Consider the following 61,755-nt stretch of genomic DNA (forward strand, 5'->3'; position numbering starts at 1 on the left):
AAAGAATGCTTTGTAACTGCACATACATACATACATACATACATACATACATACATACATACATACATACATACATACATACATACATACATACATACATACATACATACATACATACATACATACATACATACATACATACATACATACATACATACATACATACATACATACATACATACATACATACATACATACATACATACATACATACATACATACATACATACATACATACATACATACATACATACATACATACATACATACATACATACATACATACATACATACATACATACATACATACATACATACATACATACATACATACATACATACATACATACATACATACATACATACATACATACATACATACATACATACATACATACATACATACATACATACATACATACATACATACATACATACATACATACATACATACATACATACATACATACATACATACATACATACATACATACATACATACATACATAAAGAACCCCAGGTGGTCGAAATTTCCAGTCCTCCACTACGGCGTCTCTTATAGCCTGAGTCGCTTTGGGACGTTAAACCCCACAAACCAAACCAAACCAAACATCTCTCAAATTCTTGCCACAAAATATCGCAAAAAAGATTGAATGCGCTCAAATTTCGAATAAGGGAGTATCGTAATCTTCCATACAAATTTTTCTCTCAGTGGATACTTTCACAAGCATGTAGGAGCCTTTCTGGGTAATTTTTTAAGGAAACTTTTCTTTAATGACCCACCTCTGCAATGCGGAATGAAACCTCGCCCAACTCGTTCTACTGTGTTGCAGCTTACACAAACACGCGCTTCAGCGTCATGGAAACAACCGCTCACATGGATGGGCACACGACGCCGTCCGCAAACCAGCTGTGATGACATCGACCTCGACGCCGCCTGGGGACTCGACAGCAAGATGGCGGTGAGATATGCGGCCGCATGGAATCCGGAGTCCGCTGACCAGACGATCGAGAGATAGCGTCCGAGAGGAAAGTTCAAGGTAGCAAGACAGGTGGTTCCTGTCCTGTCTCCGAAAAAAAGTCAGCAATCTCTCTCCTGGACAGGCCTGGCTGTCTTTAGCACGTATCTGCCTTTTGATACTACTAAAAGACCTGCGTAGTCCATTCGCCCCTTTCTCAACGATGTTTCTCAAGATGCAAATCAGTCGCTCCTCTGATACTACGTTTGGGCTATGCTCTTAACAAACACACGCACGCAAATGTAGAAATGACAAACATAGCTGCGCCATAAGCGCCATCTGTCAGTGACATTGCGACAGTAGCGACCTCAGTGTGAGAAAAGCAAATGATGTATGCAAAACGTGACGGTCGACAGAAATGTACCTTTTTATTTTCTTGCGTCGAGACCGCTAACAAGCGACACCATGAACTAAAAAGAAAACTAGTGATTAAAGCGCGCAGGAAGTCCTGGAGTCGCTCACGGTTCGTGTATAAAAGGGTTGCGAGCCACACTGTTCAGACATCTTCGAGTTATTTCCAGCTAGAAGCACAGCAGCCATGATCGCCGTAAGTAGAAGCGTCTTGTTTCTAGCTATTACATTTCAATTATTCTTTACTTTGGGGTCAATCTCGGAGCTCAATATCATAAAGGTGCATTAATTGTCAGTCACTTTTGCCCTATCCTCAGATGCATTAAAGAGAAATTTTCATTTGAGCCGAAGCCGACAAGTACTCTCAAGTAATTAAAAACATTCAGTCATTGTAAAAAGATACTTGTTATCTGAGCTTACGTCTTCCTTGTTGCTATTCTGTCGAAGAGTCGGACACGATTGAACGACTGAACTGACTAACTGAACTGAAGCCTGCAAGCCTTCTCACATGCATTATTAAAGCATAAATAACTGTCAATTTGCAATCTTTAAAAAAGTGTCGAAGTGTGTTATCTGGATTGCTCAGCAATAACAAAATTCTACATGGTAGCTCACTTGCGTACCGTAACCTTAAAGCATGATGTGACCTTCATTCAGGTTGGATTCCTCTTCGCCACTCTGCTGGGCAACGCCCTCGCCACATACATCCCCACATACGGTGTTCCTGTGGCCGGCTACCCGACCGTGCCCGCTGTCGCGACTGTGCACACCGCCCCTGTCGCTGCTGCCGCGGTCACCGCAGTCCACCGCGTGGTGCCTGTGAACCCCACGGTGCACAACGTGGCTACCCCGTACGGCTACCGCACCACGGGCGTCAGCTACAGCCACAGGGTCGATGCCCATCCGGTGCGCGTCCCCTACGTGTACGGCCTCAGCCCATATGGCCTCAGCTACGGCTACGGACTGGACGCTTACGGATACCCCATTCTGAAGAAGTGGTAAGAGGCAAAAAGAAGTATTATCATCTGGTTTTATCAAGCGCTCTTTTTACTATATTCTAGTTAAACACCCTTATTTATCTGAATACAACAGTATTCAGATAAATAAGAGTTGACCATATATATTTAGAATCTACAATGTACCCTGGCCAATCTCCCGCCGTAGGTATGTGCCATTTTGTCTGCGGTCATCATCATCATCATCACTTTTTGTCGTCATGTCTGCCTCCATCACGTTATCAGCAGTTCTTCCCGATATGAAACCCTTTTATTATTTATCAGTTTGACAAAGTCCCTGATATCAGGTGCTGTTGGCGGTGAATTACAACAGGCTGAAAATTTGAAGACAGTTTATTAGCGGAGAACTGTGGATCCGCAGCGTATTAGTGGTTATCTGGGTTAGAAAAAATTTCGCAAGAATATAAAGAAGTCACCTAACGGGCTGACTAGCCCGTGCAAGTAATAGCATCATATAGACGAGCTGCAGGTAGGACTCACTGACAGGCATCACGCCTGCAGTACTCCAGTGGCCATATGTTATTTTCTTGTTTCTCACGGATATTATATGTTATTTGTACTTGTGTTTTCTTTACAGAACCTACTGACCTAGTCAAACTAAAAGAACAATGGAGATCTAACAAAGTTTGCTACCAAGACGACTGGATCAAAACACGTATGCCTCAAAACATCTGCCCCTGGACTTCTTTTACTTCGTTGATGCCCTCAAATTTGAGAGACAAATAAAGAATAAGATGAACATTTCCAGAATGTAGTGCACTCTCAATTCCATTTTATCTGCTATGCAAAAACTACTTTGAGCTAGCATGGACACAAAGTTTTATTGCCTGACTTTTCAAACATGACATGGTTTATACGCGTCCGAATATACGAAAAAAAGCACATCTTGGCATGTCAACGCTATCGACCACATTCCACCAAAGCGCCGATTTCACAGCCTCCTCACGCTTAGTCTGCAAGAAGCTAGAAACAAGAACCATCAAGCCTCATTTGTTCCTAAATCCGCTTCCCTCGTCTATCGTTGACAAAAACAGTGCAAAAATTTCAAGCGCAACTCAAGCTTTGTGGGGTAAGAAAGCATGGTCGCAAAAACTTCCGCTGCCAATGCAGCAGTGCGATGGAGCTTCAATCCAGTTTTTTTTTTTTTTTTGTTATATATAGTATAGTATGACAGCGGTTTTCCGAGTGCCCGAGACTACACTCGCGTGCCCATTTTGCCTCTCCGAAGGGTCGCATGCAATCTGCATACGTATGGTGTTCGAGCATCCAGTTGGTTGCACGTAACTTCTACTTCAATATTACTTAATTCTCATTTTGGCATACCTTCGTTTGACGGAATTTTTTCGAAACTTGACTGCATTTGCTTTTATGCTAAACGCTCGTTCTTGCTACTTAGAAAGGTCAAACTCAAGGCACGGCAAAAACCCTAGCGTGGCTCATAAATGCATGCCAGCATACTGTCGGGCGCTGCATATAGTTCACGTTTTCTGCCTGCCACTTGCATCTCGACTCCTTGTACGATAATCTTGCCACAAAATGACCCCAAATCACGACGGTCGCCCTTCTACGGCGATCGTCACATTAAACTAGAAAAAAAAATAAAGTTAAATTTTCTACTCATTAGGTCAAAAACTAAATGATCTAAATGAATTTATTTATTTATTTATTTATTTATTTATTTATTTATTTATTTATTTATTTATTTATTTATTTATTTATTTATTTATTTATTTATTTATTTATTTATTTATTTATTTATTTATGCTCCTCACGATAGGGAAAATCACCGACATTGTGGAAGTATGCAGGCGGAAATAACTATTCTGTATCTGAATAATTAGGCATGCATGCTTCTTTGAAGGTAGATTTCAAGAACTGATTTCAGGAATTTTTGCTACGTAAATCCGAATGCTCCGACTTACTGGCAGTCGAGCCAGCTTGTAACGGCAGCAATCCCAACGAATGTTCGCCTATTTCGAAAGGGGCTCGTGATATGCATCACCCAGTTGAAGCGAACAGGAAAGGTCCGTAAACTTGACCCCGACATAGCAAGGCTCACCTTTCCAGCAAATGTGGAGAGAGAAAAGCATCTAACAGCCACGGTGACTACAACTAAACGGAACGTGCTATCCAAAAAGCGATCAAGGAGCTCCACTGAAAAAAAAAAAATTATAATAAACGGCCGAGCGCATCCGCATACCTTCCAACGTCAGTCAGTCCGTACGTGAGCGGCAACTGGGCAAAGCGTCTGAAAGCAAAAGAGAAATGCGCTCGATAGAAAAAAGCATCATTGAAAATGAAACTATAAGCATGGTCGCTAATAACCCAATGGCAGTGAAGTAACAATTTTGAATGTCTTATAACCCAATGGCTCGCTCCGGTCGGATACATGCTCCGGTCGGATACATGCTCCGGTCGGATACATGTCGTAGGCCGCCTATCCACCCGGCTCTCCACAATCTGCGATTCTGGCACGTGGACACAGTGAGGACTATGAAACTGATAGGAATGTCTTAGCATACTTCTGTATGCGTGTTCCCTGCGCTAGCTTTTCTGCTATGTGGGCCCAGAAACAAAAGAAAATGGCGTTGACATAAGCCCAAGCTATTAGATGCATGTAAGCTTGTTTGCGACAGAGAGTTGTTGATGCACAGGTGGCCGGAACTGACGTCACATGGGCCGACGTCATTGGCGCTCATAATGACGCCGTTATCACAGAGCCATTTTGAGACTAAGAAATACACTGTACGTACCACACGAACACGCCGCAGCTACTAGAAGTCTGATAAAGGCGATGACGAAGACGCCGTCCATACGACTATAGGTGCCGGAATGGTTTCCACCGTGATTGGTAATAATTCACTCCCAAACCAGTTCGTTCATAGTAATAATCTTGATGCGGAACACACGACTACCTGATCCGAAATACACAGACCTTCATGCTGTATTTATTTAAAGAAGTAATGTCGACTTTCGATACGTTGTTTTTAGCTGCAGTATGAAATGACCATTTACTACAACTTTCGGTTAAGAGTAACCACACGGCCGTCAGGTTCGTAATAAATAGGCTCAGGTATACAAAACATATTAACATACATAATCATCTGCATACGAAGAAGCATTTCGTTTTCCATCCGAGACCTGTCTGATCCCTGGAGATAGCTGAGAGAATGTTCGCTCAACGTCAACAACTGCCATTAGCTAGACACAACAATGTCAACGCTGCATTTGCTAGCCTAGGGTAGCGCGCAGTTGCTTCTTTCCAAGAGTCCATCACTTCAACACTTTCATTTGTGGGGATTGCTTTCAGCAAGTACTGGTTAAACCCCTCACGAAGAAAGCCTACATCGCCCGTCACGGAAATAAAAAGAGGTCGGTAGTCATTAAACGACCGACTCAGCAGCCGCTTCTGCAATGGATCGAGTAAGGCACAGTTTCCACATTCTCAACTGGTTTTCTTCTTTGTCTGAGACATTCGATTTCAGAGTGCAGCCCTATTTTATGAATATTTTCGACCAAAACTCTTCACAACAAGATTTTACTAATGTGTCACTGCTCTTACGTAACATAGGCAAAACATCTTTTGCTAGATCGCTTTTACTGATCATCGTGTAAAACTCGTTGACAGACTGCTGTAGATTGACGTTTACGAGGTGATCGAAGTTTGGCATCAGAAGTTTTCCGCTTTCAAGCGTTTTCTGGACATCTAAAAGAGCCTCAAGTGCATCTGTAATTTGTAATTTACGTTACGTTATTTCTTTTAGCCAATGAGCACCCGCTCTAAAAAGATAACTTCTGGCGTACTTAAATTGCAGTAGTAACATCGCGCTGCACACGGGCGCCTATCCCTTCGCCTCCGTAGAAGCAGCGCTTCCACGGCCGAAATCAAACTCGCATCCGCGAAACAGCAGTCGAGAGCCCTAACCACTGAGCCATCACGGAGAGTGGAAATCTAGGACGTGGGTCACTAGCATAAATGAACTGCGAGCAGGCTTGGCTTTGGACGTCCTTGACGTCCTTGTGACTTCTTTTATTAAACCTTTTAGAGCAGTTCAAGTGCATACAATAAATATCTGCGTGTTATACTACGTTTATCTCACCCCTGTCCACTCTATCATATGCTTGTTTTGATAGTATTGAATGGGATCATCTGCGTATGAGGAGAGGAACAGTAAAGGTACATCTTAATGTTCAGTGTTAACGTTTACGGCGCATTAGGCCCCAGTAGCTAAAGCAACAATTTTCTGCAACTATAACGTTCAACACCTTTGAAACGTGATTGTGCAGGAGCATAAAAAGTTGAATCTAGTCATATTTTCCAATCAGAGATTTGGAATACCAAAGCTGTCGTGCGAGAAAGAAACAAAAGCAGTCCTCAGTCTGCAAGTAGTTACCACAACACACTAACAAAGCGCAAAAAAAAAACGCACAAAACACGAGGTGAGGACGGGACAAGCGCTACTGTTAACCATCATTGGTTGATAGTAGCGCTTGTCCTGTCCTCACGTCGTCCATTGTGTGTGTGTGTGTGTGTGTGTGTGTGTGTGTGTGTGTGTGTGTGTGTGTGTGTGTGTGTGTGTGTGTGTGTGTGTGTGTGTGTGTGTGTGTGTGTGTGTGTGTGTGTGTGTGTGTGTGTGTGTGTGTGTGTGTGTGTGTGTGTGTGTGTGTGTGTGTGTGTGTGTGTGTGTGTGTGTGTGTGCGTGCGTGCGTGCGTGCGTGCGTGCGTGCGTGCGTGCGTGCGTGCGTGCGTGCGTGCGTGCGTGCGTGCGTGCGTGCGTGCGTGCGTGCGTGCGTGCGTGCGTGCGTGCGTGCGTGCGTGCGTGCGTGCGTGCGTGCGTGCGTGCGTGCGTGCGTGCGTGCGTGCGTGCGTGCGTGCGTGCGTGCGTGCGTGCGTGCGTGTGTGTGTGTGTGTGTGTGTGTGTGTGTGTGTGTGTGTGTGTGTGTGTGTGTGTGTGTGTGTGTGTGTGTGTGTGTGTGTGTGTGTGTGTGTGTGTGTGTGTGTGTGTGTGTGTGTGTGTGTGTGTGTGTGTGTGTGTGGTTGTGTGTGTGTGTGTGTGTGTGTGTGGTTGTGTGTGTGTGTGTGTGTGTGACGGTGAACCAACACGCCCAAACAATTTCCCTTCTGAAGTGAGCTATCACAGGCGTTATATTCGAAGCTTTACGAAATTGAAACCCGAATTATCTAATCCTTTTTATGGTGCAGAAAAGTTTTGTTCTGTTCATACTCTCTGTACCGGACTGCCAGAGTAATTGACATGAAAGGAAGAACAGAGACCTGAGATTCATGGCATCTCCCTGCAAACACACCCTTTATATCACTTGTGAATCCATATTCCCTACCATTACTTTTACACTTAACTCTGTTTCCCTGCTGCGTTCATCCCTCTATTAGATCACGCTGAAAAAAACAGTTAGACACCACTGTGCGAAATCTGTCATGTATTTTCTCTAACGTCATCAGACTGAGTTCCCATTCCAGTACAAATGGGTTTAGCAACAAAGAGAGCGACCACAAGAAGAGTGTTGGTCCGAGTGCAGAAAAATGGGGGGCAGTGCAGTACATTGGTGCAGCTCTGCGCATGCTGGCTACTATTTACAGACACATTAAACTAACCACTATACAACGTCATCCGGCGTTAAAAAGATATATAGAAACAAGCTGAGATTCATTGTTTTCGAAGCATTTGAGAGCATCTTTTCAAATGGGTTTTCGTTAGCATTAGATACATGCGGTACCCATTTTTCACAGGACACTGCTGCGATGCAGTGAAATTCCGCTGTCATCTAAGACAGCATTCCGGAAGTGCAAAATGTAAATTGGTTTACAGGAAACGAAGGCGCAGTGTCTGTCCCACTTCTCCATGGACACCTGAACCTGAACGAACTCATCAATCCAAATGTTCCCTCTGCGAGGCCCCGAGAGCTACACTCGAACGTATTATGTTCAGGTGAGCCGGCTTCATAAAGGAGACTGGTCGACTGGGCTGAAGCGGTCGCCGTCAGGCGCGGCCTGTGGCCACCACCTGTGATCAGGAGCCGGCCCAGCCCTAGTAACAAGTATTTCGCTACACCACCAGAAGGAAAGGTGGGAGTCAAAGAATAAAGAGAGAAAGAGGTGCCGTAGTGGAGGGCTGCGGAAAAGTTTCGACCGTTCACTTGCTCCCAATGCTTTTAATACCCTTGCATACTTCTTTTTTTTTTTTTGTAATTTATGGCTTCAATTCCATACTTTACCACTTGCTACCGACAGCGTGTTGCACAATAACATGCGCGCCTTAGATTGTTTCTCCCAGCTAAATCGCTGAATCCTTGAAGCTTAAATTGCGCAAAGAAACGGCATTTGGTAGGCAGTGTTTTTTTAGTACCAAATTTGTTTGGACTATTTGCCTGATTCGATCAGAAGTAGCGTGTTCCTATCCTATACAGCGGCGAAACAAGAAAGCCGCTGCCCCCGCAGTGGACCGGTGACGCCATCTTATACTGTTTGCAATACCCTTCCGGAAAACCAGGTTCACCTTCCTTTCCTGTGACACAGTTATTGCAAATATCACAAGATGGCGCCAACGGTGCCATTGTTGTGCAGCAGGTCGTCCTCCTTTGCCGCCTCCGCATGCGATAGAAACTTCCGACTTCTGATCGAATCAGGCAAGTACTCCAAACATATTTGGTATTAAAAATACCACCGACCAAATGCCATCTCTATGTGAAATTTTAGTTGCATTAATTCAGCGGTTTAGCTGGAATGCGCACCATAGAATGCGCAGGTAATTGTGCATAGCGCTGTACAGGGCGGCAACAGCCAATAGTGTCCCTGTCTAGGGAGTAGGGACTCCATCCAGTGTTTGTAAGGCCGGGGCATTTAAGGTTCCGTGCCAAGCATATCTCCCTGAATAAATGTTTTCAGAATTTAAAAAGAATTGTAGCGCTAAAGGGCGACACAGAGAAGGGAGAAGCAAAGGACAGAAGCGTTTTTCCACCACCTCAAGATCCGCTAGAGTACTGCTTCTGTTATTTCTTCTATCAATACTTCTTAGTTTCTCTTGTCTGCCGCGCTTTTTTATTGCGATAGCAATACTGCGCCAGGTTTCGAGCCATCTCGTGGTGCTGGCGGAGGCCACACTTGGCCTTGAACAGCCGAGGAGGAGGAGGAGGAGGAGGAGGAGAAGAAGACTGGTAACTTACGCCCTCGATAATGTAGCACCTTACACTGATAGGGCGCGATTGGAGAATAATGTAGCAGACAAAAGAAGCTTCCGCCGTTGCTATCGCAATTCAACTAGTGTTAACCAGAGTTCAACCACAACTACATTTTCTTCATTCCACCAGCAGGAAATTGTCGTCATCGCCCTCTGCAGTAAATATTCTGGGCGTCTTGACCATTGAGCCACTGCGGTGGGGTTGCGGCACCGTATAAGCAGGAGTGAGTGCGACCATCAGTAGATAGTTTTCAATAAGCAAACTCTCAATAATCGTCACCGCATCGGCGCTGTGTCATTTATTTTAAATACTCCCTGTACAGAGTTTAAGAACGAAGAAAAATGGCAGTGGCTTAGCTCGGCTATGCCATAATATACGTAGCCAAAGGTACGTTTCCCTGGCTGAGCTTGTTGTGGTCATGTATGTTTAGCAACGAAAGACATCGGGGTATACGCATCTTTTATTCATTTCGCTTGACAGAGACGAAGACTTGCCGATGATCTGTAAAGTAGCCTGCAGCGGTCTCAATTTTGTCTATGCAGTATTTCGATTTGGCACAGTCTCCAAACGCAGTCCCATACATTGGATTACTCACAGATATAAAGTCCATTTGGTGCCCCAGTCTGTGCACACACTACACATGTTTCCAAAAAGATTTTTCGCAAAGTCTGCTTCAAATGTTCGGGTAGCAGATGCACTTTCGGAAACTCGAATGGAGTGATCAGTCACATGACGTGCCTTCACATTCTCTTCTGTTGGTTCCTGTTGACTGGATTCTTCCACAGACCCCATCTCGGCGGTTATACGCAGTCTGGCATCATCCTTTGGCAAGCTGTTCCTCACTCTGCGCGAGCGTCTGCGCTGCTCTGTTCGCGTTCCTACGCTCATTTTCTCTTTGCTGCTCCTGCTGCTATGCGCCACTTTTACGCTCTGCATCTTGGCGTTTTCGCTTGGCAGGACGTTCTTTTCTTTGTTCGGCCATCTCTGCTGCTCTGCATCTTGACGTCTCTGCTTGGCAAGACCCTCTTGTCTTTGTTCTGGCGTCTCTACTGCGTCGGCAGTGGTGTGACATCCGAGCTCTGACGTCATACGCAGCGTACCTGTTCAGCGCCATCTAGAATTTTCAAGTTACTAGGTGACTTTGACCTGTTTCTCCTCTCCGGTTTTCACGCATGCGCACTAATGGCCTCTCCCAAACACAGCGAAATGCTCAACTGGGTGGCGTAGTGTAGCTCTCGCTACAAAATTATGAGGATTATTAAGCTTCGCATTCAGAGTATAGACGTGATAGCGCCTAGCTTTTACACGTCCTGTTCATTCCGCGGATTTTCGACGTTGAGAGACTGGCACAAAATTTGACACGTTAGACGCCTTTAATTGCTGTGGTTTGGGGGAAAAGACGCAGTATCTGCCTCACTTTTTAAACGACGGTTACTGGTTCGATTTGGTTTATGTGATTTAATGTTCCAAAGCGATTCAAGCTATGAAAGACACCGTAGTGGAGGGCTCCGTAAATTTCGACCACATGGGGTTCTTTAACGTGCGCTGACATCGCAAAACACACGGGCGCCTTGCTTTTCGCCTACATCAAAAAGCGGCCGCCGAGGCCGGGATTCGATCCCACATCCTTGGGCACAGTAGTCGAGCGTCCTAACTACTGCGCCACCGATATTTATTGCCTCAGTGCATCGGGGAATATGTCATGAAAGATGAAAAAACGATTAAATTAATGAAAAAACAGGTTGAGTGATTTTATGAAATCCAGTAGTGAACGACGATGCAGTTACCTTGAGAGCAGGCAATATATAAAGCAGGAATTCTAGGTGAAAGAACTGCTGCAGCCAGGTGTCGTGGGTTTCAGTCTCACTTCTCGATGGACACCTACACTTACAATTAACAGCATACAATTAGAGACACGTATTTCCTCGGTTCGACTCCATATAGCAAATTAGCGTCCAACTTTAGTAGCAGATGGGAGCTAAATAGGACGCGAATAGTATAACACCAACCTGAGCGCTGAACAAAGAGAGGCTGTGCCCCAGTTATGGCAAGAAATCACGTCCGTGACTTTTTCGGCATGTGTTTCTCAATTATGGCGTACGACCAATGGGACGGCGACGTGCTTTCGACTCAACAAGCACTATACGTATGTAACTGCGTAAAAGATTTTCTCTTTCGACCGAATTTCTGCAAGGAACGAAAAACGCGCCTCCGTGTACATTTTCAAAAAAAAAAAAACACTGCGGAAATCACCTTGAGAGATTAATAAATGCGTGAAAGGGATTCCACAGAGTACGCACTGATAAATGAGCAAAGCTTTTTTTCGAATCACTCTAAGTAACTTGTAACAAAGAAAACACACTGTATTGCATATGATACGCTATGCGATAAGGGATTAAACATTTGAGCCCTTGAAACTTTGCGAAATATTTAGGTTAACATTTTCCGAATAGGAATACTTTTTCGGAACTTCATTTACTGTAGATTTTTTTTTTTTACTTCGTGAACAGAGAGTGCCCAATAGAATATGTCTGCAGTAGTGGATAAAAGCTAGAATCAAATTAGAGGTCTATAGAGTTTTATGGCGCAAGGCATTGTTTAAGTGTTGGATTTGGCGCTAAGTGGCGAAAGGTAATGTACGCCAAGAACATAAAATGTGATTTGTGTTTGCACATGCGCATTACGACAAGGTTAATGCCATAAATTTTGAGCTGACACTATGTGCTGAATTGGTTTGATGTATTGCGTTTAATATCAGAAAGCGACTCAGCCTGTGAGGGACGTCTCAAAATAATTCTGACACCTGAAGCCTAATGTTTGCAGTGCACGGCCGCTTATCGTTCCGCCTCCATTGAAACTAGTCAAACCTCCTATTCGCAAGCTGTTACACTATGCTACAGCTGGGGCAGGCATAGAGTTGTTTTGCGCTCTTTCGTGACCGTTCAGGTCTGTAGGAGTTGTTTTCTGTTGTTTTCCGAGCTAACAGGGCTGGGTTTCTTTAGTGGTTTTCAATTTTCCAGATTTTTGTTCCATTTCCGATGATTTAATTCTAACTAATAACTTCGGTCATTGATGTTACAGAAACATCTTCTCGCAATGGACTACTGACAACAATACGCAGCTATTTCATTTTTTCTGATAACATACAGCAGTACAAGTTTTTCTTTCAACAATATGACTCCTACTGCTCCAGAATAGCCATGCCCCCCCTTGCAACAAAGGTTTTATGCATTTATTCTTTCTTGACTAATGCTTCATGTAGGCCGGTAAAGTTTCTTAGGCCGTTCGTGGAGAACTCCGTCTACGAGCATCCTACTGTGACGTATCAATGCTGTCCTGAATTACCACGAAGGTTCCTTGCAGGATCGCTTGTGTTCACCACCTAAGAATTTTATGAGCGCGGCATTAATGAACAAAAAAATCTATTGATTCTACACGTAGGCATATTTTTCAACCTCTTCGCGTTAATCTGCTCGCATAATGAAGTAAAGCTTCGGAAAATTTTGTACAAATTAATTCTCTCCCCTCGAACGATCAGATTCTGACCTGTGTCTTTGCGAAACGGGCAACAGTTAAAATCTTCACGTTTCTTGGCCACAAAACAAGGTCATAACAATTAAAAGTGGTTTACTAGCATCCAATTCGATCTTCACTGTAGTCAACGCGCACTCTTCAGTTATACTTTTCAGCAATCGAACCAAGGGCTAAAGGTGGACATCTTAGAAACTTATAAACGGCCAGAGTACTTCGACAGGAGAGTCTGGTCACACTTGACCCTGCAATCCCTTTCTCACGCTTGCCAGCACAGACGTCGTACATTAAAAGAAAGGTTAAAAATGCATGTACCCGCACAGGTTTCTTTCTGACTTCTCTCAACACACGCGGGCCATAACCATGGTGGCAAGGCCAATATAAACGGCTCTTCAGCGCAAGGCGTAGCCGACATCACGTCGTCCTTGACTTCCGCCGATGACCCCGGGCCAGCTGGTTCAACCGACACGTGGAGCAGAGGCAGCAAGCACCTCGGGTCAGATATAGCAACGAGGGCCGCGGGCCAGAGGGGCAGCTCACTCCCGTGGGACCCGACGCAGTGACAGCCTCCGCCACCAAAGCGGCGCGAAAAAGTAGAAACTCACAGGGCATGTAGACAACCACTCGAGGTTAGAAGCGCCTGTCTCACATGGTGCCTTTGTGGAGAAGGAAAAAAGTGACCACGCAGGGTCAACGTAGTAAAAAGTCAAAGTGCAAGTATCATGCGACGAAGGGGGAAGGGTTGAATACTAAAGCAGTTATCAGGAAGCCAAGCGACACGTGGAGGAGGGGCGATCATCGAAGAGGCAGAATTCGTTTTATTTATTTTTGTTTTTCCACTTTTTCATGCCCGATGTGCCGCCGCCTTTGCTTGTTCTGCTTAAAATCACGCACTTACAGAGAGATTAAAAACTGGGTTTATAAAATACAGACAGGCAGCACTGCCACCCGTCGACCGAGTGAAAAAAGTAAAAGCCGACGTGCGGCGGCGGCACGTAAAAAAGAGAAGTAGAGTGGAGCGGTTTCTAAAAATAGATGCCCCATTTATATCTTGCCCCTACCATCGTAACCCTTTCACTCGTTCCCCGTCGATGGCTATCGCGCTCCACTGCCCGCCTCTTGTTTACTAATTTATTTACCCGAAGTCAGACAAAACAGACCGCGCAGGGGATTCCGCAGGGTACGTGACCCTCACATTCCGGACGAAGTTTGTAACCCCGGCAATCTCCCCCCCCCCCCCCCCCCCCTCTCTGAATATCTCTGCTCGCATAGTAAACGCACAAGCTTTAATCGATACTATCATTCAAACACCTAAAAAAGGGGGTTAACTGCCGGTTGCCAATAGCGGACAGTGGAACGCGAAAGAAATAATGACATTGCACGAAGTGTCTATGCTGCTTTCATGGGAGCGCATAACCTGCGGAGGAAGGCCGGTCCTGATAGGAGGGCCTCGCGTACTGGAACCACGGCTGTGTAGATGCCCCGCCTTTTCTTCTGAGGGCCAGGACTGGTATATAAAGGGGACCCATCGGTCGGCACAGATCACCCACAGTTCCGATCCAAGATCAGCTGTACGACCATCCCATCATGTCTGGAGTAAGTATACCAGCTGAACTTTCGTTCATACTCGTGGCCCGGTTCGACTTTTGATGCCCACAAGTAGGAGAGCTGCTCCGTAAAGCTTTGTACTGAAGCCTTAACTTCCACTCGTTCGGAGTAGTGCTTGTCGCAGAGCGGCCAGGGAATTGCGTAGCTTATAACCTTGCCCCTCGCATGCAGAGTTGATCTGCGTTCGTCTTAACGTGAAAGTCGTACATTTAGAGAAGTCGAGTTTCCAGCTGTAATTTCAGCGGCTATGAACGTTATGCACACGGGGAGCCAAAATTTAACTCCGAGCACCCTCACTCGGATGTCGTTCAGATGTCTTTATGCGCCTTATACGTGTAAAAGAGAGCAAAATTATAAATATTTCAAATGCATACTCGAGAAGTGCTTCTGAGAAATGGTAGCAAGCAAAGCCCTAAACAGAATTATATCTACTTTCTATGCCACACCACGACACCTGGCAGCGTGATCGGGAGTGAGCCAAAAATCTGTTCAGTTAATAAGTGCTTCGCCCTTAACAACATATACGGCGTCATCAGCAGCATACGCTTTCATTTACGTTAGTATCCTCAATACATTCGCAGTATCATCGCCAAATTGAAGCCTTCCCACTCCACACATTGGCCGAAAGTCGAATACGCCAATATGAAATGGTCACAACTGCAGATCTCATTTGTGGCGTATAGATCGAAACTAATCGTCTATAGATTATACTAGACGATGCGCCTTCTTAAAAGCCCTCGACTAAATTACAGTTCTCTTCCCAGCTCCGTGCTTGCCTCCTCCTGGCTCTGGCCTGTGTCGCCTATGGCGGCTACGTGTCACCGTATGTCGGCCTCGGCTACGGATACGGCTATGGCTACTACCCGTATGCTCCATACACCGGCTACGGAGTGTACCGCGCTCCCGTGTACCACACCGTGCACACACCTAGCAAGTACGTGGTGCACACTCCGACCATTGAGGCCAAGGTGACCGACACGTACGAGACCCAGCCTGGCGTGCCTGTGAGCGTGTCCAAGGTGGCCGGAAGCTACGTCGCCCCGACGGTCGTCCACGCTGTCCCCACGGCAGCCAAGGTGGTGTCCACCGCCTACACCCCGACCGTGGCCCACGTGCCCACCTACTACGGCTACGGAGTGTCCCCGTATGGCCTGAGCTACGGCTACGGAGTCGGCGGCTACAACTACGTCCCAGTCCTCAAGAAGTGTGCGTATACTTTGTCGCGAGCATCGTTAATGCGCAGTTTTTGCATTGTTGATGCGTAGATACCACCACGTTGGCATCTAGCTCCGTCTGTCGCCCCTTCGCACTACGAAGTTAACATTTAGCAGTCTAATCTAATTCAACCTTCCACTGAAGTTAGCCATCACTGCTCCTTCTTAGCTATCTTCCAAAACATTGTAGCTTAAGAAACTCAATACAGGGACAAGAAGAAACCAGCAGACAACGCAGGTGCTGTGTTGTCTGCCCTTTCTGTTTTTTGGGTCTGGTCTTCAACCTGATTCACTGCAGTGTTTTGAAGAAATGCCATGGACAAACTAGTCCGAACTGCGATATTCCTTAAAGGCGTTCAATTGTCTACGCTGTGGTCCATCTCTGCTTTACAGCTGTAGAACGGGATTATTTAACTCTTTTTAATGAGATTAAATCGTACTCATTAACGAATGCCGCATCAGTAATCTTCCCAAGCATCACGCAGAAAAAAAGTACGGGTGCGATATTACTCCCTTCACAAGCTATACCTTCTGGCCCAATTATCAGAAAACAACCCGAAGACCTGTTAACATATGGCCCCATATTTAAATAACAGGTCGAACGGTTCCGCATCCGGCTGCAAATGCTGCGATATTAGGTTATCAAAAAAAATGTTTTTCTAAAGTTGTTTCATTGCTGAATGAATGAGAATTGCAAACGAACACATGGTCGATAACTTTCAGAAGATTAAGCTTATATAAACGGCGACTGCTTATCCTTGGAAACTAGGATTCGTTTCATTTGGTCATGTCTTTTTTTTTTTTCATTTACAGAAATGTTGAGACGAACCGAGGCCATCATGCATCCTGACCAAGCACCCCATGTCCACGACCAGCCATTCGAAAGAAGCATCTCTATGCGGCATTTCCACACCCCCTCGTTCATTCGCCTGTCAAGAGTCAACCCACCAGCCATCTAATCTTATTTTTTTTAATTGAGAAGTTTAAAGTCGAAGCAATAAAAACAACACGTCGTTCGCAAACACGCTTTTGTTTGTTGGAACTGTTCACCTTAGTGAAGCGGTGAATACACTGCGACAGTAGGTTTCACTAATTCCTTCTCGAAGTATGAACGCGCACAACTTGCGCCTCAAGATCTTGCGAGCAGTGCGTCACGTGACCTTCAAAATAGCGCAGGGTTGAAGTTATATAAAAAGTGACAAAGTTCCAAGGTTATTGGTTGTGAATTCCTGCGCACGAGACATATCAGCCACACAGGCACGAGTCTAGAACCGCCTCCGACTGAAGCGAACTTGCACATGAAACATGACAGTTTAAATTGTGGAAACATAAAAGCAAGGATCAAAATGTCGGCTCAGGGAGGACTTCTGTAGTTTTTTTTATATAACCTGCGCTTGGGGCTCGGGACAGAGCGTCCAGATGTCGTTTAATTCCTGTTCATTTCCTCTGCAATTCATTGCATGGAATATAGTAGAAAAGTAGGCTTATATTTCATTCCACATTTTCGTGGCGCACTTTGGTCATCAAACTGCTGTTTTCTACGAAGCTGCTTTAGAGTATAGGTAAACTTCGGCCATGTGTAATTGCACAACAACAATTAAAGCAGTACGACTACGAGAAACGGCGATACGTTTGCCGAAAAAAAAATGGTAAAGTCGAAGGAGAACGCATTTCCTGAATAAATTAAGGTCGAGTTTTCTGAACAGATTTTGTGTGTCATTTTCGTAATGCGAATGAGGTGATGTCATGGGAATTCATATCTACATGCAAATGGCATCGTATTAATAAACTGCAAGAAAAAATTTACAGGATCTCTTGCACGTCTCTTTTAAGAAGAGAACGACGAAAGCTATAATTTTGTAGTCATTATGAGTAATGCCTAATCAATGTGGTCATTACCACTCATAGCAATGCATTTTTACACATTTCCAATAATTTGCGGTTATAAAAGCCGTCGTTTGATATATTGGTTGTTTCTTAGTCATTAGCAGTCATGATGAGTCATGCCTAGGCAATTTACTCATTTCCAAACAATTACAGTAATTTCAAGTCGTTGCTTGACATATTGGTCGTTTTATAGTCATGATGAGCCATGCCTAGTCATTGCAGTCACTCCCATTCATAGCTAAGTATTTTGCGCATCTCCAATCAGTTGCGGTAATTACAAGTCGTTGTTTGACACTTTGGACATTATAATATGTAATGTTAGTCATTATTAGTCATTAGCGTTTATCATTAACTTTATCGAGCTATTTGCGAGTGACACGTCAGCGCACAGATAAGACGCGCAGATCAAGCGCACAGCTTCCGCGCTTGACTTGCATATCACTTGGCCTCAGGGACCACATCATCGCTCACTCCTGGGCTTCATAAAATTAGCCAACCTTTTTCCATTCATTTGATCCTTTATTCATTCTTCATCTCATACACTACTGATGCCTGAGGCAATAAATATCATTGCAAAAAATAACTTCTCTATGAGATATAAGAAGGGCAAATTTATGGCAACTCCGATGGGTTGACCACGCTATATTGAAGTGCTACAGCAAAGAAGAAACTTCAATCGTTGTGTGTCTGTTCAATCAATGGACATATCTGTGCAATAATTAATGTGTATGTTAGAAATTATGCTTTTCGCTCGGCTCTGCGACTTGAGTCTTGCAAAAAGGGTAATGATGTGCTGTGTTATTCGGCCGAACCACTCAGAATCTAAATTTAAGAATGGATATGGTGCCATGTTTGTTGTGAACAGCCTGGTGTGTCCCGGGGCAGAGTCGGGGTACTTGTGCGTCTTTCGGTTTGGTGTTACTTTGGCCGACCTGGTCGCTGATAACCATGTTGAGATGCCTGGGAGTTGTCTTGGTGGTCGTAGTGCTGTACAAGTCATCCCACGAGTGAAGCGCATCTCGCCGCGCCAAGGAACCCAGGTGAAAATCTTAACTGGTCTAAATGGTTTAAGGAACAAATTCCCAGTTGATCCCAATTCAATTCCAGTTGGGGATCCATTGTTATCTAACTGGGAACAAACTAGGATGAACTGGCGATTTGTTCCTTAAACCAATTAGACCAGCTAGGATTTTCACCTGGGAACCGGTACCATTAGCCGGTCGAGATTTTCTAGAATATCAAGAACACCTCCTGTCCTTCAAGCAAGATCTTGCCGGAGGCGTGTCAACAGGCACGCGTGTGTGTGAAAGAGCGCGAGAGTGATGTGTTCAAGTTACTCTCCCTCTCCGCTGGCCCACCTCCTTCTGGACAGAACCGGGGACCGGCGGCCAGCCCAGCTGATACGGCCTCTTCAGGAGAACCGAGGAGGTGTGACCCCTTTCGAGACCTCTTCGGGACGAGCTGTTAGGATCGGGCTTCTGCAGCTGCCGACGAGTGGAGTCAAGCGGGCACCGGCGAGCGCCTGACGCCCCTTTACAAACCCCGGTGCTGCTCCGCATGGCGCCGGCGCATTTAGAAGAAGCCTCGACGTCAAACATGTCTAGACACGTCAAGCCAGACACCATGGCGCCTCAATCTCCTCGCCGTCGACCTAAAGGCGCGCCCTCCTGCCCACCTCCATCCGCGATGGGATACCAGTGCGCTCTCTGTTGGGTCTCTTGGGCCGCCGTCAACTGCTGTATCCGGACTGGACAGTTCAAATGCCAACGGCTTCCTGGTCTATAAAAGAAAGCGCTCGGTAGGTTGTCGAGAGATACCATCGTGAACGACCATCGTGTGTTGTGCTCCTCAGCCGGAGGGAACGTGGCGGATTCTCCCTGGCCGGCGCTGTGCGGAGACAGTCGCAGGCATTAAGTAGCTTTCGGCCTCTGTGCCGATATTGTTCTATCCTCTACCATGCCTGTAAATTAATGCATAAAGTCACATTTTGTTCACCTCGTCTCGTGGACTCGGAGCCTTGGTACACGTATTAGAATCATGACTGCGGTGTTCTCGCTCCGATTAGGTCGGACGTTGCAGAAGATGGTCTATGAGGCACCGGCTCCTGATATCTAAAAACGCGAACTTATCTCATCTCCACTTTGCGTATTATCTCGCCGCGACCACTTGTACATTTTTTCCCAAGACGTCACGTGAATGGAACCATCTTCCTGTGTCGACAGCGGTTCAAAATTAGCATAATGCGCACCGTTCTCTTTATTTAACGCCTGATTTTTGTTATTCTTCCCAATATAATTTTTCCGATATAATTCTACGGTCCTGGGGATATATGTGAAAAATTAAAAAAAAAATAAAGAAGAATGCTTTTTGTTAGAGGCCCTACTGTTTTTGGGCCACGAACTACGTGTGGACTATACAGTGATGCAGTCGGCTCTGCTGGTGGCAAGTGTGACAGATGCTGCGCCTTTTCTTTCCTGTGAACCAATTATTATTATAATTCAGTTTTATTTTTGTTTGCTTTCGAAAGATAATGCAAGGCTGAGACTGTACGTCAAGAGGAGGAAAGAAGGTGGCTACGGCTAAAGGTACGTCGGACAGTGCCGGTACAGTTTTTATCACGCGTACCTCGCAGTTATCGAAGTCTGACGTATCAGAAGACTATCAGTTGTATGCCCGGTAACGCGGTTGCGATGGTGTCATTTGATACGGAGTTGATCATATAATACACGGCAAATTCAAGTCGAACAATTGCATGCATACGAGTCGCACGATTGCCAGCCCTGTTTACTGCTTTCTTAGTGTACCCACTGGAGCGCGATTGGCTTTCGGTGCGCGTACTGCAAGTGTGCAAGCAATAAAATGGAAATATATCGGGTGCTTCAGCGAACGCTTTCAAAAATCTGTAAAAAGAATCAGTTCTAATTACGAAAAAGTATCGGCATAAACAATCTGTCAGCCTCGTCGGTATAATTTACTGCAAAACTCTTCTAATTAACAACTAATTAACTGAAACTCTCTAGACAACTCTTTAATTAGCGCAGTCTGGTTTTTGTGCTAACCAGTGCTAGTGTACAATGTATAGTGTATACGCCCCGTGCAAAGCCATGGCCACGCCACTCGTGGCAGAGTTGAAAATAAATCCAGGATCGGAGCCGGCCACGTCGTCTGCTAGCAGTGTGTTTCTATGCAGTCCTCGCGTCGTAAATTGGTTTCCCTCGACGATTGCATCGTTGCATATACAACATCCGCTGCCAATACAATTTGGCGCAAACTACGGAGCATCTCCAGCGATAGGTATTCTTTTTGTTAATATTCAAAAGCTGTAACAAAATGAGTTGGATATTGTATTTACTCGTCCCAGCTCATCAAGCAATACGCCCTAGAGCGTACTGTTCGAGATAACTTCGCGTTAACAAATTGTTTGTCATTCGTGTCTGATATTTCGATATGAGAGCATTCCAAATAATGTCGGTGCATCATCGTGAATTTTCGAAGATCACTATTATTCGCGTTTAGGTACGGGAAAAAAATTACAAGGGTTCAACGCTGCTGAACCAAATATTGAGCGAAAGCATTAGGTGCGGGTGACCGAGCGTTCTTCTTCTCTTTTTCTTCTTCCTCAGCCCACATATAAAGCCCCGCTTTAACCAACCCCTATAAACGTGCCTTAGTGGTGGCCTATAGGGGTAACGTGAATGCCAGGGCCCTAGCAGACTGATTCTGACATAACCGTCCCATGTGAAACAAGACCCAAGTTGGTAGCTCCTGCCAGCTTGGGGTCGCCTACGGGGGTCGTCTAAAGGTCAAAGGTCAATGGTGGTCACCGCCGTTGCACGCTGAAGGCCTAAACTGCGAGCAGTATTGCTTTCGCAATAATAATTATGATGGTTACTGAGTAAACCTGAATATAATGCAGTGCTGTATATTTTGTGGCACTTAATTTCTGAAGCCATTAATAGGGCCTTAGTGCAAAGTAAAGATGGATATGATGAGCGTCAGGTACGAAATAATTAGACACAGAGCTCCAGGCGCACGGTAAATGGATTTAATGGCCTATATAAGCGGTGCTTGTTAAGAGCAGAATCTCTAAATATTTTGTCCTTTTACCTAAGTGCATAAGGTTTACGAAGCGGAGATTGTAAGCGCCCGCTTTGTCGCGTTTCACTATTTTCGTCTGTATACGCTTTAAAACGTGTCATCGCCGCGATCCAATCCATCGTTGCGCTAAGCCGATTTAACCCATTTTATTTGTCCTCTCGAGCAACTAAAAAAAATAATAATAGAGGGGGAGCCCGTACTAGCAAAAGCTTCACCTGGCTTGAAGACAAAAATAAATAAAAAGGAGCAAAAGCTGACGATTATAAAAAAAACTTTTGTTTAAACAGTGCAATAAAAACAATAATAATCACAAAAATAAAAGAGAATGAGGTCCGAGTTGCAAGACGGTCTACGCTGGCCTAAAAAAAAAAAAACACCTACAGACCTGCGAACAAGACAACAACAGGAAACAGAACCGAAAAAGCAAAGAACAGCAGTAAAACAACGGATATAAAAATTGTTTGCAGAACCCGTAAGGCTAATCGCACCTGTAGTCTGCCACAACCTCAACAGCTCCAACCTCAACGAATATACAAAAAATGACAAAGAACGTGTGGTGAGAGAGGCAGACGTACATAACACAAGAAGAGAAAACAGGAGAGACTGGAGTAAAATAATAAGCAGGATAGTCCACAACAAATAGAAATGAAATAGAAATAAAATGGAGCGGAAAATAGAGCTCTGCAGTCTCCAACGGCATTGTAATGGTAGGCTCACAAAAATTCACAAACAGAAAAAGAAAACTATAATAAGGAGCAAAAGAATGAAAAAGGAAAAAAAAAATGAGAGGACGAACTGATAAGCCAAATACAAGGGAGAGAGGAAGAGAAAGAAAGGTATAGCCTAGACAAAACAAAAGAAAAATGCTAGAGAACCTAGACTGATGCAAAAGACGTCCGTCACAACACCAGATTATACTATTCATACCCGAACAGGCTCGGTAAGAGAAATGCTATAAGAAGATGCCTAAAACAGAACTACTGCCCCACTCTACCGGACAGGCCTGACAACAGCAGTATAAGAGGCAAAAACATCACATCACAGAAGAGTAAAATGAAAAAAAAAAAAAAAACTATTCATTTCATAGAAATGTGCATGTTGCCTATGAGGACCTGGCTCCCGTGAGGGATGCTTTAAACATAGGGGCGCTTAATTAAACATCGCCTATTAACGTCAGAACGCGATTGCGTTGTCGGACGTCCCGTTCGCGTCGCGAATTCAGTAAGTATACCTTTATTCAGTTTGAACCAGCGAACCTTCGCGACAAATGAACGTGTGTCTGTTTCGCAACGAGTCATAAGTTCGTCTCCCCCCCCCCCCCCCCTTCCTAAAAGTCAACTCCGTTATCAATTCCGCTCAATAGTCTTCATTTAGTCTACGGAAATCCCTTGAGAAATTTAGCGCTAAGCTGAACATTTCAAACTCCTCCTGAATTTTCCATCGAGATGTTTCGTTCACGGCGGACGACGACGGAGGCGAATTTTCTGCGATACGGGACCGTTAGCGACCCTGCATTAAAATCTTGTGGATTCGACTGATGAAGCGATATGCCTATAACAGAGCGGTGGGGCTGGCATGGTGTAACGGCGGGTGGCGCAGAATGTCTGATATATTCGATCGAGGAGCGTCGCCGTGAGCACATATTTTCTACAAGAGCTTGCAAAGCAAATGAAGGGTAAATGGAAAAACAGCAATTATTCTGTTAAAGTAATTGATTACTCGATGCGGAATACCCACAGAAAAGCAGAGGTCGAAAATGCAGCTAGTTATTTACCGCTTATTTGTAGGAGGCACATGGCGCGTTTGTACTTTAGTTTCTCCCTGATGGCCGCAGCATCATCAATGTTTTCGCCTGTACACAAAGGCCAACCTTAACTTTACGCTTCGGGTAGCCATAGAAAAAATTGACGCGAGCTGAAAAAAAAAAATAATAAACCACCACTGCGAACAACGCCAATCCTCGCTGCGACGAGCGAGCAGGCGCAACTCGTGTCCCGGAAATACTTTCGAAAACAACCGCTAGGCGGCTTTGAAAAAATGAGCATGATAGCAACTGCTACCCCTGGTGGCTCGCGGCGACTTCTTCAGCGCGGTTTACAGCGCCCAATTGTATACCGGGGCTCGCGTTACGCAGCACTTTCTCCCAGGATTCAAGTGAGGGAGCTTCTGTGTGAGCCTTGGGAGGCGGGTCCTCTGAGCAATCCCACAGGATTGGTACCTAGTTGGTACCTAGTTTCCTGCTCGCTCAGTGCGCTCAGTTTCGGTTTCGTGCAGAAAAAGCGCCAAGCTCCTAGAGTTGCAGTGCTTTAGAAAATTAGTGTTTCATCGTTTCGAAAACTGATATGGCATGATTTTTTCCCCGCCTTCATACTTCCCCTCGGCATTAACAATTAGTTTTTTTTCTTTACTGCGTTAACCAATAGTTAATTAGGGAGTTTTCGTTGATTTGTTGTGTATTTAGAAGGGTTTTGTAGAAACTGTGTCCGCCGAGGCTGAAAGTTCGTACCTGCAAAAAAAAAAAAAAAAACACTTTCTTGGACTCCTTATGTTTAGGAACATTTTATTACTTTTCTGAAACACCCGGTATTCCTATATTGCTTGTGTTGCTGCGTGCATAATAAAAGACATGTCTTTAGGGTTTACCTTTTGGCACCAGTCGTTGAGTAGCAGCTATCGTTTAACTACAATATTATTCCTGGCTATTTATATTCAAACATCACGCACATGCCATTTTCTGCCGTATGTTGAAATACGAGGCGCCGCACTTCTGCTCGCAGAGGCAATTTCTATCTGCTCGCACTAACCTCGGATCCACGAGAATTTAAATTACAGGTACGTATGCGAATTTTCACGAGCAGACAAAGCGAGATGTCACTTGCCTAGTCTTCCACTAATTGCTAAAAAAAGCAAAAAAGGTTCACCCTTTATCCGGAAGCAGCTAGATCAATCCTGGCTTTTGAGCTGTTCACTTGTGTATTGAAGTGGAGCACTTCTTCGCCACGGCAGACTCGCGGGACGTGGTCATCACCTGTGGAGCAGCTTAGGACCTCAAGTAGAATGCAGCAGGATTTTTGCACGGCTGATAGGTAGAATTAAAAAAAAAAAAAGAATGGTTGTGCTAAGCTTTGCGGTTTGGCTCTTCAGTCAGCATGGGCTGACAGGCAGTTGCCGCCAGACACCCAGGCCATGATGACCTGGGTGTCTCTTCTCCCGTTGTGGCATGCTATTACTGCGATTCGGCTGTTCTTAGCGCATCACAAGGCGAACCTCCGACTTGCGGCATAAATTAGCAGTTGACATTGCTTCCACAATATACTGGCCTCGATGAGTCCACGCGTTTGTACCGCCGTTCATCCATCCCAACGCGAGCTCGGGAGAAGGACTAAGCACTCTCGCCGAGTGGGATAGAGCCTCGTGCTTTGCTCTGTCGTCTTTTGCGCGGCGTGGCAGATCACTGGCGGAGCGGAAGCAATAAACATGCCGCCCGCACTACTAATTCGGTCGGTGAGTGGTTTGCTCTTCCCCGCGCGACCGCGCCATAGTAGGCGTCGGAACGAGACGCATCTGCATGTGCCTTGCATGCTGGCGCGCTCCCATTATCCCGAGTGGCTTTAGAGCCCCCATGGGCTCGGTGGTACACCATTCCGTCATGTTCTCTTGCCACACCGGCTACCTCACCGCAGTTCGTGGTGCTAGCATTCTGAACCGAAACTGACCATAATAAATCGTTGTGCAATTAATCATTCGAGGTGCGCTGGAACTTTTTATGCCATATTCTATAATCACTGGGTGCCAAGGCTTAAAGACAAACCACAAAACCAGAACTCGAAATTTGCTGTCTGTACTCCCTTGAATGATATGCAGCTCGTGCTGCATATATATATATATATATATATATATATATATATATATATATATATATATATATATATTGCCGCATGCCATTCAAATCTTTATTTTTTCTTTTTTTTCGACAGCCGCCGGTATGGGGCCTTGTCACTGGCACGCGTATCATTTCTGTGTTCTTTGTTTGATCATGCTCGTTGTCGGAGAAGCAGCTTTATCAGTTTCTTTGTCGCGCAAGATGCACCGAGATGTGTCTCGAATATTCCGGGCGCTCGCATATGTTTCTGCAATGCTCTAGGTTGTGCTAGTCGCCGTGTGCGGCTTTATTTAGATGTTGTCTGGCCGCCTATATATATATGTGTGTGTGTGTGTGTGTGTGTGTGTGTGTGTGTGTGTGTGTGTGTGTGTGTGTGTGTGTGTGTGTGTGTGTGTGTGTGTGTGTGTGTGTGTGTGTGTGTGTGTGTGTGTGTGTGTGTGTGTGTGTGTGTGTGTGTGTGTGTGTGTGTGTGTGTGTGTGTGTGTGTGTGTGTGTGTGTGTGTGTGTGTGTGTGTGTGTGTGTGTGTGTGTGTGTGTGTGTGTGTGTGTGTGTGTGTGTGTGTGTGTGTGTGTGTGTGTGTGTGTGTGTGTGTGTGTGTGTGTGTGTGTGTGTGTGTGTGTGTGTGTGTGTGTGTGTGTGTGTGTGTGTGTGTGTGTGTGTGTGTGTGTGTGTGTGTGTGTGTGTGTGTGTGTGTGTGTGTGTGTGTGTGTGTGTGTGTGTGTGTGTGTGTGTGTGTGTGTGTGTGTGTGTGTGTGTGTGTGTGTGTGTGTGTGTGTGTGTGTGTGTGTGTGTGTGTGTGTGTGTGTGTGTGTGTGTGTGTGTGTGTGTGTGTGTGTGTGTGTGTGTGTGTGTGTGTGTGTGTGTGTGTGTGTGTGTGTGTGTGTGTGTGTGTGTGTGTGTGTGTGTGTGTGTGTGTGTGTGTGTGTGTGTGTGTGTGTGTGTGTGTGTGTGTGTGTGTGTGTGTGTGTGTGTGTGTGTGTGTGTGTGTGTGTGTGTGTGTGTGTGTGTGTGTGTGTGTGTGTGTGTGTGTGTGTGTGTGTGTGTGTGTGTGTGTGTGTGTGTGTGTGTGTGTGTGTGTGTGTGTGTGTGTGTGTGTGTGTGTGTGTGTGTGTGTGTGTGTGTGTGTGTGTGTGTGTGTGTGTGTGTGTGTGAGAGAGAGAGAGAGAGAGAGAGAGAGAGAGAGGATAATGGTATAATTATCACTACATTTCTTGTTGATTACCCCGTTCTGCATGCACCTGGATATGCGCGTGTCACGCGTGCTTAGCAAGCTCAATGTCCCCGTTTACCAGCGCTTCAGACGCCGATGCAGGATTGCAGACGACGCAAATACATCGTTTTGACAGATTATTAAGTGCGACAAAAAAACGAGCGAATGCGTATCTCTGATATGACCAGTGCTTAAAGTCTGGCTCCATCGGAGAGGGCCCGGTCTGTAGTGATTTGAACACTGGTGATGGGAAATAAACAGGGAAAGCGAGAAAGCGGCCTTCAGGGTGTCCTCAGGCTGTTTTGCAAATTGTTTTATATAAAGGGGAAAAATGAATATTTTTTTCAATCTCTGGTTTTAGAAAACGTGTTAGTGGTTTTAATTAATATTCACTGCGAAACTGTCTACACGATAGAGAAGAAATCTCCCGATTACACCATTGACAAGAATAAAAAATGGTCGCCTGCTTCGTATTCGCAGTCCTTACAGTTTCAAGCTCGAGAGGGGGGTCTCAGATCCCTCTAAAATATTGATGGGGGGCTCAGGCCCCCCGAGACCCCGTTGACTTTAAGCCCTGGATATGACGTGGGTAGCGTTTCTTGCTGTCATCGCTTTTGCTTTCAGCATGTACGAGTGACAGCGACGCTTGTTACGCCCAACCGAGAGGGAATAAAATGGCGACCTGCGTAATTGTGGGGCGCCGAAATGTTATATGGGCGAACCTATTTTGCATGTTCTCGAAAGCTGCGAGGGCTGAGCTGTACTTTATCTATGGACCTGTAGCGGCGTACTGTATTTTCGAAGAGAAACGACGTCTGGATGCATCGGACGTTCCTTTAGACGTACTTCAAGAGAATATGTTAGTAGTTCAGTTAACATGTGAGAAATGTTTACGAGAGGATGCACTACTCAATATTTCAGGACTCAAATGCAGTTTAATTGTGACCCGTAGTATTTTACGACTCCCCTGTGTGCATAGAGTTTATTACTATTACACTCTATGCCTGAATGTAATGGAGTTTTTCTCTTTATTCTTTTCCGATAAGCCAACTAAATGGAGAAATTTGAATTTCGCGCCATAGCGGTCACGAGAAGTGGGCTACATGACTTGAATGGCCGCTTGTGGCCACACCTCGAGGGTCTTTTCACCTCTATTGTTCAACATTTTTATTCTGCTTTGCATTCCTAAAACATCATGTAAAGACAAAAAATATCTGATGACCATACCAACCATGCCATGGCCATGCTGCGGATAACGCCTTACCTGCCTAATAAAGAAAGAAACATTTTGTGTTTATTCGACACTGGAAGACGCATTTTTAGCAGGCAAATTTAAAAACTTTACGGGCCCTCGTTACAATGTAAATGAATTTTTGGCATAGTAACATCGTCGCTGGTCGCTGCTACCAGGTAGTGACTCTGAAGGAGGATTGACTACATATGTCCACGCAGCAGTGCCTCTGGATAGTTTTGTTTTTGTCTCATATCTCTAGCGTGTATATCATTTCATGTTTCCAAACAGGTGCGCGCGATTTTATTGTTTTTATCCCTGTCGTCCCTCGCATTGAAAACGTTTTGTTTTCTCCTTTACAAAATAAATCGCAGCATGTAGGTCTCATCGCTGAACAGTGCTTTCACTGCTTCCGAGTCCCCGCCTGGTGACGGGGAAGGTCCTACGTGGAGCACGGGAAGAGCTGGCAAAAGATAACATTCGAAGTAGTATGGTCAAGTAGCAGCTATCTCGCTGATTCTTGAATTTTTGTACGAGGATCAGGGCAAGCGCGCCTCTTTCGCGCGTCGCTGACGAGACGGGTAACGGCTTTTATATATATAGAAAAAACCTACTTTTGGTCTCGCGGATCTAATGCACCTGCAACTGGCAGCGCTTCTTGTGTCGTTCAAGTGCGTCGTTCATTGCTTATTTAAATATCAATGGTAGTACTGTGTCCTCGTCTCTTTAAAGTGCTTTTTCATCCCTGCAGAATTATACTTATTGTACCTGCAATTTATTGTGGTGTAAAGCTCATTTTTAGATGTTTTCTCAATGTCAACTTTTGTTTCTTGAACTTGTTACTTTTGCCAGCCAGGAACTACAAATGCTACAAACACTACAAACCTTACTTTGCAGCTTCGATGCTCAGCGCACTCTGTACTAATACTTTCTCTATACTAATGAGCTGCTGTGGCGTTACTTGAAGTTGGTGTATTTCAGGCCGTCGGTGCCTGAAAGGACTTGGCAAGGATGGGAAGAGCACGTAAGGACTCCTTCAACAACCAGCCACCCGTTGAAGCGTACCGAAAAGTCATTGGCAAGTACAGTTAGTTGATGGACTAGTTAGTATTCTCGATTTAAGCTCATAGTTTTCAGCGCAACGGCTTATGGTCCTTCTTTCTCTGGCCGTGTGCCTTTGAGCTGAAAATTGAGCTTAGATAATTGACAAGTACATTCGGTGCTTCGCCGGCTAATTGACGGCATTTCCATTTTTCTCCATGTTGGCGCGTCTCTGTGAGTAATACATTACAGCCACTTGGTGGTTAGCGCCACGAAAAGAAATTCTATAAAGAGGCTACAGCTCTGCCAAAAATGCATATACAGCAAATACCTAGAAAGCGCACACTTTCAACATTCACTGTGGATTCTCTGCACCGTGCATTGAAAAATGCACCTCTGATTAATGTAGAACTGATTGCAATGCAGGCACTGCACATGAGCTTTCAGGATGCTTGCTGAAGCTAAGAAAAAGTTTTGTACTGCAGTGTTTGTTCGAGGAATGAGGGATGTTTGTTAAGAGAATGATGCAAATTAATTCTTAGCATCCGGTGCCTCAGCGCCAAACTAATCTACATGGACTAACTAGCAAAATGATTTGATGCAATAGTTCTCAGATTGCTATTTTGTACAAGTTCATTAACAAAACCTAATTAGTAGTGCCCACTATAGTGTCACCCCCCCACCACCCTTCCATCTTTTTCCCTCGGCCACAATGACCAATGCTCAGGCTAGATATCCATTACACGTTCGTGGCAGAGAAGCACTGCTCAATATCAGTGCAACACTTGAAAAGGTGGCTCTAGGGACAATGTGACTTGGAAATGCATTGCTACTGTTGGTCACATGTAAAGTCTTTCTCATAGGCCAGCTGTAGTGCTAACAGGACAGCAGTACTGCGTCACAAAATGTGTCCTGCCTCATTCATAGTGCAAAGTTTTAAATCATTCACTTATGACTTCTGTCTAATGAGCGTGAAAAAAAGCAGATGCTAAGGTTAGTTGGTAATTTAATGTGCAGTATGTAATCTGCATTCGAAGCTCAACTAGGGCATATGCTGCATCGCGGGCTCTTGAAGACTACGACCTTCATTTGTAGGTTCTTTCTAACACAGAGCTTTCTATATTGTTGCGTGAAAAGTGGGCTGTAGTAGCCCTCACAGCTTGCATTGTCTTCACTCAATATGCAAAGCAGTGAACAACCTCATTTCATTTCTACGAGCTGTATCTTCATTGACATGATTGCGCATTGCATTTCGCATCTTGACAATATGGCCAGCTCATATGTGGCATTCAGAATCTACAAATTTTCCAGGAGTTATGAGTAATTCCTTGTTTACTTTCTTCCTAAAGTCTATGCAGTACTTCGTGAAGATCTTTTCTTAGTGCAATCTTCCTGCTGTATGCTGTCTCTCAATCAAATTATAAAGTTCTGGAAGGCAAACGAGCAAAAGATTTAGCAATATGCCTATGTGAGCTTCCGTGGGAATGCTGCAGCATCTCATGAAGCTGATTTGAGATCTTGCCATGCTTCATTGCTGTTAACAGCTGCCCCACTTGAGCAGAGATGCGGAGCCCTTTGCTGCACACGGCACATGCATTCAGGCTGCTTGACTATCATCTGCAATATGTCGCTTGTGGATGTGGAAACCTAACTGCTCACAGTTATGCTTCTTGAGTGTCCTTCCTCCTCACTTTAATACCGTAGTTGAATGATGCCTTCACTACTGCCCTAGAAGCTCTCTCCTTGGCTAATTATTACAACAGCAGCTGAGAAAAGAAGTACAGTAAACTCTGTTAAATCAGCTTGACACATTTTGCCCTTTCACAAGTTTCCGGCTGCTGCTGCTCAACTGCTTTCACCTCTAGGCTTATGGTGGTGTGGGCTCCAAGACCATGCACCATTGCTTAGCATGCTATGTACAGTCTTGATTAAAAGTTGTAAAGCCAAAAGATTTTCGTCTGAGCCGTAAAATGGAGCCGTCACACCATTATTAAAAGCCAAAGGGCATTTGAAATGCTACGAAATGATATCTTAGCACAGCAAGAAATTGAGTGTTAGCATCTCACGACCCTTAAGTCTTTAATGGCGCCGTGACAGCTTCGTTTTGCGGCTGAGATGAAAATCGTTTGGCATCAATACTTCTGACCAGAACTGTATGTTTTATGTTTTGTGTCATTCTTTTCAATACCACAGTTGGACCCCAATTTTAAAATTGTACCTCTTGGTATCACAAAATAGATAATGCTAACGCTGAAAAATAGTTATATCATTGGTGCCCCGTCGCGGTGGTGCAGTGGTTAAGGCGCTCGATTGCTGTGCCCAAAGATGCGGAATCGAATCGCGGCCACTGTGGCCGCTTTTCAATGGGGGCAGCAAAACGAGGCGCCTGTACGCTTAGCAATGTCAGTGCACATTAAAGAACCTCGGGTGATCAAAATTCCCGGTGCCCTCCACTATGACGTCTTTCGTAGCCTGAGGAACTTTGGGACGTTAAACCTCGAGAACCAAATCAACCAGTTGTGCCATTGGTGTGATTACAATCATGCTGAAAAAAATTTATACCATATAGCAAAATCCTGACCGTACCAGCCTTGCTCTTTTGCTATTGTCAGGGAAGCAAGACTACAAGAAGTCGAAGTCTGAGCTGAAAGAATCCAAGAAGCGAGCACAAAGCAAGAAGACCCAGTCTAAAACATACAAGGTGAGATATATAGCCTTCTGCCAGAACTTACTAGTCATAGCAGCCTTTTTGCAATACTTCAATTTCTGAAGCAAGTCACTGAAAAAAACCCACGTTCTTTTTCTGCTGCTTAGTTAAAACATGCTTATTGCATTATCTTTGCTGCATGTTGACTGTGCTAACCCATCTGTCTTGAGTATATAAAGTATTATTATGGGAGGAAATCCATATGAATGAATGAAACAATATTTGAAGCATGCAGTCTTCAGTCTATTTTGCACACATGCTTTAGAAGGGAAAAAAAAAAAAAATATGCAATTAGATCAGGTATTCTGAAAGGTGCTACTATTTGGAAGAATTTTTTTGTTGAGGCTCACCTGGCAGCATGCGTAGCGAAGTCAGCCTGCCCACAATAACAAAGTGAATGCCCATGCTATCACCATTCATGCTTTGCTCTCAAACTCAAATGGCAGCCAGCCGTAGCCTTTGAATAGCTCCCTTGACTACTTCACCTAATCTCTCTAAATAGGTGCCAGCGCAACCCTTGTCATGCTACACCTTTCGGAGCAAATCGCTTGGCGCACAATGCGAAGTCCATCCAAGCCAAACATCTGAAATAATTGTTTCGGTCATAGACTAGCGTACTCTTGTGGACAGAAGTTGAGCAAAAGATGCTTTGGCGTTTCACCAGATTCACCACTTAGCAAAATGTGCAGCATTCTGTGTGCTTGTACATGAAGATTTGTTGATCAATTGTGCAAAAAAAGCATGGCATGCCAATTCATTTCTTCTTGGACAGGCGTGGGTGCAGGCAGTGCAGCCAGCTTGGTGTCGTTTGACCACTTTTGACTTTAGATCCATGGACATGCAGAGTTATAATGTGCAGTAGTGCTCGGATCTAGAGGAGCCACAATTGCTGAGCAGCTAAGGCAATTTTGAAGTCACTGTATTAGTGCCTTGCATGCATGCCGTATCTGCTATGCTAAAGGACGCAACAGTTTTTAATGTATTTTTGAGGTAAGTTATTCCTTGTGGGCAGCAGGCTCTTGTATCCTTGTATAAAGATTTCTTTAACTATTTCATCATTAAAGAAACGTTTGCAGCTGATTTAGCCAAGTTGGCCAAATGTGAAGTATATGTGAAAGTGTCACGTTTCATTTCATCTTCAGTTTAAGGCTAGAGCTTTGAGCTCAGGCAAAGGTTGGTGAAGAATCAGTGACTGGGGACCTTAAAAGTAGTTCACTATAAAACTTAACACACCTTAAGACGACACTGCGATGGCAGTATGTTTGGATCTATTTCGCATGGTTGGAAGTTGATGAGGACACCAACATGCAAGACACAGCATGAGAGAGTGGCATTAAAACACGTGGAGTGATCGGCTGCAGTGATAGCTACGGGGTTCCATGCTCACTTCCCATGAGAAATTTGTGGGGGGTTTTTTCTGTGAAAGTCAGCAGAGGTTTCACACAGACACGTGCCAAATCCATCCTGCTAGCCCAGTAGCACTTTCACACTAAAACAGCTATTAATCATATGACTGTATGACTGGATGCTTAGTAGCACTAACAAGTTATCTTCTCCAGCACACCACATAAAGAAAGGGACTCGGGAGACAAAGGCTACACGTTGTTGTCTTCATAGTCTCGCTGTCTCTCTTGATGCTCTTAGCATAGACAGTGTAGTCACCAAACTGTAACCAGCCTCTGCAGTGCAGGCTGAAGTAATATTTCTTAGGTGAGAAATGCATGGAGAGAATTTTTGAAGCTGGAAGTGTGCATCACCGTTTCAAGGGCACTATATCTACCACATAAGTTAGGTATAGTACGGTCCACTGTTAAAGGAAACATGAGGCCGCGTGGCTGTAGCGCTTTGCAAAGCTCTCCCATGAGAGCGGGTGACAAACAATGGCACAAGGTGCATGCGTAATAGCCACCTATGGCTGCTCTTCTCCAGCATGCACATGGTGCTGTCCATTCCCGCCAGTTTTTGGTGACAACGCTTTGCGAAGTGTGAAGTGTGTAGGCCATGCAATCGGACGTTCTCTTTAACAGTGGACCATACTGTACATGGCTTTTTTTTTTTTTTCCTGGTAGTTTACACTGGAACTGTAAACTATGCAGCTTTGAGTTATAGTGAGGCTTTTGCAATGAAATCTACAGGTACACATAGACAAAGTTATGGCTCAGAGTACCTCACTTTAGAATGCTCCATTTTACGCATAGTCGGCAAATTGTTTCTGGTGCCGGTTTCAGAATGCAATTTTCTTTTCTTTTTTTGGCACATATTATTTCCCGTAGAAAGATTTCTAGATTTTTTCAGTGATATTTGTGGCATTCCTGTGCAGTCAAAAGTCGGATGTAGATGTTAGCTGGGAGGACAAGTTGATTAGTCAGCAATTAATTCACAAGTGGTCTTGCTTAGAGGATTGGTTTTGATATGGAATGTTGTTGCCTTGCAGAGTAAAAGTTAAAGGGCAGGGCCATAAAACAAGAACATTAATAGAAATTGATTTCTAAAAAATAGGTATTTGTCCAGTGTTTAGGGGAATTCCCCAAGGTGAAGTAGATTTTTAATAAGAGAGTAATTACTCATCAGCATCCACCCAAGCACGGCTATACAAAGGATGATGGTGAAAGCTGTACAGCTTTCTCAGAAAATTTGTGGTTAAAAAAAATAGCATCCTGGTCTGAGGTTCAAACCCAGCGGCACCACCTTTTCTGGGGCATTCGCTCTACCAACCGAGCTAACCAAGATGGCCAGCAGATCAAATGGCAGGGCAGGAGACGGCAGGGGTTTGAACCCCGAACCAGGGCGAATTTTTTCTTTAACTAAGAAGTTTCCGATAAAGCCATACAATCGTTCATAGTCACGAGTAATTACTCCCTTATTAACAAACAATCACTGCAAAAATCACATGAAGCAGAAAAAGGCGATAGCTGCAAAAAAAGCAATGGACACACGCACTTATCTCACTTAGGCTAGTGGAAGGAGGCCTTCCCATCTATTTGCCTTCATTGCTGTGTTGTTCTGTCTTGAGATGCAGTTGAGCCCACTTATAGTGAAAGCATGCATTTCAATATAGCCTTGTTTTCATAAATGCAACTGTATTTCTTGCTTGCGACACACTGTTCGCTCTTTCACTAACCGAACTAACTGTACAACAGGCAAGAGGTTCACATGGAAAAGCTTCAAATAGGAAATAAATAAAAAGTGGCCGCAGCACAAATCCAAGATTCAATAAGACTCTGAGCACATAGTACGCACCATGATGGCAGCAGCGGAAGTCCCACTCATGAAATGGTCACAGAAGCTAGAATGGGGCACTTTTTTGGGAAGACTGCATTGCTTCAATTTGACGGTGACAGGTGATGGTTGAAAACATTTTCGATTTTCTTGGATACCATGGAAAAAAACCTCCTTAACCATGCTGTGAGTCATGGTCATGTGAGACTTCCGCACGTTTTTAGTTCTCTCTTTCATGTTAAAGAACCCCAGGTGATCGAAATTTCCAGAGCCCTCCACTACGGCGTCTCTCATAGCCTGAGTCGCTTGGGACGTAAACCGCATAAACCAAATCAAACCAAAACAGTTCTCTCTTGTGACCGTTCCTAACTCTTACTCAATAGCCAGTAAGCTGTGGCGTACATCTCCAGGGACTGACCTGTTTTGGTTAAAACCTAGCTTCAAGAAATTCAATTGGCATACCTTTTTTTTTTTTTCCAATCTTTCTTTGTTTTTTAGTTCAAATAAAAAAACCCAACTCTAGACGTGCAGTCTGCATTGTCCCTTCTCTTCTGTAAACATTCATTACCTGATCATGCCTAATGTAGGTACAGAAGAAGAGATCACTGTTGTCTACTTTGGCGTGTCAATTAATACTTGACTTGGGCATAAAATTGCTGATATGCCTGCAGTATTAGCTGCTATGGCCACCCCGATAGGTGCTCTACTAAGGGTCTCTTATGTTCTTGAAGTATACCTTGTCCTGTGCTACTTAACGGGGATTACCATCGCATCATGCCATTACGTTCTTGGTGTAGAGGTTCATTTGTTGCCAGGCTGAACACGCTTGGAAAAAGATTCCCAAGCCTTTTGTGATGCCGTATTGTGGGAAATCGGTAGTAACCAGTCAGTTTTGCCCGCAGGGATAATGCCTTTTTTGCATGTAGCTAAAAAATGCGAGAATCATCAGTATCAACAATCTGTGAAAGCAATGCTATGGAGAAAGCACTTCACAAAGCTTTGGCTTTTAATTCTAAAAACAGGGACAGATTTTGATAATGGCTCTGTGAAGAATGCAGCCAACTAATGTAGAAAAATGAGGGCTCTTTATGAGATGCATATGAAGGGAACCGACACTGACACCAAGAAAGCATAGGGGATGTGTTCTTTATTTTCTATCAGTGTGAAAAAATAATGTAAAGGTGGGGATAGTTTTTTAGAAAGTAGAAGAAAAAACAAGCACTTGCCGCTGGTGGAATACAAACCCAGGGCCTCTGAATTTCACATTCTGAGCTCTACCACAGAGCTGCAGCAGAAGCTCTTCAATCTTCTGCTTTCTTAGGTGTTTATGTTATGCATAACCTATCCTTGAGAGTGTTCACCAGTGAGCGTCACCCTCTCGTCCATAGTGGCAGATGTGGAATGTCCTGTGGTACCGAAAATGCCACGTGGAACATGATATAAATGGGAAATGGTAGAGGCTTGTTATGATATGCAAACAAAGGGAGCTAATAGCCACAATAGCCACTGACACTGTCAGGAATAGTATTTCAAGCACGCAGCCTGACGTGCTTTCCTGTCGAACGTTTATCAGGCCGTTCACTTTGCAAAAATAGGCTTCGTTTATACACTGGTCCTTGTTTACCTCCTGGTCTTCTCCCTGTTCTGTGTGGCAAGTAAAATTAAAGCTGCATCTTTAAGCAACACAGCTAACCTTTCTAAAGCATAATTTGTTTTTATATACTGGCAGTGTCTGCAAGCCATCACTGACGCTTGAGATGAAAATACCACTTTCCATAATCAAGCAAGTATGGCAGCTATAAGATACCCATCTAGTAATTAAGTGAGGACTAATTGTATTCAAGGACTATGCTACATAAAGCCAATACAGCAACCTTAGTAGCTAGCAGTGTACGCTGCTCCCATAGGCGGCATGCCACAGGTAGGATCAGTTTTGTGTTAGCTCCTTTGTTTCAGAGCTGATTGAAGGCTCAAAAAGCAGCATTAACCTGTGCAAGACTTCCTGACTCGATGCAGCAGCGGAGAGAAAGCTGCTCAGAGTTAATTTAAAAATGGTAAAGTTAGTTTCTAGGTCCTTTTTGGTAGCGAAAGACAACACCCTTAGAGCTCATTTTCATGCAGCACAAAGTTCTCTGCATTTTGCTCCATATTTTAATTATGTATATGAACAATCTTCTATACATCACTTCTGCATGCATGTAAAACCCACCTGTCTTGTGCACAATGAAAACGGTCATCCAACATCACAGTGGCAGTCACTTTAACTGCAGAAGAGATCTGGAGCAGGACGTCGTTAGACTACGTAGCCTTGATACAATAATGCCAAGCAAATCACTCTCGCAAAAAGTACTTTTCGAACCTACCCTCAAATTAAGCCACATCATGAATAACGAGCGTTAAAGGAGGTTTAAGAAGACATGCTCTTCAAAAACTCTATATGAATGTTAGGTGCAATTTTCCTCACTCATAGAACTTAATCTCTTCTTTCTAAATCAGTTTTTAGATTCAAGATAGCTGGGTGCTTTGCTGCTGTAAATGCGTGAAAGAGTGAAAAACAGTGCGTCCCATTGCAGCTGCTGGATCTGGCACAACGCATACAAAACAATAAAAATTCGCTCATCTCTGACACAGTACTGTGCATAACAATCCAGATTGATGCAGTTCCCTTGGCTCGCTATCTGGCGCACTGTTTTCAGTGGCTGAGGCCTGAATACTAGTATTTAAAATATTTTGTCTCAAATATTTTACTGATTCCACTGAAACCTACATAGTTGCATTCTGCACACACACGCACAGACATATCTTGTAGCCCGAGTCACTTCGGGACATTAAACCTCATAAACCAAACCGAATCGCACACTTTAAAAATTGTGCCAGATTTTATTATGATAAGTAGTGCGTGAAATGTATGCAAGAGCCACCCTTGGCTCAAAATAAGAAGTTGAGAAAAACGTGATTTAGATTTATAAGACGGTCCATTGAAAGAGCTCGGTTCGGGTGATGAAAATAATTTTGTTTTTTATTTTTACTCCCTGGAAGTGTGAAGCAGCGAAGCTTTTATTGCCCGTTCTCTAAAGCGAAGCTGGTCATTGGAAGGAAAAGCGTAGGCCTCTAACTTGATTGACGGCGACGCCATCACTTCACGCATGACACGCTTGAAAATGGGTCATACCCACACTTATCATAGCTTAGTAACCGAGTTTTTTTAACAATTTTCCTATGATTCCTGGCCCCAATTTTTTTATTTCTTTAATGTGTGAATTATGATTGACCAAATTTACTCAGTCAGAATAACAAAAGTGTTTTTTTCTAAGAAATTGCTATTTTTCAGTCCTCCCTTAGGTACTAGAGGAATGAACATGCTTGTCTAGCAGTGCAGCTTATCCAATAATTTTCTTGCAGTGTGCAGTTTTGTGCAAACAAAAACTTCTGTTCCATACATTCTTTCATGTATATGTCATAACAAGCTTCTCGTTCCCCAGCCTTTGCATGTTCTCTAAAAGAAGCATTTTCAGGTAGAAACCGGATTTTGCACGATTTTTAAGAAACGTGTTCAGTATGGAAGAATCCAGTGAGATCGTTTTACCTCAGAAAAGAGAGCCCCAAGTTTATCATATCCCCTTCGGGTGCAAGTTAAGAAATAAAGCAAAGAAAAATTTTAATTTAACAATTGTTTACCACAATGAAGTGTAATGATAAGAATAGATTTTATTGCCCGCTCGAAGCAATTGTGTCATGTGGACAACTGTGAACGCTGTGCCTCAGTAGCACATTTGCAGCATCGGCTTATAGTATATCAAGCATCACAGGAAAAAAGTCAATTCAATTAGGTCAGGGGTTCTCAAATTTTAACCTGAAGGAACTCCAACAGCCATCAGTATGGGCCAAGGTACATACCTGCCCCACCCCCCCTCACAGTCAGGTGATGTTGCTTATGCTTGACCCTGCTCTGTTTTTTTTTTATCCAGTTTAGTACTTTCGTAAACATTTATTTGCTGCGTTAACGGCGCGAAAAGGTGGAACGAGCTAGTATCCATTAATCCAACGCTCTAAATAGGTGTCAGTGAACCATGTACTACTGTGCCTCGTGTGCACGCTTAGCAGGTGTGGTGGGAGAAATGCAGCCCAGTGGGACCTCACGGAATCCAAGAGAACAGCCCGCAAAAACCCTGGGTTCTATGGAACCCGCTTTAAGAACCCTTGCCTTGGTAATCTGCTCTTACTACATCGTGGAACGCACACAGCCCAGAATCATATTTAACATGAAATTCTTGAAAGCAGTCTTACAACCTATGAAGAAAGACTTTCCACTTCTTGCAGCATTGGGCCGAGTTCATGGACCCGTGTCATGACTTTTGGTTGAGTCAGTCAATGGCACAGAGTGACGTGCTTTTCTAAACCAGCTCGAAGCGCTGCATGCCCCTCCCGCCCTCCTCGTTTTGGGCCAGTCACTCGGTTTCATTGCTATGAGGCAGTGGGCTACGTCTCAATGAAAGCCCATTACATTTTTTTCGAGCTCTTCTTGGAAATATCTTTCATTTTTGTCATGGATGCACTGAATCCAGGCTCTGCAGATGACAAAGGCAACACAATGTGTGATCACACAGTGTGGCTACACTTCGTTCAGGCCTTCAAAGGATGCAAGCACAATAAAAAAATTAAACTCTGTCTACACCCCCATGACAGTGTTGTTACCGTGTGGTGATTTCCAATTCTGCTACTCGCTCTCACAACCTGTAATCTGCAGTCACCATATTAGTGAAAACTGGTCTGCTGATGGCATGCATGGGAATTTTTCGCTCGAGTGTGAGTGATCTTGGATGCCTGTAGCACACAGAAAATGTGCCTCAAATCGCTATAGGGTGTATAAGTTGTGCAGGTAATCTGCTTCGGTTCGTCGAGACTGTGGGTCATTCAGATACACTGTGCACATTTTAACAGGCATAAAATTTTCCCGTAATTATGCTAGTCTCCTTTCATGGCAGCAGATTACTAGTAATATAGCAACATAAATTTATCACTTACATTAATCAGTCACAGTAAGCTGATTTGCCACTGAAAGAGTGCACGTTAAAGAACCCCACGTGGTCGAAAGTTTCGAAGTTCTCCACTACGGCGTCTCACAGCCTGAGTCGCTTTGGGACATTAAACCTCACAAACCAAACCAAAGGGTAAGACGGCAAAAAGATCTTTTTAAAAGTGTCATGGGTTGGACTGCACAAATGTCAACACTACAGCTGAACGGGATATATACAGTAAGCAAATTATTTTAGGTACCTAGTAGGTAAGCAAAATTTCGTGCTGATGTGATGGAACCCCTTAATAACCCCTGTTCCATAAGAGACAGTTTCATATTGAATATGTTTATACAGGAGGAATTGGAGCACTGACAAACTGCAGTGGATGTAATTGTTGGGCATGGAAGCAAGTGGAACGAAGCCCATTCACGCGGCATGACTCGCTGAAGTGCAGTGCGAATCTGAAAGGGGTAGAGGTGCTGTGCAATATGGATGGCCCCATGCCAGGCATTTCGAATATCAGTAAAACCGTATTACAAGAGACACTCAAGGGACCCGAAAACAATATCTCTTGTAAGCAAGGTCTCTTGTAACTGAAAATTCTAAAAGCACTGTGTGGATCAGTTTATTGCACATCAGCATATAAATGCATTCATATGCATTAAGAGGAAATTGTTCAGGAAAGCTTAAAGAAGTTATTCATACTAGTATGTATTTTTGAGTGCAGAGTGTATTCCTTCCCAAATTCTGGAGCTAAAGCACTTCACTTTGCAAGCCTTCCTGTTACTCACAATACCTTTGAAGCACTTTTACATGCTGATCACCCTCAGATGCCGACACTTTTTCCTCTGAAATGTCCTCGTAGTCATCCTCTGTCGCAAATGTGCCATTTACTTGCGCATGAATTGCACAGTCTGCAAGCTCTTCGGGTGCACACAAGATCCACATCTGTAGATACGAATTCCTCAAAACATACTGGTACCTCAGCAGTCTCTTGGATGCTCGCCCAAGCTTCATCTTCAAGGAAGGCTTCCACAGTATTCATATGTGGGCCCTCTTACATCATGTCACCACATTTAAAGCCTGCTTGTCTGAAAAGTTTTTCACAGCTTCACTTCTCAGGCTATTCCAGACACCTGGAATCACCTGAACAGCAAACTTCGCATTAATTACTACTATTGTACAGTCTTGGTGCCTGTCGAGCAAGAGGCGTTCTACCAACCTTGTTTTATACAGCAACTTGACAGAGTACATAATCCCTTTGTCTATTGGTTGAATGTAGGGTGTGGAGTTTGGAGGGAAAAAATAATTTTGGTGGCTTTGAGCATGAAAACTTTGGTGCTGCAAGAAGCATTCTCCACAAAAAGAAAGACGTCAGGATTCTGAGCTTTCATCTCGTGATTTTAACAGCGAGAAGTGAAAATGCTGGATGTCATTCATGCCTTTTGGTTTGCTTCGAAGGTGACAGTAATGTGATGCCAGTGACTAAAACAATGGGGGTCGTTTTGAATTTCCAATCATGGGCAAGCACTCCTCAGTTCCTGACATATTGCAAAAAAAAGGATGTTGATATGGAACAGAATTTAGCTAAAGGACTCTGAAGTGCAGCATGTACAAGTTGGTATGCTTCAGCTGCATTGCATGAACATATTTGGGTTGTGTCTCTTATAAATAGTGAAGAATTCGCTCTAGAGACCTGAAAAAGTTGCCCTTAGTAACCGAGTGTCTCTTATAACCATGTGTCTTGTTTGCAATGTTGTTAACATGGCAGACTTAGGGAAACCAACCAACCAATTTTCAAATGTCTCTTATAACCGAGTGTCTCTTGTAACGAGATTTTACTTATATGCTTGATTAAGTAAGCCTGAATTATACTGGTATTGCCATTGTCTTTTCTTGAGACTTTTTTTTTCTGGTAGTTGTGCCAGTATCTTTAGTCATCAACTTCGGTCTCGTTGCCACAGCACAAACTTGCTATATGGATGAAAACTGCTTGCTCCCCTGTTTCTCCAATCTCTTGCATCATCTGTCCATTCAGGAAGTTGCTACCATGCTTGGCTTCATGCTGGCCATTCTGTTTGGAGGGTACGCACTGTCGTACATGTTCCTCACTGGAAATGTTCCATCAGTGTGGGCCTCGGACATCACAAACTGAAGAACTCACTGCTCACTGTCCACTGCTGTTGGTATGTCGCGAACTAAGAACTTTTAAAGTTGACCACGTAGGCAGTATGCGTGTTGTTTGGTTTTGGACACAATGTACCTGCCAATGCAAGTCTGCATTTGTTGTCTAATATGGCTTGCACAGTGCACACAGCAGAGATTGCTCAAAGTGCACGTCTATGGAATGCGATGTAGAATGTTTGCGCACTGTTGCAATTTTTTTTAATAAGGTCACAGTCATACATGTGAGATCACTTCTATAGTTGCTTTTATAGCTACCGGTGACAACCAGCTGTCAAAGACCTGCATAAATATATAGCGTGTATACCCTAAATATGAACCTGGAACTTGATTGTGCCATGAGCTTTTTATTGCAGCATTCTTTTTTCTTTTTTACTTATGGCATGTACAGAAGCAAAGAAACACTACATATGCTGCCTGTTGACTGGCAATAAGAATATAAGAACTGAAGCTGAAAAATAAGGTGATCAACTTTGATACGGTGTGTGTAATATCAGCCTGAAATGAAATGCAAACAAGACTGCGAAGTGGGAACAGCAATATAGGAGGATTGTAGTTAAGCAATAATGAATCCTAGCTCATTTGTTTTTTGCTTTGGAGTCTCAGACTACTGCATGAAAGTGTTAATAGACCCTATCTACCTTCCCTCTCAGATAGCTATTTTTTATGTTCTCGTTATCACATCTCAGTTATCCTGTCTGTTCAATTTGACACTGAGAGTGCATGATATTCTGAAAAAGAAACTAATTCGGTGCATTTAGAGGACATGTAATGGGCATTCCTCAGTCCTTCCCGAATGTTTTAATTAAATTGACATGACACTAAATTGTGTCGCAATGCAAAATAGTACTTGTAGTTCTGAGGACTGCATCTCCACGAGGAAATGTTTGTGAAACCCCAGATCAAATGCCATGGTTCTTTATGCATAGCTGCTTGCCAGTAAAATAAACAGCCAATATAAATAGCGCAATGATGTGCCATAATTTTAACACTGTATTTTTGTGACTTAGTCATGTTTACAAAGTAACAATATGCTTGATTTCTGAATGGAGCATTTTAAGGTACTGAAGCGTATGCTCAGAGGAATGACAAAGGGAAAGGATGGCATTCAAAACATTCCCCAAATGTTCCTGTGGCATTTTGCACCACATATGCAGCACTTTTGGGACCTCTGCATTTTGCGACGGAGCAAGTGGTCACACCACTGCCGTGTTAGTATATGTGCAGTACCTTCTCATATTTTGGGTTAATTTGATTGCATGTTCAAAGCCTTATGTACAAAAAGATAAGTGTGAAAAACCAGTATGACTGAGCATTTTATCCGGTGCGAGCTTTGCCTCGCAATGTACTTCTTTGTATCTTTTTATGAATAAAGTTTTTTAATTTTTATTGGAATTCGGTTGTATTGGGAATACATTTTTCGCTACCTGCATGGAGTGCTTTATAAATCTTATTTGATGCTGCCAACTTTCAATGCTGCTGCGGCATACATTTTGTTACTGCTGCAAATGCTCACTAACATGGGGAGAAAGTATATGCGCAAAGAAAAGGAAGAAACTTGATGCTTAAGTACATTTCATGAGATCAGATATTTATTGGTACAAATGGAGCCAGCAGCAGACATTTAGAAGCCCAAGTTATCGGCACCGTGCACATGCCAGGCATCTTCAAGTGGCAAGCTTGGCGTCCCGAGTGATAGTTCCATTCCGTAGCGGACAATTTTCATGGCTGTGTCAACGGCTCTGTCATTCTGCACACCACTGCTTACAGCCACCAGGTTCCAACCTACCTTTAGTATGACAGGTTTTGTTCAATGTAGGAACTTGGCTAACAGCATTTTGAATCTGGCCATGTTCACAACGTGAAGGAACTGTTGGCAGCAGATGGGCCTGAAGTATTGGCCTAGTGCATCGTGCAGACATGCATCCCTGTATTCGTGAAATCAGTCAGATTAGTGATAAGGTATATTTGTGATAAGGTAAGTGATAAGGTATGTTGTTTGCTTGCTCTAGGCAAGTTAACTGTTCCTCTTACACAGCTGTCACAGACCAGGCACCTGATCAAAGCCACCTGAACCTTTAAGATGCAGGCATTGGAGGAAAATGCAAACATAATGCTGTTGTGGAAGTTTTTTGGCGCAAAGCAACATACTATTGGAAACCAACTGCCTTCAAGCACGGGGTTTATCAATTGCATTGCTGCAAGAATATCCAAGTTAGGTTTTTCCATAAACCTCGACTAACAACCAAGAAATGTCGTTTCCAGAGGACACTGGAATTTCTCCGGAAACTAACAGAAGCGTGTGCGCTCTTAAGTTGTCCAGACCGGACAGCTTGTAAAGGAAAGCTGTCGATAAGGTACGATTCTTCACCATGCCCTTCTAAGTTGTCAGCACGTCTCCAGTTCAAATTAAACAAATGCAGACTGTGGCATAAAGGGATTCTAGACCTGGTTTGACCAGCGCTTCAGTCCCTGTGCGTTCTGCCAGCTTTCTGCACAACTAGTTAAATGGACACGCGCGTCTATTCATTTTCAAAAATTTGTGCAAAAGAGTTCACCGGGAACGAGACCTAGTGCTTGGAAAAACAAGTCGTGCAGAGAAAATGATTTAGGGATTACTGCAAAAGGTCATTTGTTTGCTTTTTTGCAATATTGAAAGAAGAGCAAGGACTACCATCACATTGAGCTTAACCACGACCGCAGCAGCGAATAAGCTGAATCCAACATGGGCACCGTTTGTGCTACCAATGTCGGGTCAGGATGCTGTAGAACTTGGACCGATACAAAATGCATGACATGTCACTCTTCACAGATGAGGCCCCAAAATTTTTTGGGCTGAGTGAAATGCGTACCTTGGTTCTTGTGTGGGCTTCAGCCACTTTCAGTGAGGCATGATATGATGTACCGTATTTACTCGAATAATGCTCGCACCACATCGCGGTGGGGCAGTACGCTAGTTATACAGCTGCTTTTAAGCTGAAAGCTTTCGAGTACGGGCTACAGCATAGCAACGGCGCTGCTAGCAGGCATTTCGGCATCAACGAGTTCTGCGTAGTGCGCTACTGGAGACAGCAATTGCAGTGTCGATACGGACTCGGATCAAGTCTCTGATCGAGAGTAGAACTGTATGGTCTGCTGTGAGCATTATACCACGGAACGCGGGGAGTGATGATGAGGCTGCGTGCAGTAAATAAAGTGCTTTAGCAATTTTCACTCTTGGCGACCCTGTACTTTTATAACAAGGGTAAGTTCTGCTTGAAAGTAAGGTTATGGTTATATTTACAATAGCTGACCTAAGAATCCCGATTCGCATCTATTTAAATTTGCTTTTAGCGCTTCAAAACATTTGCTCGAAATTTCCCCCGCATTACTATCGCATTCCCCAAACTTAGCATCAATTTTCCGCGAAAAACAGTGCGAGCATTATGCAAGTATAGTTCAAATTACCAATGCGCACCAATGCAACAAAAGGGCCGTTGTAGTGTGACAGAAGCTCCCGACACAAAGCACAGGTTCTATGACTCATCGATGTGGGCAAGTCATCAAGTTTCTTCAACTGTGAGCAGAATGATGAGACTATGAAAGGCTTGCCGTGGGCACATAATGGAAAGATAGTGGTATCATGGCAGTTTCGGAAGCACGAGGATTGAGAAAGTAAAAGAGGCTGTAGCCAGTCCTCAGACTCCTCACGTTGCACAGTGTTGTATGCATACATAATGAAAGGTAAGACATCATCCCAGTTCTTATAATCAAATGAGACTTGCATCCTTGCATTGTTATAGCAAAGTGGCAGGCATGCGATTTGTGCATTCAACGAGGCCGTTTGTTTGGGGATATGATACGGTTTGTGTGTTCTAACCTAGAAGTGCTGAAGTTTCCACAGCTGGACTCCTGGCTACATGAGCTGGCTACAGCTACAGAATGTTTTCCTTTTCTATTAAAAGCTACACTATGCCATTTATGAGGCACAAATAGCACACTTTATGAGAGTTAAAATGCAGTGTTTAATGATTCGAAGAAAAGTTACAACTGTTGACAACATAGATAGAGCACGGGTGCAGATATATGCAGTAACTAATTAGCATCTGTAAATGCAGTGAAATCTCATTAATTTGACCCTCGTTAATTCAATAATTCAAACTAGGTTAACGGTTCTGGCTGATGCCCATGTAAACCTACGTGTCAGACGCTAGTTAATTCAGACGTGGGTGGGCTCGCACAGTTAATTCAGATAGATCATGTCGAGGTACAACCCAGGAAACCAGCGAACTACTGGCACCCACACACCGCAGATGCGACAAAGATCTGAAGCGTAGAATTATTTTGGCTTCTCAAATTCACACAGTTCCGCCGCTGCCGTCAGGCACACGCGTCGGCTGGTCACACCATGTTGGACACTGCTGCTTTGCATGTCTTTGGTCATTTAGTTTTATTTTGGGCGAGGTCACACAGATTTATATAACATCTATGCATATTCCCCTCTTTTGCATCCACATGCTTAGAGTACACGGGCCCATCGCATTTCGAGGAAATTGCTCTGATACAAGCAGTTTCCAGCAGATTTTTAGTGACACCTAATACTCCGAAACCCGCCGGAATGGTGCAGTGGTTACGGCACTCGACTGCTGTTCCCAAGAATGCGGGATCGAATCCTGGCCTCGGCGGCCGCTTCTCGATGGAGGCAAAAAGCAAGGTGCCCATGTGCTGTGCGATGTGAGTGCACGTTAAGAACCTCAGGTGGTCGAAATTTCCGCAGTCCTCCACTAGGGCGTCTCTAATAACCTGAGTTGCTTTCAGACATTAAACCCGTAAACCAAACCAAACCAATACTAAAAACATTCTTCATAGTCCCTTGAAGGTTGAATCAACGAGATTTTGCTGTATTCTATTTTTATCAGGCTCATTCTTCAAAGAATGTTATGTAATACAATGTATTCTGGTTTGTGTAGTGTCTTGCACTGCTGTTCCTATTTTCAATAGTTTATCCTCAGAATAGGCCATGAAAGCAGGCCAAATGATTTCTACATTTAAAACTTTAGTGACAGTGAAAAAAAAAAAAAAACACTGCAGAATTGTAGAATTTATTATTTTTTTTTTTTTCAAAGTGAAGTAATTCAAGACCCTTTTGTAACATGTAATGCAATATAGCTATCCAGATGTTCTTTCAAACAATTACATTCACCATAAAAAAAAGAAATGTTTAGCACAAACTTTTGGGAAAAAAATATACACAAAGTTGAAAAAGCCATAAATATAAAAAATAAACTAATGAAAAAAAAAAAGTTCAAAATATAAGAAATATGTTACCAGAGTGCCACTTTGATTTCGAATCTTTTTGGGACCATTAAGGTAGGTGACTCTGAGGGGTCTTGGAAAAAACAATAATGAATTAGCACCTAAGACGGTATTTCAAGCACATAAACAATCCTTAGTTCAAATGCTATAGTGCATAACACGAAGAAAAAAGCTTCAAACTTGCTGAGCAAAAAAAAAAAAAGAAAATATGGAAAGAAAAGAAAGAGTAGAGAAAAAGGAACAGAAAAAATGCTTCGGGATATGTGAAATGCACTGCACTGCCTCTTTTCCTAGTTGTGAAAATTCAGCATCCCTAATTATCAGTTTCGTGTTTTTCAGCACCAGTTGTCGGCACCCACCTCCCATAGCAGCTGTTGTTACTGACATAACCATTCTGTTTACATCAAAAAAATGCAGTGAAGCCAGTACCTACGATCTGTTCTGTAATGTGGTGGAGTTGTCGCAACTACATTGCTAAATTGCGAAAAATGTTTGTTTTCACCATGGTCTTTTTCTCATAGCATAGCTTACAGTTTTTGTTCTTGAACTTGTTTATGGTGAGCATGTATGGTTAGAGAATGGTGGCCGAGTGAGAGCTTGTTTGCAAACAAGATTGAAAATCTACTCAGAGAGCTCTTGCAAGCTAGGAAGTGAAACACAGCTCAGTGTGGCTGACAGAGCTTTGCACTTTGTCGATGTTTAAAGAACCAACCCGATGCATACTGAGGCTTCACTCGCATCATCCAAGGCTTACAGGTGTGCCAACAGAACAATGAATCAGCTTCATGTCATTACACGTGGTGAAACCAGACCAGAGAAGAGTCACAATGCCCATGTAGATCATGAGGACAGTTAACTTGATCATTTAACTCAGAACCACTTTGAATCCAAAACCTCTTGGAATGAGTACGTGTTGGTTTATCCAAGATTACCGGCCGGGCATAGCTCTTTGTTCCGAAATAGCTTGTGTTGAGAAAAAAATGAAAGAAGAATTACAGGCAGTCAAAGGCTTCCTTGGTCCAGTTCTGAGTGGAATGCCCACATCTTCGCTCAGGTGCACACCAGCTTCCCGTTTAAGCGAAAACTGGATAAGCTTCTGCACCAGCGGCACGAAATTGATACCTTAGGCATCTAATCGCTACCCTACAAAGCAGAGATAAAATGGTTTGAACATGTAGTGATCACATTTACGTATTTTAGAATGAGCACCTGAATGACTGTCCAAGCTAAAATCAGGGCTTCTAAAGTCGTCCCTCTATTCTACACTGCTAGTTTGATCAAAAAGATCTGCAGCTGAAGCAAACGATTCGAGCAACTGACGTTGGATTCTTTACATAGCCTGAAGCGAGCCCGATAGCATTTTTCTATCAGCTCCCACCGCAATGCAGATAAAAATCCATTATGTGTTATAACCTACCGAGTAGAAAAGCAAACTATGCTAAAAATAAAAGTTCAGTGTTCTGGAATGGAAATATTTGAGCTTGGTAGCATGCATAAAACTGATTCATGTGTAAATGATGCCCCATGCCACAGTGCCGAAAGAGCTGAATTAGGGGCAAACACTAATTATCGATCTCATGCCATTGGGAAAGAAGTACCATAAGAAGAGACTCCATGTCAAACAGTGCAAAGCCAGTGATTCGTATAAAGCACATTCATTTGTGTGCTGCAATATGCTGCAAAGAGTTCTAAAATTATATACAGATCAGACATTTCACTGCAGCTGTGTAAAATGTCTCAAAAGATCTGTTTAAATATCGCTCGTCACTTAACAAAAAAAAAGGAGTAATACTTGCACAACATAACTAAGGGCCCACTTTACTTCCACAATTCCACCCTTTCTCCTCGTGCAGCCTACACTGTCTAGCAAACAGCAAAGGCCCACATCACAGAAAACTACCCGCGCTCAAACAGCTGAAGACGGCAATGCGTGCTTGTGCCTTGGGAGCAGCAACATCGTTTTGGATAAGAGCAAGACTCACAATTGACAAAATGTGCAGTAATTTTTACAGCGTTATCCTTATATGCTAAAATTTGGCATAATGTTGGAAAGAACATGCATTTTGGGATATCTATGCAATTACGTTGCATGTCTCTCTGTTATATTCCTACTCATAAGTCTCCCTGTCGCAAGTGGCTGGTGTCATTCGCAAAGGTGACTGGCTCCCCATTGATAAAGGTGGCAGCTAAACTTATCTGACAGGCTTATAAGGACCACAGGCTGATAATGATTTGTTTGAACAGTGACGTCATTACTGCTTAAAGCTACCAGTTATTCTAACTGCGCAATATACATTTTTTAAGCTACTAAACATCATCATCATCATAAGCCTGACTATACCCACTGCAGGGCGAAGGCCTCTCCCATATTTCTCCACTTAACCCTGTTCTGTGCTAGCTGCATCCACTTGACCCCCGCGAACTTCTTAACCTCATCCGCCCACCTAACTTTCTGCCGCCCCCTGCTCGCTTTCCTTCTCTTGGAATCCAGTTTGTTACCCTAAGCGACCATCGGTTATCCTCTCTTCGCACTACATGTCCTGCCCATGTCCATTTCTTCTTCTTAATTTCCACTAGAATGTCGGTAACTTGAGTTATTTCTCTGACCCACTCTGCACGCTTCCTATCTCTTAATGTTGCCCCTACCATTTTTCGTTCCATAGCCCTCTGGGTTGTCCTCAAATTAAGTAGAACTCTCTTGGTTAGCCTCCACGTTTCAGCCCCATAGGTGAGTACAGGTAAGATGCAACTGTTGTATACTTTCCTCTTGAGCGATACCGGTAAGCTGCTAGTCATAATCTGCTACTAAACTTATTGCATGACAAAGCCAGGCAGCCGCAGGTCCATCTGCATTACCCCGATGCAGATACCAGTATCAGCCTGACAGAATGGAAAAATTTGTTGGAGTTTAAGCACGGCTCGAACCTAGGAACACGAGCGAAAGCTGTGACAGTAGATGCGATAAATACAGAAATGTAGGTAAGGTGCAGTCGCTATGAGGAAGGTGGGAGTGAAAGTGGAAAGAGGAGTCCTAGTAGAGGGCTACAGAGCGATTGCGACCACGGGGAACTTTAACGTGCACAAACATCTCATGCATGAGGATGCCACTCTGTTGCACCTCCTTCGAAACGCAGCCACTGGCAGTCGCATCTGAGCCCGCATACTTTGAAACAGTAGCCAACCGTCTTACCCACTGCACCAATGCGGTAGGGCGCATATTTCTTTCTATAAGTTAGGTTTTAGGGAAAGGAAGGTGGACGCTTACACTTAATCGTGTGAAGGTCACACCCACTTTTTGAATGTCAAGTGGCTAGATGCTTTTTCACAAGATTACACTTCAAGTGGTCGGATGATTTGGGGAAAGGAAAGCACAGTTGTTGTTGTTGTGGTTGCAGGAAGAAGAAAAAGAAAATACACGGGCCTGCTACTGCCTCTGTAGCTGAGCCACCTCCGCTGCTTCGTGCGGACAGAAGAGAAAATAGAGAAGAAAGAAAAAGAAAGACGCCTGCCGCAACAACCGTCGTCCACCACCGAAGCAATGGCGGGTGATATGACGGCCTACAACAGATAAAAACTCGGTGGCAAGCGGCGGTGACCTACCTATCCCAGCCCCATCAGGGCCAGGACCAGCCACCCTCCTCCACCTCCTCCGGAAGGCACAGTATATTTATAGCCACACTTTGTCCTGTGGCTCCTTGAAGGTCAATGGCTAGCCCACGATGACATTGTGCATTGGTATGTAAGAAAGGAAAGGCACAATAGTATGTCACATTTTCCTCTGTAGACATCTAAACCGCATAGCAACAATTTGGCTTCCTGCTGCTTGAAAGTCCAATGGAAGCCCATGCTGACCTTGACCCGAGGTGGAGTAGTGAAGCTTTCGCTTGAAAATTATCATTCAGGGTTCTGTTGGCTATTTTCAACCAAAAGCTATTGTGGCCACAGAGCAGAATTTTAAAACCAACATAAAGCAAGGCAGAATAGAAACAGCAAGGATTTTACACAGAGAAAAGTTGAGTGATAAATGTTTAAACATCCTCTATCGCTCCTGACAGCTAGCATATATTGTTCTTTTTTCCTTGCCTCAACAGGTTCTTCCCATAGCACGACGCTTGCCAAACCAAGACCATTATTGCTTGTTTTATTAACTGCTCCTAACTGCTTTTGTCCCTGTCTCAATGCTGTTAAAATACACTTCCACTTGGTTTGACCACAACTAAAGCTGTCTTGTCTTACATTCTTGGTGCCTTACGTCTGCTTATTTGAAATACTTGTGCTCAAAAGTTCCTGCTCAAGTAAAAAGAATTTAGTGTGAATGCCAGTAAGAAAGCAACACTAGAGATTAGTTTGACATCTATGCACTATCTCTAACCAGCCGAATGAGTGACAGTAAGCTGATAAATCAATTTAAGTGTGCTGTGGTGCTGACGACTTTCCCCAAGGCACTACTTTTAGAACTCAGTGGTATCTTTCATTTCAATTGGTATAATGCTACGAAAAGTACAAAAGATGCCTGTTCCAAGTTAGAACGCTTAAACATACAGTTACGAAAGCTGCCATGAAGAATGACGGAAGTAAATGCAAAAGCTGGGAACAGTTTGCATGAGGAAACACGGAGTACAAAAATTCAAATAGAAGCACACATGTGAGCAGTTTATTTAATAAAAACTAAAAACACATTTGTACAACAATATACATACACTGCAGCTTGCAGCATGCGTTAAGTCCGTTAGCTGGCATATGCACACAAAAAGCATTTTTCTGACAATCAGAATTACCACTTTTCAATTCCATCACAAAGGGGTACAAGAGATTGCGCTCTTATTGCAAAGGTGATTATACAATTGCATGAAAGCATGAGAGGATATGAGGAAAGGGTAGCTACATCAAATATGGTTACCTCTTCAATTATTCTGACTGGATGTCTAAAAAATATCTCATGGGATTGTGATGCCCAATAGGCATTAGGATCATAAGTAAGAGAAAGAGAGAGACCCTTTAATGAAAAACAGAGAATTTTGATAGCGTTTAGATTTCGCTGGCATGCTACTCTGTGCAGGAAGGGGAATTCGGGAAGGAAAGATTGAAAAAGAATGGTGAGGAAAAAAATAGAATTGAAGGGGGAGATAAAATACGGCCACTAAATATGTGTTAAGGTGCTTCATGGAATAATGGTATGAAATGAAGTGATGAAATGCATGATCCAACAAATGTGCTCATAGAGTTCAAAGCTTGAAAAATGCCTGAGGGAAACATGCAAGGTGAATTTAGAGTTTATCAAGGAGTCCAATGTCTTTCAAATACGTAAATAAAAAGTTCATTGTGAGTCTCTGTTGCCTAGGGCAGGCTAAGGGACCTAAAACACTGTTCATTGTTAAAGGCACTGGGGAGAGCTTCTCCATGCTATGTTCATAGTACACACGCTCGTCAGCGTACGCAGGGCACTCAAGTAGGATATGTTGCACAGTTTCAACCAAAGCACAGTTGTCACAAAGCGGACTGTTCATTTGACCAAAACGGTAGCGCAAGTTATTTGCATATGCCCAGTTCAGGTGAAGTCGGTGGTAAAGAGTTTCTAGTTGGCGAGGAATTTCGGAGAGAGTCGATCTTAGATGTGGGTCAATTGAGTAAAGAAATTGGTAGTGTTGTGTCAGCAAGCTCACAACAACTTAAGCATGATGCTATATATGAACGTGACTGGTACAGCAGGCATAACAAAACCAAGCTGCCAGCCCTCTCTCTCTTTTTTTCTCCCCTCCCCTCCCCCATCGTCTTGGATTTGAAATGGCAAGAACCAGGTATCACGATAAAAATCAACTGCTTCCTTCCTTCCTTGATTCTGAAAGCTGGCAGCATTGAATTTTCTTAGCAGATTACGTGTGCCAGGTCGCAGAATCATAGTGCCTTAAAACTTGTGCAACCTTTTGAGACTGATCCAGTAATCCATGGATGCCTGACTTAGAAGCCAGCAGCTAGAGCTGCCCTCACAGCTTTTAAACATACTCTCTGCAGTTTCACAAACAGTCATTTCTTAAGGGGGACGTTGCTAACAATGGGCTTGGGACGAGACCGAAAGATAATTTTCCTAGTGACAATGCCACGCACAAGGTACTCCTTTGTACGATGTGGATCTGTTTCTTCTGTGGACTTCGCAATTACGAGAAATGGCTTTTCCACATCCTGCTCTTTGCCGTAGAGAATATGGTGACCAACAAGCAGAACGGGGACGCCCTGCAACAAAAAATTCAAAACAGTCCCATAACATTTAAAGGTCAATAGGTTGGCCTGCACAACATACGACGAGCGTGAAACCACAACAGAAAATATCAATATGCTTGTAGAGGCGGCGAACAAGAAGCTGCCACGAAAATTGCAACTTTTGGAAATTGATTCCAAGTAGCGCAACACAAAATTTTTACTTTGTAAATGACCGCAAACTGAATTTTGCTTCCAAACCACCCCCCCTCCACCTCATGACAATACTATCACACTTGTTTGTTAGAGGAACATGAAGCATTTAAAGAAGCATAAATACAAAATTGTTTGGTCAGGGTTTTTTCTGTAGTGATATATGTATACATTAGTATATATATATAGTATATAGACGACTTTAGTTTCGATGCCTGGGCACAGCTATCTTAGTTTGATGGTGGTGCTCCGTATCAGCCAAACTGAGAAAGTCCGCTCCGGCTCCTCTTGATGCCATCTTAGGCTGTGCTGTGCATGTTGATGCTGCGATGGGGCAGTGTGAAAGTGCTATTTCGCGGTGCTTGTGAAAGCTATCGGACACCTTTGTGCTATTTTGTGTTTTGTGCGAGCGCGCCAGCAAACTGTATACCATCCGTTCGGCATGGCCGCAGCTGTTGGAAACAGCACTAGCGGCCAGGGCGACTGTGAAGGATTGCGCTCCGCTTCCGCAGGCCGAACTCGTCAGAGTTAACTGTGAGTATGTATCTGTTGTATCTTACACGATACATGTATTTTCAATCATATTCTATAATCGCAATGGTAACTGTACACACAAACACACAGCGAATTAACCGTATGGGCAGCTACCAAACGCGGAATACAGATACTATGAAAGATGCTTTCCAGTTATTGCCGCATTGATTTATTGAAAAGTGCGACCAACACCAGCAAAGCTGAACTCGGTGCAAACAAAATCCTTGAGACAAAATATTTTCCTGCCCCCTTGAATCTTCATAACATTCCCTGCATTTGATATGATGGCTCCTTGTGTAGAAGTTTGCAAGTTCCTTCGCCCTAGCTTGAAGAAAGAAACAAATGCTCAAAACTGCACTGACAATTACAATACTCGCTAATGTGAAATCTGACCACAGCTCTTTGCGTCAAAAACCTAGCGTTTTTGTCGCCAGGAGCAAGAGTAGCCATATGCATCCATTCTGCCAGTGGTACAGTCCTACAGTCCACAATACTTCCGGTCGAGCAGTGTCACCTAGCGGCCGATCAGAGAAACGTTATGAAGATGAATTATAGTGCGATTCCTTCAGCTTTTAAATTCAGCAGCAACATCTAGCAGCTATTCGAAGAAATTTCATGACAACATATAAAAGTGAAATAAAACACAGTATACTTCTTGATGGTTCTGTGGCACAACGTATTAGCACTGCATTTTTTAATGCGAAAAGCGGTAGTTCGAATGCATTTGTTTTAGATTTTTCTTTCTCTTTGCATTGCGCTAATCTATTAAATAATTTTCTGGACACACAAGAAAGAATCCTACAGCCCGGACTGGCCTTTTCCACAAGCAATAGGGTGGCCACTCGAGGCACCGTACCCCGGGTACACTTGAGCCTTATGCTTAAGCTTTAGATAGCGTTACAGGATCCCTCGAAATTCGAGCACTGCCATTCACTAGACTGTCTAAAATGTCTGTGTTCCAGATGGCCAGTTGGCTTTTAGTCACTTTTTTCAGGTCATAGCACAGAGATTGTTTTAGTGAACTGTGGTGATCCTTCTACCAGGTGTTTCGAGTATGACTGCATTGGCACACAAACAACCAACCACTCATACAAGGGACTTCACATGCATCCACAGACCATTCTTAGCGTTACATTCCACACACCTGTACTGCTGGTTGGTTCCTCACTGCCACTGTGCATGCCCTATAAAAATGCAATAACCCGCAGGATGGCAACCACCCATAACGCGAAATCCAGTGACAGCTTCAAGTGATACAAGCAGATTTTAGAAGGAGGAGGCATGTGTGATACAGCTCAAAACTAGAGGACCGTGCGTGTATGAGCGCTGGAGCTCTCTTGAAATCCTGAATATTGGAGGTAGCCCACCATACACCACAACCTGAATGCGGAGATGTGCGCCTCTCTCAAGATGTTTACAATTACTTCAATCAGCTAATCAGCCTATTGCATGCACCACAGTGTCTTTGTTGACCAATTGTGCTCAGTACAAGCATTTACTGTCAGCCACTGAAACAAGATTTTTACCAGGCTACAGTTTGAGGCCAGAGCACTTCAAGCAGTGGGAGTCAGAAATGCAGTCAGCTTGCCCAACTGTGCGATCACGGCAAAGAAATCCTTCTCATGCCTCGCCTGATCCTACACCGCAATGGGGATGCAATGCGCAAAGGTCATATTGTGTTCAATGACATCTACAAACTGCCTAACCAGGGGTCGTTTCGTGCTGACTGCCTGAACCGAGATGTTTGCAACAACTGAGTACTGGAATTGCTTTTACCACTATGTACAAGACATGCAACAGTTCCACCACCCCCAAACCTAACCTTCGAATAACCTCAAATTCAACTCTACAAATTTCACCACAATACTACCACCATGGCGAAGCACAACTGAGTTTGTTGTTTTGGCGGCAAGTGCTGCCCAATTGTATGTGCCTCGTCATTTGCTCCTCTCACTTCAGCACTCCTTCTTTCTATGAGCACCAGCAACAATGTGATGTGAGGAGACGAGGCATTAACAGCCTGCAAAAGACAACACATGCACCAAGACACCAGCTTTCCTAGCCAGTGTGCCTATGTGACAAATGCATGGATTACCCACAGCAGCATACAACTTGTTTCTAGTATTGCATTCATCATCTTGCTGTGTATTCATCATCTCAGAGTGCCTGCAAAATGTGCTCCAATCCATTCTTATTCATCTAGTTATTTCACTCCCATAGTCTGAACCTGCGCTCACTACGTGACCTAAGTTGATGTGTTCCCTTATCATTTTCAATGCTCTGCCTCAGTGTCAGAGCCATTGCATACCAACTCCGTTTTTCTTGAAGGCCGTATCAATATCACACAAGCATTTTGAGGAGCACCAGAGTTCACGAGTAAAATCTCCATCCTTTCATTTCCAATTGTAAATGTGGCTTCACATTGATGCTGAAAAGCAAAGCCAAAAAAATGAAACAAACCAAATAAAGTAGATGATCTCTTTCTAGTGCAAGGACCAGATGACCTGAGAAACGGCAGGTGTAGCAGCCATCTCTTTAGTGACTTTGCCATTTCTTCAAACACAACAAATATTGGTTTGTTATGTATGGCATTTCCAGGTTTAGAAATGAGTTTTCCTCTATCCTTATAATATTGGTGCTGTGTAGCTGTCCTACTAGTTTTCAGCTTTTGCTTTTCTATTTTGATTTGTAGTGAATGTGACTGCAGAGTTAAAATACGGGTGTTTTCTATGAATTAAAAAAAAATGGCTTCCAGTTCAGTGCATACCTACGTTTCCTGTTTTGTCAACTCATCTTACTTCCCGCTTGACAGGAGAAAGGCTAATGAAAATATGAAGCTGCATTATACCCACTTTCATGTAATAGGCTCATAGATTTTTGTCACATCAGAGCATGCACGTGGCTTAACATAGCTTTGTGCTAGTTAACTAAATTAAATGTCAGCTCCTATTCTAGCTGTTTAGACTTGTTGATGACCTAATTCATATTTACTTTGAAATCCACAAAAACATAAAAGATGCTTTAGTAATGCCTTCTTTACAGCATAATGATTTTTCAGTGCACCTAATAATCCTGTGCAAAAGCGTTTGCATATCGGGGTTTAGCGTCCCAAAGTGACTCAGCCTATGAGAGATACGGCATTGGATGGCTCTTGAAATTTCAACCACCTGAGGTTCGTTAACATGCACTGACATCGCACAGCACGTGGGTGCCCAGCTTCTCGCTTCCATCGAAAAGCGGCCGGGGTTCAATCCCGCATCCTTGGGCACAGAAGTCGAGCGCCCTAACTACTGCACCAAAGCATGACACAGTTAACTGTCCCGATTGACTCTGTTACTATTCAGAAAGAATAGCAAATAGGTATCTAAGAATTTCTCATCATTCAACACAGGTTTTTGTCTAAAATTGCAACAAAACCATTTTGAGGTTGGGCTATCAGCCAGGCCAGATAGCCCAATCCCGAACCTTGCTCAAGTACATTTGAGATTAATAATGAATAATTACCTAACAAGGTGCTTAATGATGGTATAAGAGACCCACTATAAGTAATATTTATTATATATATAGTGAAACGCGTTGTATAGAGTAACTTAATTCAAGACAGATGCCCCACTCTTACATACATTCAAGAAAAGGCAATGACAGAGCAAATTTTGAATAAATGACACTGGCACCACTAAGCACCAACTGAGGCCACAATGTGCCAAACACTTCAATGTGTGGTAAGCCTAACTCTTCTAAGCACTGCGACTAAAGCTGAGAGGCATGTTCTTGCTCCAGTGCTTAGTATACATAATCATCGTATGCATAACTGCATCCTCTGCGGGGCAAAGACCGCTCCCATAGCTCTCCGGTCAACCCTGTGCTACGCCAGCATTTTATTCCAACCTTTTTCATTAGCCTCCTTGTTTCTGCTCCATAGGTGAGCACTGCTAAGATACAGCTATTAAATACTATTCTCTTCAGAAATATTGCAAATCTGCTGCGTATTCATCATCTCAGAGTGCCTGCAAAATGTGCTGCAATCCATTCTTATTTATCTAGTTATTTCACTCCCATAGTCTGAACCTGCGCTCACTATGTGACTTAAGTTGATGTGTTCCCTTATCATTTTCAATGCTCTGCCTCATTACCATACCTCATTACTTCATTATCAACAATTATCTAAAAATAAATACATCAGATTGCTTTAAGATCAAGATTAATGAGACATAAAGGCATCGTCACGGTAAGTTCATCCCATTGCCGAATATAAGAAATAATTGTTTCAAGTTTAGTTATTTTCCGCGAACTTGTAAAGATTGGAACTCTCTTCCAGATTCTGCTGTTCAGTCATCATCATTATCTGAATTTCTATGCCATTTAGAAAATTTCATCTATAGCATTAGCACAAAGTGATGAGGTCATATTGCTGTTATGTAAGATGGCTGTAGTTCCGATTTCTGTGCGATTCATTTTTGTTTTGTTTGTGCATGTAATCAGAGACTATTTTTAATTGACTACTGGTTTTCATCATGTTCTGTATTGCTCATTTTGCTGTTGATATTTGTTTTGTATTTTCCACTCCTGTTACAGCCCCTTGTGGTGGCTGACAGTATAATAAAATGAAATGGTTGCTGAACTGTGATGTCTATGATGTTCAACATGGTAGGTTTTGTAGGAAGCCAAAACATGTACACTACAAGTCAGAACAAGTTCTGCCCATAGCAGTCTGCATAACAATCATAGATTCAAATAAATCTCATACCGCTTTGGTATAATGAAGGTCCCCGATGTATTTGCCAAGAAAGTCTCCGTGCTTCAGCATCAGGTCACCTTGGAGCTCAACTATCCGCCATTCTGGGATGCTTGACTTGGCAGTGGGGCTAGATGTCTCTGGACTGCAGAAAAAAAAGACAAGGCAAAGTCTGGTATCATTATCATGCTTAGGTGCTATTTAGCATATTTTCATGGCTTCTACAAGGAACGCTTTCAAGGATAGGAGCAGAGGTACTGACTGACTTGATTTTTATGTGCTAATGGAATGCTGTGGGTTTCATGGCGCGCTATTACTGAAAGCTCCACAACCTCCTTTAGTTTTTTGGCATAGGCCAAAATGTCACCACACAGGGATTTCTGCTTATCTGTCTGTCCAGTACTCATTCCTTTTCTAGGCTGTCAAAGAAGTAAGAGCGGGGGCCTACCTGTATGTTTACTCCCGCCTCTTCATATGTTTATGGTTGGTTTACACCGTTGAACATTTCAAAGCAATTCAGACTATAACGGACGCCGTAGTGGATGGTTTCGGTCATGGGGTCATTTAACGTGCACTGGCATTGTACAGTACACTGGCGCGTCGCTTTTCGCCTCTATCGACAAGCAGCGGCGGCCACGGCCGAGATCTAATTTCGCGTCTTCGGGTGCCCGACCCAATGAACCACTGCGACGGAGTGTAGGTGGTGTTAAAGGTGTTTAGTCTTGCTTATATAATAAGAAATCCTAATGAAGAACAGGACATGATTAAGGGAGTCCTAATCCGCACCGTAAATCGCAAGAAGAGCAGCCAGGCGGGAAGTTGCGATGCAGTGCCCCGAGGTTATGAGGCTTGCCGTACCAGCAGGTTTACGCTGATTTACACTCAACGTCAATTAACTTCGGCACGCGTGAGACAAAGAAAACAGAAGTTCAGGTACATCTCTCACCGTCAGACGCGAGTCAACGTGGATAAACATGCGACACTCACATTTTAACAAGTATTTGCACCATGTTGGAAGTCACCGCTATTCAAATGCATTCAATAAAAATCTTGATCAGGTCAAACAATGATGAAGGACGTCAACACATGGCTGCAAATGCAAGCAGTGCATAAAATGCTGTGATAAGTTTACTGCTCAAACGTGGCTCAACATTCAGCCAGCCGCCTTTTGATTCAGCTGCCCGCCTTTTGAGTCATGATGATGATAGTGTCTTAAATAACGTAAAAAAAAATAAATGTTGCGTGCTTGAGTGCTTGAGTGTCCAGCAGCAGCATTCTCATAACGCTCAACTATCATAGTAAACTATTTGCACTTTGTCATCACAGTCATTAATCAACTAATGGAATACCGAAACTGAAACCAAACCAATAAGCGATCGTAGGTAAACATCGTTACGCATCACTACAAAAAAAAATTGCGGTTTGTACATGGTAGAACATAGACCTCGGTTTGTACACGAACCAGGCCATCCACTTCCAGAGCAAACTATGACAGCACGTAGACAGTACTCTCCCATCTACTCCCTGCGCAGTCCCGCCATCTCTCCCACCCTGGAAATTACCTTTGTGGCAAAGTTGGACGACTATGTATCAAAAATAAAGTCCACACCCCACGAACTTCACTTAAATACTTCACCCTTGAGCACATCTCTGCGTACTATAGTCAACTCTATACTGGTGGCTCTGTTATATGCCTGTCATAGACCTTGGCCTGTCTCCTCATCCATCGGCGTCTGGATACCATCCACAATCTAGACCACACTCAGTCACCGCACTTCGGCTATGGCTACTGAGTTAACAGCTCTGCGAATAGATATTACCTTAGCGCTGCACTGCACTTGCTAAGGTCGTCAAGAATTCAGGAACAGCTCATCATTGACATAAACTTAAGTTGCATACTGAGGCCTGCAAGCTGCTTCGCCTGCTCACTGTGACATTGTGGGCAACAAATAACTACGCCGACGCCGCTGCAAAGCTAGTACCTGAAGATTAATCAAGAAGAATTCAGATTCCATTTTTACGAAGAGATGCAGCAAAACTTGGGGCTACTGAATAGTAGCGATCACAGCACTCTCTGTGGTGTGATCCGGACCATCAATGCCGCCCTTTACATGTAATAGATCCCGCTCATGTCTTTCGAATTTCATCCAATTTGAGCAGATGCCATTGTAACTGTCTGCACCGAATTCGCTTTAATGTGTCGTACACAAATTACTTCCTTCACAAGATCGGCCAGCAGCCGTCTGTGCTTGCAGCAAGTCACAACTAACCAGAGAATCCCACTTACCGCACCTACACAAACCAGTGGAGGTATACTTAGGAGGGAGCAAGGTACCGAGAGTCAGCACCACTAGGATTCTGGGCTATT

The 61,755-nt window shown here is 43.6% G+C and overlaps 4 protein-coding genes across 6 annotated transcripts; 3 read left to right on the plus strand and 1 right to left on the minus strand.

Moving 5' to 3' along the window:
* The first annotated feature begins 881 nt into the window (after nucleotides 1-881).
* LOC146196426 (uncharacterized) lies at nucleotides 882-2,372 on the plus strand. The gene is made up of 2 exons (XM_084597008.1): nucleotides 882-962; nucleotides 2,028-2,372. The coding sequence occupies exons 1-2, from the start codon at nucleotides 882-884 to the stop codon at nucleotides 2,370-2,372; spliced, it is 426 nt and encodes a 141-aa protein (XP_084453134.1).
* Nucleotides 2,373-14,701: 12,329 nt separating this feature from the next.
* On the plus strand, nucleotides 14,702-19,349 carry LOC146196427 (uncharacterized). Its single transcript, XM_084597009.1, has 3 exons — nucleotides 14,702-14,710; nucleotides 15,487-15,926; nucleotides 19,196-19,349. Exons 1-3 carry the CDS (start codon nucleotides 14,702-14,704, stop codon nucleotides 19,347-19,349), a joined length of 603 nt encoding a protein of 200 aa, XP_084453135.1.
* A 9,099-nt stretch (nucleotides 19,350-28,448) lies between these two features.
* LOC146196428 (triple QxxK/R motif-containing protein-like) lies at nucleotides 28,449-43,810 on the plus strand. 3 transcript variants are annotated; one of them, XM_084598189.1, is made up of 4 exons: nucleotides 28,449-28,537; nucleotides 29,228-29,324; nucleotides 31,900-31,988; nucleotides 42,270-43,810. In XM_084598189.1, the coding sequence occupies exons 2-4, from the start codon at nucleotides 29,258-29,260 to the stop codon at nucleotides 42,384-42,386; spliced, it is 273 nt and encodes a 90-aa protein (XP_084454315.1). In that variant the 5' UTR covers nucleotides 28,449-28,537; nucleotides 29,228-29,257; the 3' UTR covers nucleotides 42,387-43,810. The 3 variants fall into 3 exon arrangements, with proteins under 3 accessions (XP_084454315.1, XP_084454316.1, XP_084454314.1); XM_084598190.1 differs by lacking the exon at nucleotides 28,449-28,537 and adding an exon at nucleotides 28,544-28,827 and having other exon boundaries at nucleotides 29,214-29,324; XM_084598188.1 differs by lacking the exon at nucleotides 28,449-28,537 and adding an exon at nucleotides 28,544-28,827.
* An 8,526-nt stretch (nucleotides 43,811-52,336) lies between these two features.
* On the minus strand, nucleotides 52,337-60,567 carry LOC146196429 (chromosome transmission fidelity protein 8 homolog). The gene is made up of 3 exons (XM_084598192.1): nucleotides 60,375-60,567; nucleotides 59,400-59,532; nucleotides 52,337-53,941 (listed from the first exon to the last, which is right to left on the minus strand). Exons 1-3 carry the CDS (start codon nucleotides 60,395-60,397, stop codon nucleotides 53,735-53,737), a joined length of 363 nt encoding a protein of 120 aa, XP_084454318.1. The 5' UTR covers nucleotides 60,398-60,567; the 3' UTR covers nucleotides 52,337-53,734.
* Between the last annotated feature and the right edge of the window lie 1,188 nt (nucleotides 60,568-61,755).

This window comes from Amblyomma maculatum, chromosome 3 (assembly GCF_055883805.1).
Source record: "Amblyomma maculatum isolate TAMU_Amacu chromosome 3, ASM5588380v1, whole genome shotgun sequence".
In the NCBI taxonomy this organism is placed as follows: domain Eukaryota; kingdom Metazoa; phylum Arthropoda; class Arachnida; order Ixodida; family Ixodidae; genus Amblyomma; species Amblyomma maculatum.

Coding starts and splice junctions, on each gene's coding strand:
- LOC146196426 (XM_084597008.1), top strand. CDS start 882: ATGGGCACACGACGCCGTCCGCAAACCAGCTGTGATGACATCGACCTC. Junction 963..2,027: donor GACTCGACAGCAAGATGGCG/GTGAGATATGCG, acceptor ACCTTCATTCAG/GTTGGATTCCTCTTCGCCAC.
- LOC146196427 (XM_084597009.1), top strand. Junction 15,927..19,195: donor TACGTCCCAGTCCTCAAGAA/GTGTGCGTATAC, acceptor CCTTCTGGACAG/AACCGGGGACCGGCGGCCAG.
- LOC146196428 (XM_084598189.1), top strand. CDS start 29,258: ATGGGAAGAGCACGTAAGGACTCCTTCAACAACCAGCCACCCGTTGAA. Junction 29,325..31,899: donor AGCGTACCGAAAAGTCATTG/GCAAGTACAGTT, acceptor TGCTATTGTCAG/GGAAGCAAGACTACAAGAAG. Junction 31,989..42,269: donor CCCAGTCTAAAACATACAAG/GTGAGATATATA, acceptor CTGTCCATTCAG/GAAGTTGCTACCATGCTTGG.
- LOC146196429 (XM_084598192.1), bottom strand. CDS start 60,397: ATGGTGCAAATACTTGTTAAAAT. Junction 59,533..60,374: donor GTGCAAATACTTGTTAAAAT/GTGAGTGTCGCA, acceptor TTTTTTCTGCAG/TCCAGAGACATCTAGCCCCA. Junction 53,942..59,399: donor ACCTTCATTATACCAAAGCG/GTATGAGATTTA, acceptor TTTTTGTTGCAG/GGCGTCCCCGTTCTGCTTGT.